Raw genomic sequence first — 72,089 nt, forward strand, 5'->3', positions numbered from 1 at the left:
TGTATAAGGAGAGTTTGAATCGGTTAGGGTTTTATTCACTGGAGTTCAGAAGAATGAGGGGTAGCATGTGGAAACCTGTAAAATTCTAACAGAACTGGACAAGAAGGCCAGGAATGATGTTCCCAGTAGCTGGGGGAATTCAGAACCAGGGGTCGCTGTCTAAGGAAATGGGGTAAACCATTTGAGACTGACATGAGGAAGTATGTCTTCTCCCAGAGAGTGGAGATCCTGTGGAATTCATTGCCATAGAAAGGAATCAAAGCCAAAACACTGCATGGCTTTAAGAAGGAATTGGAGAGAGCACTTGGACTTAAGAGATCAAAGGATATAAATGTAAAGCAAGAACAGGCTACTAAGTAGGATGCTCAGCCATGATCATAAATATTTGAGCAGTGCTAAAGGACCAAATGGCCTACCTCTTCTCCTAGTTTCTATGGAATCATCTTCATGCCCTTGCAACAAACTCATCAAGAAACTCTTGGGGTTTATATCTGTTAAGATATGAGTTGGGTGTCTGTTAATCTTGAAGTTAATTCATACATTGAGTTAGTCTTTCCTGATCTTTTAAGGATCTTTCTGACCTTCTAAGGAAGACTAAATGTGTTAACTTTTCAAATCGTCTCATTACTAATATCAAATAAAGATTATAAAGGCCAAAAGAATAATAATTGCAGATGCTGGGAATCTGAAACAAACACAGAACATGCTGTAGAAAATTAGCAGGTTTGGCAGCTTCAATGGAGAGAGAGAACCAGAGTTTCAAGCTCGGTATACTTTTCATAGAATTCCTCCATTGTGGAAACAGGCCATTCAGCCCATCAAGTGTATACTGAACCGTCCCCATAGCATCCTACCCAGACTCAACTGCTACCCTATCCCTGTAATGCTGAATTTCCCATGTCTAATCCTCCTAACCTGAACATCCCTGGAAACTATCGGCAATTTAACATGGCCAATCTACCTGCACATCTCTGGACTGTGGGAAGAAATCTGAGCACCCAGTGGAAACCCACGCAGACACGGGGAGAATGCACAAAATCCCGCACAGGGTGTCACCCGAGGGTGGAATCAAATGCGGATCTTTGGCACTGTGAGGCAGCAGTGCTAACCACTGAACCCTGTGCTGTCCCTCAAAGTTCTTCAGAACTCAGTTTCCTGCAATATATCAATGACTCCACTTCAAAATGTATTTCTTTGGCTGCATAAAGCTTTGGGAAAGCCAAGTGGTTACGAAAAGATCTGTATAAATGCCAGGTATTTCATTATTTTCGCATCAAATTGGCTCAGGACGAAGATAATTAGCAAACATTTGTTGTCCGAATTGTACCCCAGTTGGCAAATCAACACTGGGGTCATCATCTGCAAAGAAAAATTCACCCAAAAACTTTCAACTGGTCACATACTCATATCTCCTTTTCTGTTTTGGTTCAATCCCTGTCAAGCTTTCTTCTCCAAGCAATGCAAAACCATCATGGGCTAATTAGATGAACAGACTTGTGCCTGATGATATCGAACATATCAGTCTTTTACAATGGGCCTGAGTTTATTGTTTCATTTTACCACTTGCAGGGAACCTGAGTGAAAATTCACAAAAATTTTAATTAAAATTGATGGAACATTTTTGTATAAATGGCTAAGGCTCCAAAATAATTAGTTAGTTATGGTTCAGTAGCAAATCTGCATTGTTAGTAGCTGATCTTACTCGATGTGGATGTGAGAGAGGGATGTAATGATGCATTTTGATACTCTCGTCTGCGCAGACCAACGAGAGAATCAGACAAAGTTATTTCTGCAAAATGCCAGCCAGAAGATTAGTAAATTTTTTGACTTTTGTGTATGGAATTGTCAGTCACCACATATTTTATTATAGCTTATTTATTTTGAGTGAGTTCTCTGAAAGATGCTAAAAACAGCTCTGCATTGAATTGTCGTCATAATTTGTGCCCACCCTCTGTTCCCTGGAGAACAAAGCCCAGCAAAAATAGGTTCCTGATTTGAGGCAGCTGAGACTGGAAGCCCTCCAGAACTTGCTGACATGAGCAAGGTTACTTCGACAAAACTATATCAGCATAATTTAATTAAAACCAGCCCGAGTGCAATTTCTCAATGACAGTTGTGGAGGCCCTGGTTGATTGGCCAGAGGATGTTATTTTCCATTAGGAAGTCTCTTTAAGTGGAATTAAATTGTAGAAGTTTTCAGTGGATAGCAGTCCTACTAAGTCAATTGGATATTAATAACATTGATATTATAAATCTAGATTGAATCTTGATAATACTAACAGATTCGTATGACAAATGCAGGCATTAATCCTTTAGTAGTTTAATGCCTTTGCCAAAATAATTTTGAATATTTCATGAACATGGTTAAGTAACCAAAAGTATCACCCCTTTCTTTTTTAGTGTGGTGAGGGGCATGTTTTGAGTTCAGGATAAATTCTGGGAAGTGAGATAACTTTTCAGTATAATAAAACTGATTTTAAGCTTCTTTCACAGATTAGCAACTATTTAAAGTATATAATGAACTATGTAAATAGCCCATAAGAGGTTAGATACAGGGAACGACCCCCCCCCCCCAGCCCACCCCCACCCCCAAACTGTTCTGCTACTTTCTTTGCTCCTACGTCATGTACATGATTTACAGGCAAAGCATCATTCCTTGGACATAAGCGCAGTAAATGTTGCGGATGAGAAGAGGAACTTAAAGAATTACATAGGCAGAGAGAGTGGGTTAGAATTCAGTACACGAAAGTATGAAACAATCATTTTTATGTTTGCAAAAGTTATGTTAATGAACTAGAAGCCATGTAGGAGCAAAAGGATTTAGAACACTGTACATATAAATCATTACAAACTAGAAGACCGGTACAATGAAATAATCAAAAATGCTAATGGAATGTCAATTTTCATCTCAAAGGTGTTAAAATTCAAAAGTGAGTAAGTGTTGCTTCAATTATACAAAGCGTTGGTCAGAGACTTTCTTGGGTAAAACCTCAGAAAGGACGTTTTGACCTTAAATGGTTTAGTCAGAATCATTATGGGGTCAAATTAGAAGGCAAGTTGTATAAACAGAGCTTACATTCTCTGACATCTAGGAGACTGAGGGATGATATGAAGGTATTTAGAAATGTAAGATTCAGCATTAAAGATACATACAAACTATTGCTGCAGTTGTGAAAATCCAGAACTAAAAGTCAGTGGGCTGAATCTCCACATATTTTCAACGGTTTTTGTGGAAAGTTTCTTTCTGTGAGTCTCAGTGAATTTACATCTCAAACTCTCCTCATTTACTATCTCCTATGCCTGTACAGTGACCCTCTCATCCGTTTCTAATGCAAATCATTTGCTATTGCCAGATGATTACACACTGCCCAGGTATCCTGGCATGTACCAGCATCCCTGGTGCTGGCACCATATTTAAAAAGCTGTTGCCTGGATAAGAGCTGACATCTAGAGCTGTCCTGCATAGTTTGACACATTCTTCCAAGGTTTGGGAGATAAGGGCAAATTGTCAGCAGGGACCTGATGGTCCTTGGTGGACAGTGTAGTGAAAAGTAGGGCCATTATCTTCCCAGGCATCACCAAAGGAGTCAATATAGGTCCTCTAGCTGGGTCTGAGATCTCTATGCAGGTCAGTGCAGACTCCATATGGAGACTCCCAGCAGTACAGGAGAAAGGTCAATGGCCTTCTCCTCTCTACTGGGTAAGTACTACCATCTTTCTTTGCTACCTCACACGTAGTCTACCTCTGATACTATACTCACCTCCCAACAAAGTTCATCCATTACGCTCTCACTACTGCCTGCAACATCTTCTGTCTCTTGGTCTCACCCTGCTGCCCCCACACAACTAACCCTGCAGTGCCTCCCCACTCACTAAGTTGTGCCACCTACTTTCATATCACTCAATCCCTTCATCTTTGTCATTCCAGGAGATAAAACAACCCATTTCGGGGCAAAATGGCCAACACAGATGGAGGGGTGATCAACAGTTGTCTCCTCACTCCCTACAAGGAGAGGGGATCGTGGTGTTGGCTGGTAAAGACCAGGATCACTGCTGTGGAGATGTGGGAAACTTCATGTTCCAGCAACATAGTTAGACACATTCATTATTGTGCTATTCTCTAATTAAGTCCGCTCTGAATTTAGTGTTACCATACTACAACTTTTACCCTTTGGCCATGGCACTTTCTCTCTCTTGTCTCCACGGTAGCTGCAGTCATGAGGCTGTCCTGGGAGACATGCCCTCCTCAACCTCTAGGGAGGACTACACTAATACTTTAGAAGAAGCACTGGAAAGGCTGTGTCCTGCACCCACACTAGCTCAGATAATGACACCTCAGTGGGAACGTTAGCTAGATTAAAGTCAGGAGAACTTGCTGGTGACACTTTATTACCCTATCTCCAGCTTACTGAGGAAGAAATGCCCGAGGACACTGCCAATTGGAAGCCTGCTCAGCTCTCATCAGAAGAGGGCCACTCAACATTGACAATTAGCAACTTTATTGGCTAGTGTTCCGGTTAGTAGCATTACTAGGGTTATAGATTGGAATTTAAACTAATTAGTGGCGGGGGGCAGGGACGCGGGTAGGGAGGATGCTTCAATTGAAGGTAAGTTTAAAAAAAAATTAACAGAAATGATAGAGCAGACTTGAAAGGTAATGAAGAGGCAAATGATGAACGAAGTGTCACAAGGGGAAGAAAATATAAACAGAAGAGTGCAGCAGAAATTAGAACCAGAATAAGAAGTAATGGTAAAAAGTCAAAGCTTTTTTATCTACCCGTGTAAAACACTCTACCTGAATTTACTTAGCATTTGTAACAAGATAAAGGAGAAGATGGTACAGATAGAAATAATTAAATATGATTTGATAGCTATTACAGAGACATGGTTGCAAGATGACGGAGACTGGGAAGTCAATGCTCAAGAGTATTCAAAATTCTACAAAATAGGCAAAAAGAAGAGGTAGGAGCAGTGGTGTTGTCAATAAAGGAAGTCATCGGTACCGAGGTAGATACTGATATCATTTCAATAGACTGTGATGTGGAATCAATTTGATTGGAATCAAGGAATAGTAGGGAAAGTAGTCATAGGTGGGAATCATCTATAGGCCCCTCACTGTAGGACAAAGTAAAAATCAGGAAACATGCAAGCAGTTACGAAGGGCACTGCAATTGTGATGAGATATTTTAATTTGCATATCCACTGGACATACAGATGGGTAAGCTGAATGTGAAGTTGAATTTCTGAATTTCACAAACTACCAGGGAGCAGATTATTTTAGATCCAGTAATGTTTATTGAAATTGCATTATTAAGAGGTCTCATAGTTAAGGATCTGCTAGCAGAGCAGAGATCACAACATTCATATTCAATTTGAGGGGGAGCAACTTGAGTCTCAACTTATTGAGCAATGAAAAGGTATGAAGAAGGAGTTGTCCAAAGTGAATGGGAAAATAGACCAAGGGGAAGTTCATTCGATGGGCATTAGCAGAATTTAAGCAGACATTTGATAACTTGCTGCAAAGATTTATTCCAGTCAACAAGCACTTAATGAGAAGGATGAAGCACGCATGGTTAACAAAGGCAGTCAAGAAGAGTATCCAATCAAAAAAAAGTCATATAAGGTAGAAAAAGCCTTTAGTAGGCCAGAAGATTGGGAATTTTTCAGGAACTCAGTCGTGGATTACAAGCTCAAAATATAAAAATAAACAGGATTATTTTCTATAGGTATATATATAAAAAAAACTTAGTTTGGCAGCTTTGGGGCATGCAAATGGAACAGGGAAATGTCAGGTAATTTAAACCTGACAAAAAAATTTGCATCAGTCTTCATGGTGGGGAACTCTAAATATATCACAATAATAGCACGTAAGCAAATGCTAACAGAAGGAGAGATTTTATAACAGCCTCTATCATGAGGGACAAAGTAACTGACAAATTAATGGGACTGAAGAGAGAGAATTTGCCAGGATCTGATGGCCTGTATCTATGGGCTTTAAAGCAAGTAATTGCAGTGACAGTGGAAGTATTATTCGAGAACTCACCAGTTTTAGCAAGGATTGGAAAACTGCTAATGTGACAACCTTGTTCAAGAATGAAAGGCAGGAAACCAAAGACTAGTTTAACTTAAAATCTATCAATGGGAAAGTTTTAAAGCCCACTATTAAGGAAGTAATAGCTTAATTCAATCAAAAAGTGTCAACATGATTTTGTGAAAAGAAATTATGGTTGAAAAAATTGCTAGTTTTTAGGGATATAACAAGTTGTGTTGATAAAGTCAATATAATGTGTTTGGATTTCCAGAAGACTTTTGATAAGCTGCCATATAAAATATTATTACATTTAATAAGAGCTCATTGTATTAGATGTAATGTATTAACATAGACTGAGGATTGGTTAGCACATGGAAGACAGAGGGGTTAAAAACATAGAACATAGAACAGTACAACACAGTACAGGCCCTTTGGCCCACGATATTGTTCTGCCCTATTATCTTACTAAGATCAAACTACCCTGCATACCCTACATTTTACTCTCCTCCATGTGCCTATCTAAGAGTGCCTTAAAGGTCTCTAAAGCATCTGGCTCCACCACCATTGCCGACAGTGCACTCCCGCACGCCCATCACTCTCTGTGTGAGGAACCTATCTCTGACATGTCTCCTATACTTTCCTCCAATCACCATAAAGTTATGCCCCCCAGTAATATTAATTTCCGCCCTGGGAAAAAGTCTCTTACTATCCACCCTATCCATGTCTCTCATCATCTTGTAAGCTTCTACCAAGTGGTCTTTCATCTTTCTTCATTCCAATGAAAAAAGCCCTAGCTCCCTCAACCTTTCCTCATAAGATTTGCCCTCCAGTCCGGGCAGCATCCTGGTAGATCTCCTCTGCACCATCTCTAAAGCTTCCACATCTTTCCTATGGTGAGGCGACCAGAACTGAACACAATATTCCAAGTGTGGTCGAATCAGAGTTTTATAGAGCTGCAGCATAACCTCACAGCTCTTAAGCTCAATTCCCCTGCCAATGAAAGCCAACACACCACACGCATTCTTTACAACCCTATCAACTTGGGTAGCAACTTTGAGGGATATATGGATGTGGACCCCAAGATCCCTCTGCCTCACCACTCAGCCGAGAATCCTGCCATTAATGCTGTATTCTGCAATCAAATTTGACCTTCTAAAATGAATCACTTCACACTCTTCTGGGTTGAACTTCATCAGCCACTTCTTTGCCCAGCTCTGCATCCTGTGAGTGCCCCATTGCAACCTACAACAGCCCTCCACGCTGTCCACAACTCCACCAACCTTTGTGTCATCAGCAAATTTACGAACCTACCCTTCCACTTACTCATCCAAATCATTTATGAAGATCACAACGAACAGAGGTCCCAGTACAGATCCCTGTGGAACACCACTGGTCAACGAGCTCCAGGCTGAATACTTTCCATCTACTGCCACCCTCTGTCTTCTATTGAAGAACCAGTTTTGAATCCAAATTTCCCTGAATCCCATGCCTCCTTACTTTCTGAATGAGCCTACCATGTGTAACCTTATCAAATGCCTTGTTAAGATCCATATACATCACATCCACTGCTCTACCTTCAACAATGTGTTTTGGCACATCCTCAAGCAATTCAAGAATGCTTGTGAGGCATGATCTTCCTATCACAAAGCCATCTTGACTATCTCTAATCAAACTGTGCTTTTGCAAATAATCATAAATGGATGAATTAATTAATAGATCTTTAGGTTGGAGAGATGGAGTGTCACAAGACTAAGCCCTCAGGCACCAATTTTTCATTATCTATATTAATAATTTGGAGAAGGAGGCGGGAAGCAATGTATCCAAATTTGGCAATGATACAAAACCAATTGGCAAAACTTGGTAGATAATATTTACTCTTGGAAAATGTAAGGTCAGGCACTTTGTTACGAAGAATGAAGAGGCAGACCAATATTTTACTGGAGTGATACTTCAAAAAAGTGCAACGTAGAGGAAACTTTCAAGAAACAGAAACTGCTAGAGAAACTCAGCAGGTCAGGAAAAGAGTCACCATACTTGAAATGTTGATAATAAAATGTCAGGCTGGATGAACACAGCAGGCCCAGCAGCATCTCAGGAGCACAAAAGCTGACGTTTCGGGCCTAGACCCTTCATACTTGAAATGTTAACTGTTTTCTCTTCATACACTGGTTGAGTTTCTCCCAGACTATCTGTTTTTGCTTCAGATTATCAGCATTGCTCAATTTTGCTATAATTTGGGGACTTTAACGAACTTCTGGACGAAACACTGAAAGATATTATACAGGTGCAACAAGTAACTAAGAAGGCAAATGGAATTTTTGGCTTAATGGCTAGAGGGTTTAGAGTGTAAAAATAGGCACGTAAAGCCATGCTTGGAGTACTGTGCACCATTTTGGTTTCAAATTTAAGAAATAACACATTGACATTGAAACCAGTGAAAAAGGCTTCAGAAGCTGATTCCTAGGATGTAGGCATTGACTTATCATGAACAGCTAAATAGGTTAGCCTTTATGCAGGAGAATTTAGAAGAATGAAGGGTGACCTTATTGAAACACACAACCTCCTGAGTGGATTTACTGGGTAGATGTTGGGAAGATGTTTCCAGTGGTGGAAAATCTTGATCAAAGAGATTAAGTCAATAGAATCAGGGGCAATCATTTAACACTGAGATGAGAAGAAATTTATTTTTCCCAAAGGGTAGTGAATGTCTTGAATTCTCTACTCCAGAGGACTGTAGATGCTAGATCACTGAAAGCTCTTAAATAGGAGATAAATAGATTGTTGAAGTTTTGGGGAGATGAGGCCTATCATGAGCTGAGATGAAAGAAATATTAACCCCTGGGGCTGATCAATCATTTTGTAGAGTGGTGAGGCAGGTTTGAGGGACTGAATAGCCTACTCTACCACTATTTCTTATGTACCCAAGTGCAGCAAAACCTGGGCAATACTCTGGCTTGTTTTGACAAATAGCAAGTAACACTTGCACCAGACAAGTGCAAAGCAATGATTCTCTTTGACGGAAATGAATCTAACCATTGTCCCTTGAGATTCAATGGCAGCATCGTGTTGAATCAACCCGCTATCAGCAATTTGGGAACAAGAAACTAAACTGGACCAGCTATGTAAATATGATGTTAGTTTGGATGTTCTGTAGTACTGTCCACACATTTGGCTCAGAAAGCTTCGGTTCAAATCACACCTGCCCTGGAAATTCATTGTAAAAGTTGATTAAAGATAATTATGAATTCTGTGGCTACGAGAGCAAGTTAGAAGCTTGGAGGTCCACAGTCAGTAACTCACTACCTGATTGCTCAGAGCCTTGTCCACCACTTACAAGGAAATAAATGTTCCGTGCATTTTTGATATGGCACCATTACTGGGGAGGCTAACATTTATTGCCCATCCCCAATTGCCATGGAAAAGTATTGGTGCATTGTCTTCTAGAACTCCTTGGTGTATAGGGGCATCCATAGTTTTGTCAGGAATAGAATTCCATTCCTTTGACAGGGAAGAAGCAGTGATAAATGGAATGTGGCTTGGAGGGGAACTTGCGAGTGGCATTTCCATGCATTTGATGCCCCTGTCTTTCTAGATGGAAGATGTTGTGGTTTTGAAAGTGCCTGTCAAAGAAGTTTTGGTGAGTTACTGCAGTGTATCTTTTAGATAGTACACACTGCTACCAGTGGGAAAGGGAAAGAAATTTGGTGGATAGTTCTGATATTTCAAACAAATGGTCTACTTTAGCCTGGGTGGTACAGAGCTTCTAAGTGTTATTGGAGCTACACCTGTTTGGTGAGGTGGAGAGTATTCCAACCTGTTCCTGGCATCTACCTTGTAGTAGATAGTCAGGTAAAGGGAAGAGGGTGTGAGTTACTTACCTCAAAATTCCCAGTCTCTGACTTGCTCTTATAGCCCAGAATGGCTGGCCCAGTTCAATTTCTGGTCAATGGTAACTTCCAAGATAATAACATTAATGGTGATGGTATTGGCATTGAATGCCAAGAGTGATGGTTAGGTCCTCTCTTCTTGGAGATGGTCATTGTCTTGTAATTTTTGGTGTTAATGCTGCTTGCTACTTATCTAGAGTTGCTGCATTTGTAAGCTTCAATATCTAAGGAGTCATTAATGCTGATGAGTGTTCTGATGGACTACTCTCCTTTTTCCAAAATGAATGCAGAGATGTCCTAATTTCATGAAAGAATGTCAAGAATGGAAAAAGACAAAATACTCTGCTCCAGGAAATCTGAAATAAAAACAGAGAATGCTGGAAATGCTGAGAAAGTCTGACACCAACTGCAGAGATAAAAACTGAGTTAATATTTCAGAGAATCTAAATATATTTCATGAGAATCAAGAAAGCATAAGGTTTGATTGTGTGAAAAGGATCAGGGTAGAAAGATTAATGAAAGGAAGTATCAATGACAGGATAGAGAGCAGGAGAGATCTAACCACAGAAGGTTTACTGTGCAAGGCCAAATAGAATGAGAATGGGAAAAGTAATTAAGTAAATAACTTGTTTAAAGAATATGTAATAAATGTTCAAAAAGGAAAAGAAACAGACCAGGAAAAACAACAAAGGAAATTGAAGGCAGAAATTATGAGCTAAAACTGATGAACTCAATGTGGAGCCCTGAAGATCTTAAAATGCCCAGCCACAAGATGTGGTGCTGGAGTTTGGATTGATCTTTATTGGACAAATTATTGCAGACCAAGTGCAGCAAGGTCAGATTAAGAGAAATATGGAACAGAATTTTTTACTTACGCATCCATGTTTCTATTTTATCTCCAAGTTCAATATAGTAAAGATTGAATACAGATTAATGGTTCAACTGAATGCCTGAAGAAGAGACAATCTTTGTTATGAATCTTCATCAAATCTAATCTTTCATTTGTGAATTTACGATCTAATGAAGCATCTGGTATTAAATTACATTACGAACTCGTATTTTGTGATGAATTCGCAGTCTTGCAATGAGACTACTCATCCTTGAAGGCATCTCATTTGCAAAACGATTATTCATTTCTGAGGTCATGGCCATAATATTTCGATCAGTTGCAGTTGTGATGGCTCACATAGTGAGCCATTTGAGAGAGGGGTGCACATGAGGGTGTACTCTGTCAGTGATAGGACCATCAGAATACTTGCTGTTATGGTATTACACAGCATTACTGCTGCTGTAACACACCTTTGTTTACCAAATTTGGACCACATAGGTCCATTCAACAAATTCACATGTCACTCAGAAAAACATCATGGGTGAAATCTTATCAGGCTCTGGGGAGCATAGGCTGTGGTGAACTGAGTTGTAGTCTTGGCTGAGATGTTCAGTGAGACTGATGTCAACATTGAGGTCAACTTATCGCATCTTGAGTGGCGTGCAAGATTCTCACTGGTTCCTGTCGAGTTCCTGAACATTCTGACAAAGTATTGCTGGATCCAAAACATTAATTCTGTTGTTCTCATCACAGACACAGCCAGACCTGCTGAGTTTCTGTGGCACTTTCTGTTTTTGATACTGGCTATAGTTAATTGTGAAAATAGATTACAAAGTGCTTGGCTATAAATGAAGAGTAGGAATGATTAAAACATTTCAAAACGCTTGACAGAAGTACATTCCACTGGAAAACAAAAGTCAGCAAGCAAGATCCAACTATATCTTGCTCAGAAAATCAAGATTATTAAATTAAAAGAGGCTTATAATATTACAACAAGCAGTAATAAGCCTTAGCATGTGTTTTCAAAATGAACAAAGGCTTATCAAGAAGTTGATAAAAAGGAAAATAAGAAAATATGAAAGTAAACTAGCTAATAATATAGTGACAGAGTGTAAGAACTTTTATAAAAACATAGTAATGTAGAAGTAGGCCATTGAGCTCCTTGAACCTGTTTCCTCATTGTAGATCATGGATGATCACCTATCGAACTGAGATATGCTGGTGCTACCCTTTGATCCATTGATTTCATGAGTAATTAGAAATATATCAATCTCTCCCTTGAAATTACTTAATGACTAATTCACACAGCCCCCTGTGGTAGATGCTTACAAAGATTCACTAACGTTTCTCCTCGTTGCAGTTCTCTTTATCCTGACACTGTGTCCCCTGATTCTAGCTCTCACAGCCAGGAAAATATCCTTTCTGCATTTACTTTTACTGTGCCTTTAAGAATGTTGTAAGTTTCTATGAAATTCCTTCTCATTCTTCTAAGTACAGAGAATATAGATACAGTTTCCTCAGTGTCTCCTCATCGGACAATGCCACCATCCTAGGAATCAGTTTTCACTACCTGTGTGGCAAGTACATACTTCCTTAGGTAAGGGGACTGGAACTATTTACAATGCTTCAAGTGCCACCTCGCTAATGTTCTATACCTTATCTCTGTACTCAGCTTCTCTTGCGATAAAGACTAACATATTGTTTGCCTTCTAATTCTTGCTGAAGTTGCATGCTAGCTTCAGTGATTTATGAGCAATGACACCTACATCCCTTTGGACATCAAACTTTCCCATCTCTAACAGTTCAAGGAACACTCTTCATCTTCATTCCTGCTCTAAAATGGATAACATCACAGTTATCTACATTTGTAGCCCATCTGCCATACTCACGCCCACTCAGCCAGACTTATTAAATCCGCTTTAGCTTTGTGGCATCATCCTCACAACTCATATTCCAACCAAGTTTTGTATCATCTTCAAACTTGGAAATATCACAACTGGGCCATAAATCGTTGATTTGGATTGTGAAAAGTTGGAGAATAAGCACTGACTTTTGTGGTCCTCAATTTTTTGCCAATCTGAGAATGACTCTATTAACTAATCCTCAGTCCATGCTAGTATATTATCTGCAATCCCATTTACTTTCATGTTGTTTTATAAAACCTCCAGTGCAGGAATTTATCAAAAGCTTTCAGAAAATCCAAATACACATCATTCACCCACTTTAGCTCCTAACTGTTTGTATAGTATACCTAAACTTCTTAAAAGCGCTTGATGAGGTACCACATAACAGGCAAGGCAAGGGTTCATGGAGTTGGAGGTAGTATGCTAACATGGATTGCTTCAGGAACAGGTAGCAGAGAGTGAGCCTAAACAAAACATTTTTCTATCAGCAGTCAGTGAATAATGGAATATGAGTGATCCGACTTTACTAATCAGTGCTAATACATCAGATATTTACAATCTACATAAACAACTTACATGAAGATTCAGAGAATAATGTGTCTAAGTTTACTGACAATGCAAAACTGGGTGGAAAAGTAAATTGTGGGGAAGGTAATAAAGAAGTGAGACAAGGATTAATCAAAGTTAATCAGCATGACTTTTTGTGGAAGATCATGTCTGACAAGTTGATTTTTTTTAGATGACTAGGTGAGGTTTGTGCAGTGGATGTTGTCTACATGGACATCAATAAGACTTTTGATGAGGTCTCACATGGGTGACTCACTGGTCAAGAAGGTAAGGGCCCATGGGATCAGGAACAATTGGAAAATTCAATCCAAAATTGCATGGTGGCAGGAGGCAGAGGATAAAGATCAAAGGTTGCATTTGTGACTGGAAGCCAGTATCCAATGGCTTATTACAAGTATGGATACTGTGTCCCTTGCTGTTATTCTTATACAGTAATAAACTAATATGAATTTAGGAGGTTTGCTCAGTAAATGCATAGATGATATTAAAATTGGTGGTGTGCCAAATAGTGAGGTGAAAAGCTTCAGCCTGCAGGATGATATAGACAGCCTGGTCAGATGAGCAGAGCAATGTTAAATGAAGTTTAACACATTAATAAAACTATTAAGAGATGCATTTGGGAGGACCAACAAGGCAAGGGAATACCCAATGAATGGTAGGATCTTAGGAAGTAGGAAGCATCAGACGGACCTTGATGTCCATCTCCAGATCCTGAAATGCAGCAGACAGGTGGATAAGGTGGTTAAAGAAGGCAAATAGAATTCTCACCATTGTTAGTTAAGGCATTGAATACAAGAGCAAGGAGATTATAATGGAACTGTATAAGGCATTACTTGGCTATAATGAGAGTATTGTGTGCAGTTTTGGGCACCATGCTATAGAAATGATGTGATTGCATTGGACAGTGTTTCTTGATAGCATGTGAATTAAATGAGCTGAAGATGAGTATCTATGATCGTGAACATCGGGAAGGGCCTTGTACTTCTGGCTAAGGAGTGATGCAAATGCTTCAGGTTTGTCTTTTGTATTGATGTGAAGGGCTTCACCTCATTTCGGATGGAAAGAATTGTGGCAAGTCCCCGTCCTTTTAGTTGTTTGGTTGTCCACTATCATTACCACTGGATTTAGTTGGTCTATAGAGCTTAGATCTGTTGTGCTGGGGCCACTTAGCCCTGTCTACACATGCTGCTTCTGCTGTTTGGCATGTAAATAGTCCTATGTGGAGATTTTAGCACGTGGACACCTTATTTTTGTAGGAATTCCTGGTGCTGCTCCTAGTAAGGCTTCCTGCACTCATTGATTCAGTGTCAGTCCTTCGTTTAATGGTAATGCTGGAGTGGGGTATATGCAGTCACATTTTGTGTCGCTAGATCTGTTTGACGTCAGTTTTATTTAGCATAATGATAGTGATATATAGCACAATGCAGTGTGAGGAAGGAACTTGGTCTTCACAATGATTGTATGATAATCAGTCCAACAGTGATGTCATTAGTAGATGTGTCTCTGATAGAAGATTATTGAGGATTAAATCAATTATTTCTTTCTCTCATGTTGGTTCCAACAAGCGGAGAGAACAGTAAGCAAAGTATACAGACTTTTTGGCTTTATTAATAGCAGCAGAGAGTACAAGAGCAAGAGCTAATGTTGAAACTGCATGAGACATTTGTTAGACCTTAAATGAAGCATTTTTATTGGGTACCACTGTTTTCGAAGGATGCAAGCACATTGGAAAGAGAGTGTAGAAGCAATTTACAGGAACAGTTCCAATGATGAGGATAAACTGAAGAAGTTGGGACTGTTCTCCTTGGAAAGAAGGCTGCTGCTAGGAGATCTAATAGAGGTTCTCAGAATCATGGGGCGCTGGATAGAATAAGTAGAAGGAAGCTGTTCATGCATATAAAAGCAAAAACAATCAGAGGTCATTGACTTAAAGTAATGTGCGAAAGAAGCAAAGGTGATGTGAGGGAAAACTTACTTTTGCACTGCGAAAATGGAATGCACTGCCTGGAAGTGTGGTGGAGACATGCTCAATTGAGGTGTTCAAGAGATCACTGGACACTTATTTGAACAAAACACAATATGCTAGAATGTGTGGATAAAGCAGCGGATTACCGCTAAGTAATGATGCTCATTTAAAGGGCGTGTTCAGACACAGTTGGAAAAATGGCCTCTCTCTGTGCCATAAGAACTTTGGTGATTCTATGACATATCTAGTTTAGCATTTAAGTCCTTCAGAATATAGCTGGCACAGTCAGTAGTGATGTTGCTGAGCCAGTCTTGGTGATAGATATTGAAGTCAGGTCTGTCCATGAGACAATGCGACAGGACATGCCTGTTAGTGACGGCTAGATTACATGCCTGAGATGCATGATTCTGTGAGAATTATTATATCGGGTTGTTACTTATCTAGTGCATCAGCTCCCCCAAATTTAGCTCAAGTCCCAAATAAGGAAGGCTTTATAGGGTTGGATTTTCCAATGCTGTTTCAGTGTCTAGGTTGATGTCAGGAGGTTTCCCTGGGTTCATTCTTTTTCTTAGGCTTTTTAGTAGTTTGCTACAACCATGTGGTTTGCTAGGGAATTTAAGAATCTGCCATTTGTTATGGTATTCACACGTAGGCCAGACCTGGTAAGGATGCCAGATTTTCTTCCCTACAGGACATAATCAATAATCAACGATGGTTTCATACTCACCATTAGAAAAGGTTTTAACTCAATTTTGTAACTGAATTTAAATGTGTCTATCTGCCTCAGTGAGATTTGGACTCAGTAAATTAGCCTGGTCCTCGGGATTATTAGTCAGTGGTATTATCACTACTCCACTGCCTCCTAGTGATCAATGAAGCAAAGGCAGGAACCATCTGAGAAATAATGAAAGCATATGGATCAATAAAACCCATTGCTGTCCCTTCTGTAAGTTGTGACCCATTGTGTGTATACAGACAGATCCACAAGCACAGATGCACGCATGTCGCCACAGTTAAACATGCACTAAAGGACTAAAACACAAAGGTTCAAAAAAGCCTTTTCAGAATGCACAACTTCCATATACATGTTTGAAGATTCTCTTTAGCAAACAAAAACATACCAGCTCACATACTTTCATACTCACTGCACATAGACTGCACAAGAAAGATGCACGTCAGTGCAGGTCAATCAATTCCAGAAGAGGAATAAATAAAGCCAAGCACTTGAAATAAATAATGGTATTGGATTCTCTGTTAAAGTCGCTCTAGTTCCATCTCCCTGATTCCTTAATGCTGTCTGCAAATAGACCTCATCTTATTGTGAAACTAATGAGATTTGGAACCGATATTTTCCAGGGAAATTCTAATGGGACAAAGAGAGATGGGTGGGGGAGGGAACACTGAGCAGAATTAGAAAGAGAATCTCTGGGTGGGACTGAAAAGAAGTAAAGAGGATGTTACATACTTTACTCCACAATCAAAGAGGATGACTTGGGCAGTCTCTGGTTAGGCAAGTTCTGGCTTTTTTTTAAAATCACATTCAAACATGTTGCTAATTCAGCACAGCTGCATGGCTGTGAGTGGGACTCGTGCTAATTGCTGAATCGCTCACCCAACATGAACACAGAAGAGGCTTAAATCCTCTCATTGCTTGCTATAACAGGGATTAGTGCTGTGGGTACAGGCTGGTAAAGCTGAAGTTCTCACCAGTGAAGGGATAAACAGGGGAGACTGATATCAGGTTTCTAGTAGCAACACTTAATCAGTATTATTGTGGTGGCCAGCATCAAGGAAGTCTTTTTTGATGTGGGTAGAGATAATGGAAACTGCAGATGCTGGAGAATCCGAGATAACAAAGTGTGGAGCTGAATGAACACAGCAGGCCAAGCAGCATCTCAGTAGCATAAAAGCTGATGTTTCGGGCCCAGATCCTTCATCAGAAAAGGATTTTCTCAGTTTCTCACTGTTATCTCAGTGTTTTTTGATGTCATCGGTTACTGTCTCTGATTGATAGCTCCTCCCAATCACAGTTGATGCCTATAGATTGGCGATACCACAAATCTCAGTAATGTCATCTATGTCTCCTAACGTAATTTGGAACATCATTCAAATTGTTCCTTACCTGTGATACTTGAAACCAGGGGCCCACTATTGTATTGTTCCTTTACTTCCACCTGGATTTTGCAGCTGGACGCTGGTGGAGCACGGGCCTATCCAGAAATAGACAGCTGTTGCTTGTCAGCTAATTGCCAAAGCCTCTTTGGAACTTTTTGGTGTAATACATGCTGGTGATTTAAGTCATGTCTTTATCCTCGGACGCCTCAGTTTACCTCAGCAGAAACTTGTTAGTCAGTTTTTTTTGACATTTCCAGGGAGTATCCAGGAGATCCAATCACTGTCATTGTTACCATCTTTCACCTTCTGTGTTCCCTGTCACTGAGATGGAAGCATTGTCAAAAAGGACACAAGCTAAGAATAGGTCGGCAATAAGCCTCAGAAAAATGTAGTGGGAGCTTGTGGACCTGTGATGGCCTACAATAGGATGGGTATTCAGCAATTCCTTCAGAATCATCGATATCCATATCCTCATCCTTGCAATTTTGTAGAACAACGAAAAGTGGCTCGTCATGAGCTCAATTTACTTTCTTTTGTATATCACAATGCTTTCAATGAGGGCTGCCCTGACAAAGACTCTGTTTCTTGTAGAAAACAGAAAACAGAATGCGCCATTCTGCCCTTCAAGCCTGTACTGCCGTTCAATATGATCATAGCTAATTGATTCGACTCAATACCGTTTTCCAGCTTTCAACCTACATCTTTTGATCCATTTAACAAGAATTATATTTATCTCCTTCTTGAAAACATTCAACTGTTTTTCTGGCAGAGAATTCCACCAATTCACCACTCTCTAGATGAAGAAAATTCCTTTCATCTCAGTTCTAAATTGTCTACTCTGTGTCTTTAAACTGCGAGCCTGGTCCTGGATTCCTTCATGATTGAGAACACTCTTACTTCATCTACCCTATCTAGTCCTGGTCAACTTTTACAGATTTCTATGAGATCCCACCTCATTCTTCTAAAATCCTGTGGAGAGTGTCCTAACCAATCTGATTTGTCTTCAAAGATAATAGGAACTGCAGATGCTGGAGAATCCAAGATAACAAAGTGTGGAGCTGGATGAACACAGTAGGCCAAGCAGCATCTTAGGTGCTCCTAAGATGCTGCTTGGCCTGCTATGTTCAGCCGATTTGTCTTCAACATAATTTTGAATATTGTCTGCTATTTTCACCTGAAACAAAGTGAAATGAAAGCTAAAGTTGAGAACTGCATGACAAATGGAATGGGAGAGCTAGGGCAAGAGAAAACAGATTTACCATTTCGAGAGATAATGTGCAGATGCTGGAGAATCCAAGGTAACAAAGTGTGGAGCTGGATGAACACAGCAGGCCATTTACCATTTCGAGCCTGGTGAATCTTCAGCAGAGAATTTATGACAGCTGTTTACTACCACTTCAGAAGATTGGGTAGAAATTAGGTCATGGATACAATAAAAATGTTCCAAAGAGACCTCTTAGACCAACCAATAAGTTGTACTGTGGAGGAACTACTACAAAGTTTACAAAGTAGAGGCAACTTGTAGACAAGATTCTATAAGTTATATGTAATTCTTCCATTGTTGGCATTATAATGAATAAAAACAAGTTGTGTGGCCTCAAATACATACACAGACAATGCCCAGCATAGAATGATTTGTGCAAAGCACTCTGCAAGCGCCAATGCAAAAAGCAACAGCTGGAACAGGTTGTTCAAAGTCACAAGAGTGTAAAATGAAGTGACAGACAAAGCATCGCATTCCAATCAACCAAGAATATGTAATAAACATCAAAATAAGCTGTGTGAAATGGCTAACCAGGCTATATGGTCAAATGATGTGGATAACCACATCATCATTGCACAAAACAAATAAACAATCACATTGGTGATTATTGAAGAATGTCAGTGCCACAACAATAGCACGTTACCAACAGAAGCTGTTCCCACCTTCCAGATTACATCCCCACAGAGGCGGGGACAGCACTAATTGTCTGCAAAACTGGATATTTGTACACATACAATGTCCTTTCGCTTTGCACATTAAAATATATGTTCCAGGAGAAAAGACAATTAATGATGCAACCAGCCACTGCCAGACTTATCATGCGCATTGATTTGGAGATTCTGCCCTAGGATGCACTCAAATGTGTCTACAACAAATTGCCCTGGTCATCATGTATATTTTGTGATTGCTGGCTTATGTTGATCTGTCTTTCGGCACCATTTGTGATATTATTAAGAAAACACTGCAGACCATAGACTGCAAGTAGTGCCATTGGAAACTCTTGGCTGAATCCTACTTTATTTGATAGATAAGTGCCAGTTGTAACAAACTTTTTAGAGGGGTTTTTTGCTGCAAGGCCTACCAAGTTTTCTCACCATATCTTACTATACACACCTCATTGATTACCTATCTTGCCCTTATGGCATCCTTCATGTTTAATTCCAGCTTCATCTTACAATATTCCATTCCCAAAACATCTAGTCACCCAGCATATCCTGGAATTAACTGGCAACCCTTGCTATTGCCTGATCAATTTTTTACGCATAAATGAGAACTGCCTGTCTGGAGCTACACTATATGCCTCCTGACATTTGCCTTTAACATAGCAGACAACGTGAAATTGACACACCGTTTTCTGGGCAGGGACCTGGAAGTCCTGCTGGATAGGGTGCTTTTAGGGTGGGACCAACAGTAACTGCCACAGTACAGCACCATACCAGCCTGGTCTAAGATTGCTAACTGTATTACTGCAGTCTCAGACATGTGGAAAAAAGCCCAAAGTTACAGGAAGAAGGCCAATTACCTTCTCGATTCCATCAGTGCAAGTGCCTCATCTTGTCTCCAGTAACTTATACTTACTGTATCTCTGCTATTGTTTCCACCTGCCAGCAAAGATAATGCTCTATCACTTTCGCTCTTACCTGCAACATTTTCTCTCACTCACTGTCACCCATCCAACCCCCAGTACTATAACTCTGTATTCCCCCTGTCTATTCTGCCTGCTCACTAATTTGGAAAACCTTTGATTAAAATAGGAAAGTTTTATTGTGGTTTTACAGTGCCTTGGTGAGACCAAATCTGGACTATTGTGGATAAATCTGGTCTCTGTGTGGTGAAAAAGCATTTCAGACATGATTTGCTTGTTTCATTGATGGGATAAAGGAATTATTCCATGAGAAGCTTTGGACAGGTTGGGGCTGTTTGCATTGGAGTTTAGAACATTGAGAGATGATATTATTGAAATAAATAAGATCTGCGAGGATTAGATAGGGTGGATAGTGGGAGAAAGTTTCCTTTTATGGAGGAGACTAGAACAAGGAACATAGCTTAAGAATAAGAGGTAACCCTATCAAGACAGAGATTAGGTGATTTTTTTTGTTAACTACGTTTTGGACGGTAGCTTTCAGCATCACTGTAAGAATTCTGGCTACCTGAGAAAACAGACTATGGCATAAACAGTGTATCCTCCTGGCAATCACAAACCAGCGTTCTGAAATAGCTGTAAGTTGTATAAGCAAGGTTCATGCACTTGGTCTGAGAGCCAGCTCAAACTCGCTCAACCATAGTCAGCATTGGCCTTCTGAGCACACACTGGCTGCCTGCCTGCTTGAATTTCTTGCTCATGATGCACTCAATTTATAAATAAGTGGAAAGCTACTGCTGGAGCAGGACTCGCGAGATTTCTTCACCTAACTGCAGTCAAGATGACACAGTCTTTGGGAACATGGTGATCTGTGACCAGATTCTGACTCCTAACTGCCCTTGATATGTCTAGCATCTTGTCTGTGCCAATTAGGGATGGCTTCAAATGTTGTTTTTCCAGCAATGCCTAAATCTTTGAAAGAATACAGAAATAACTTCAAAAAGACGTATGGAACTTAGAGGAGAATTGACAAATAAAATTCATTTCAGTAAAGTGTGAAGTCATTCACTTCAGTAAGAATAGCGCAGAGAGATAACAATCAAATTTTGCAGTCTCCAGATAGTTAGAGTCCAGATGAACGTGATGAAAATTGGCACCCCTCAAAATTCCTGATGTGGTGAAGTCTGTGAGAATTGCCCAGGAAGTTGAACTTCTCACAGGCAATCCCTTTTTCCCTTGGACCATCCAAAAAAGTGATAAAATCACAAAATCTTTACAGTGTGGAAACAGGCCTTTTGGCCCAACAAGTCCCAACCACCCCTCCAAAGAGCATCCCCCCCCCAGACCCATTCTTCATGTCTAACCCACCTAACCTAAACATCCCTGGGCACAAAGGGCAATTTAGCATGGCCAATCCACCCATCCCACATACCTGTAGACTGTGGAAGGAAACTGGAACGCCCAGAGGAAACCCACACAGCCATGAGGAGAACATATAGACTCCACACAAACAGCCACCCGAGGGTGGAATCGAACCTAGGTCCCTGGCACTGTGGGGCAGCAGTTCTAACCACTGAGCCACCATGCCACTTTTACCCTGAGTGAGAGTCAGATACTTTGGGCAGTTCCAATTCATAAAACCAGATAGTTACCAGGAAATGTTAGACAGTAAAACCTAGCCTAACTCCTGGGTGAATACAACTTTGACTTTCTCCTGAACTGCCCAAATTGCTTATTTCCCTAGACCAGCCAAGTTTCCCCATGCTGAACAGACCCAAATACCTCTGCCACCTGACTTTCTCTTGATTTGACAACTGTTCCTAGCCCAATCCAACTGCCTAGATTTACTTCTCCACTCACTCCACCTACTTACCTCATCCATTCAAACTGCCTGCCACTCTATCTACTTCCTATTACCTCCCACATCAAACTCTTGTCATGCTACCGCCTTCTACCTCACCCATCAGCCACCCTACCATCTACCATTTGGCACTTTACCATCTGTCATCTAACTCAAGTTACTCCTCACCCACTCTACCCATTTAACTAGCTCACTCTGCCCACATACATCACCCGTTTACCTACCGTACCACCCCACTCATTCACCAACATTTACACTGGTCATTTAAATTAACTACAACACAGCAAATGCCATAAAATGGGACCATGTCCAAATTAAGATAACAAGATATAGAGCTGGATGAACACCGCAGGCAAGCAGCATCAGAGGAACAGGAAGGCTGACATTTCAGGCCTAGACCTGTCATCTTCAAAAAAAATTTCTTTTTTTTCTGAAGAAAGGTGTAGGCCTGAAACATCAGCCTTCCTGCTCCTCTGATACTGCTTGGCCTGCTGTGTTCATCCAGCTCTACACCTTGTTATCTCAGATTCTCCAGCATCTGCAGTTCCTACTACCCATGTCCAAACTTCTCTCCAAAGTTCCAGCGCTGCAAGGAAGCTCTTTGACTGAAAGTTCCCTTTGCATTTTCAGAAGAATTGGTATTTGGAAAACAGGTCCAGAAATGCAGAGAAGCATTCAACCAAGCATAAGGAGGAACAAAACACAACCAACCATGGTTGCTGATTGATTTTGGCCATATAAAGTAAAAGGTAAATTCTAAAAGGGAAGCAGGAACAGAGGGGCCTGGGTCAATATATGCATGAGTAATTGAAGGTGCCTATACACATCAAGAAAACCATTAATAGAACTTTAATATAAGTGATAAATCAATAAAGGGTGTAGAGTACAAGCACAAGGAAGTTATGTTCAGCTTTTTTTTAAAATTGTGGGTTCATTCTCAATTGCAGTGTTACATATTAAGAAAGATTTGAAGGCACTGGAGAGAGCACAGGAAGGTTATGTAAATGATATCAAGGATAAGGAGCTTCAGTTTAATAGATACATTGGAGAAGTTGGGGCTGTTTTCCTTGGAGAGGAGAAGTTCAGAGGTTTGACTGAGGCATTTATAACGACAGAGTTGGTGAGATAAGGAGAAACTGTTCCTTTTGGTGAAATGTTCGATAAAGTTAGGATACAGACATTCAGGTAAATGATGAAAGCAGCAGTGGAGAGGAGCTTTATCGATTAGTGAGTGAGAATCTGGAATGTTCTGCCTGAGTGTGTGTTGGGAGAATGTTCAATCAAAAGGGAACTGGATTGTTCCCTAGAAAGAAGAATGTGTAATGTCATGGGAGAAGGCAGATAATTGACACAAGGTACAGTGCTCAGTTAGAAAACCAGTGTGGGACACAATAGGCTGAATGACCTTCTTCTGTGCAGTAATCATTTTGTGATTCTGACTTTGTAACTTGGGCTTCTAATATTTGTTCCTGAAGCCTGTTTCAGATCGCTTTGAGAAATCATTTGACTAACTCCACGGCCCACAATCTCCCACACTTTATTTTTTGGATCACCAATGTCGTTATTTTAACAGTATTGCTCTTATCTGTTAATAGTCTACCTATTATCAGTGGATGCAAGAGCAAGCACAAGCTTCTCATCATTTTACTTGTGTTGGGTTAATATTCTCCTGATTATAATTTCTCTTTGATTGATCATTTACACTGATTATGACATAATGACTGGGTAATTAAATCTGACATGAATTCATTGAATGCATCACATTAATGGAGACTTGCTGAATTCACTGGACCCTTCCAGTACCAATGGCTCAAATTTTATTTGGCCTGACATTTTGTTTTAAGGAGACTTGATGATTATTAAACTGGAAGCCTTTTCATAAGTTGTTCTTTCTAAAAAGAAGTCTTACAATCAGTAAAGAGGAAGCATAGAAATTGGAACTCCTGTCTCAAATGCAGTCTTAAAATCAAATACTTTTAAAGACAAGAACTTTTCAGGGCTGCTCACTCTTTGCTGGAGCTTGGCTGGAGGGAAAATGTGTATGCCAGTGTTTCAGCTGCACTTCCAGCTAAGTTACTAAGAGAAATGGGAGCATCTCGGAAGATATTTTTGCCTGCACCTCACCATCGGACCACAGAATCTTCAAATAACAATCTGGTCTTCTTCAATGGGAATTGCCAAGAAAAGTGGATAATTTGGATGAGAATGGAAATTTGCACCATTAGGCCAATTGAACAACAGCATAAAGAGGTATAAAAGCATTGCATGGAGACAGTAGTGTACTGATAATGTCACTGGGCTGCTAATCCAGAACCCTATGTCCTGGAACATGGGTTGAACTTCACCGTGACAGATGGTAAAATTTGGATTCAATAATAAGAGGACTGGAACAGAAAGTAGAAGAATGGTGATCACGTTAATTGTTGTAATAACAATTTGGCTCAATCAAGTCCTTTAGGGAAAAAAAGCTGACATGCTTTATTGGTGTGGCCTACATGTGGTTCCACACCCTAGAAATATGGGTGATTCATAACTCCTCTTGCAATTATAATAGGCAATAAATGCTGGCCTAGCCAACGAGACGCATAGGTAATAAATGAATATTTTTTTAGAAGTGGAGTAATTGGGCGTTCTAAGCAAAAACATAATACAGGCAGAGAGGATTTTTCAGAGATTCTTCTGATGGGCACAGTGTGGCAAACAGCAGACAAATCTGGGAATTTGACACTCAACCAATTCCAAGCTCCAGCAAGATACTGTCATTGTGCTATTTTGCTGACACACTCAACTGGATCAGCCCATCCAGCAGGTCACTGAAAGGTCAGTGTTTCACTGACAGATTGAAAAGTGTGTCTTCACTACCAGTGGTTGTACGGGAGTTGTGATCTTTAATTTTTCTAAAATTAACCTGTTCAGATATACACATTTAGAGCAAGTGAAGTTTAAACGTTGGCTTTTTAGTCTGGAGCTGGGGGACACGACTACTGCACCACAGGAGCCCCCAGCAGTAGGCTGTTTACTGACGTATGTGTTTGTTTGTTTAGTTATTTTCTCCAGAAAAGATCTATCATATACAACATATCACCAATTTCAGTTTTAGCTGAAATTCTTTCAACATTAGAAGTAAAGTTACAATTAGTTAAGTGCTCCTGAGGATTTCATTACAAATTAAATTTCATTAGTCTTCATTTGATGCCTAGGAGATACCAGCCATTCAGCATATTTACTCTTCCTCATTCACATTAATAATCTGAGAGGCCATAATTATAGAATCCCTACAGTGTGGAGACAGGCCCTCTGGCCCAACAAGTCCACACGGACCCTTGGAGCATCCCATCCAGGCCCATTCCCTTCATAACCCAGCAAAGCTACATATCCCCGAGCACTATAGGCAACTTAGCATAGTCAATCTGCCTAGCCTGTGCATCTTTGGGCCATGGGAAGAAACCAGAGTACCCAGGGGAAACCCACACAGACACAAGGAGAATGGGCAAACTCTACACAGATAGTTACCTGAGGGTGGAGTTGAGCCGAGGTTCCTGGTGCTGTGAGGTAGCAGTGCTAACCACTGAGCCACTGTACCACCCTATGTAAGTTAGAAGCAAAAACAGATTCCTGGTAAAGATCAGCAGGTCTGGCAGCATCTGTGGAGAGAAATCAGAGTTAACATTTCAGGTTGAGTGACCCTTCCTCAGAACTCCTGTGTGAGTGTATCTATTGGAACTATAATTTGGTTTATGTAGGAAGAAGAGGAAAAATGTCATTTTGATCTGCTTGCCTTCAGAAGTTGAAGCTGAATGCAATTGTTCGGGGTCAGTTGAGCAGAAAATGTTTTATTCTGCTTAGATATGGTGTTTAGGTGTATTCAGATTGTTTCTTCTAATTCCAGATCCTGCCTTATGATCAAAATTACTTGTATTTTAAAACCCAATAAGAAATGTTGTCCTATGAAAACTTAATATCATTATTTACCTTTTGTAGATTTGATTCTATCCTCTAAGCTGTTATCACTTGAACCTGACCAATGTTCTAATTTGAAGTCTAAAATTTTTCAGTACATCATCAGCAATTTGGATACAAACAGTTTGAATTCCTGTTGTCTATTATCCACAAACACAGGAAGCTTAGGTGAGATGCCCAAACTCTCAAAACAATGACTAAGACATTTTGTCCTGCATACCCACAGGATTGGGAAAATGTATTAGATTTTTTATGTTGACTTCTTTGGAATTTCGTTTTCCCTGTCTATATTCTTCCTCCAACCTTGGGGCTGAATCTTTGTTTTTTTTTAAGCTAATAATGAGTGCCATCATGATTTTTGGAGGGGTACTCACCACAAGGCCCAGTGAGATTTCTCACTGTATCTTACCAAATGTGTCTCATTAACTAACTAACTAACCCGCCTCATAGTTTCTCTCACATCTAATTCCATCTGCAATTGTTCCTCAACAATTAGCCCCTCACTGAAATACCAGCATACCTTGCAGCCACACAATCTTTAAAAGCCCAATGTATACCCACACAAGCGCATATAGGGACTCTTCTAGATAGACCAGGAATTGATTTTCCTTGACCACACAGACCTAGAAAGCTCCGTATTTTTGTACAGTTGGAGACGATGCAACTTTTATAAATATGAATAGTTCATACAACACTGTGGCATAGCACACCATACAACTGCTGGCAGCCAGGGTAGGGGGCTTGGCCTCTGCCGCAGTATTCATGTCCCAACATCCAATGGTGGATCCCTAGAGTAAGTACTGAGTACCTTTGTACAAGGAATCGCTTCACAGAAATCTGACAGTGTTTGACTTGTTGGCTTGCAGCTTGATGAATCGTCCCCTTGCCCACTGGATGAATACCAACAGTGGTGGGAAGAGGCCCTTAAGTGGGCCCACTTTAATGGTCCCCATTTGGTCGTCGGTCTTCATTGGGGTACAGGCAAGCAAGTGATGAAGTCCCTGCCTGCCATCTTCCCATCTGAGTTGCCACCTGGAAATGTCCCTCAGCTCAGGAGACCGGATTAAATTTAGCCCAAAGAAAATGCTGAAAATGTGAAAAGAAATATAAATTTCAGGAGTCCTATGAACTTAAGTTAATCAGTGCCACATAAAGAATGTTACATTTTTTATTTCAGGTGGTGGTTTTTATCGGAATTCAAACTGTTCGCCCACTCTGCTTCATAGCTCAAATAGAAGTATCCCACAAACTGTGTAAAATTTGTTGGGTGAGTGGATCAGAGAATCAACTATTTTTGTCCATTATCATTCATGGGATGTGGGTATCATTGGATAGGCCAGCATTTCTTGCCCATCACCAATTGTCTTTGACTGAGTGGCTTGCTGCTCTACTTCAGAGGTAGCTTTAAGATTCAACTATATTGCTGTTGATATGAAGTCACATAGAGGAAAAAGCTGGGAGGGGTAACACATCTCCTTCCCTAAAGGACATTTGTGAACCAGATGTCATTAAACAGTGCATACATGGTCTCTAGTAAGCTAACTTTTAATTCTAGTTTTTATTTCTTTTATTGAATTCAAATTTCACCATCCGCCACTATGGAATTTGTACCTACGATCCCAGAATATTATCGAGGCACTCTGGATTACTAGTCTAATGACTTAACCATTATTCCACTAACTAACTAAACAGTTGTACTTTTCCAGATTTATGAAAATTGCAGATGTTGGGTTCGGTTCTTCAGGTGTTCTAGTACTCCCAGTGTCAGCTTACGGGAGGCAACTAGTTAATGGGCCACCTCCAGGATCCCTATCCAGTCAGAGAGGATAGCCACATGGTCGAGTCGGGAGGTTTTTTTGTAGTTTTCAGCTGCTTTCATACCTGTAGATATAGCCTGCAGCTGGCTTCATAGTTTGGACAGACTTATCCAAAAGGAGTTCTCAAACCTTTTAACCAGTTATTCTTCCTTTGTGTGACTGACAAGAGACAGGAAGCCAACTCAGGCTTTAATTAAATACATTTTTCTTTATTTAACTCTGTGGGTAACAATACTCAACATGAAATATAAATTTGTTGCAACATTAGCTTCTTACTACATCAAACTTGACTTCAAGTTAACTCACTTCATTTAACTTCACTTTGCCATTCGATAAGTTGATTCATGTCTAACTCTAACTTTAACTCTATAAGTTTAATTCTATAAGTTTGGCTTGAAACAAATTCTATTCCGATTCAAGTGACGTGGCAAACTACAATCTCGGTGTAGATCCCGCCGCATGGTTCTTTGTCTTCTTTGAAGGTAACTTCAGGGCATGTACTTTTCAAACTTTGGTCTTGATGGTCACTCCTATAAAATCCTTTGTGCCTGTAACCAAAGTGTGCTCATTTTCCGGAAACTTCCCTGACACTCAGCCAATGAATTGACCAACCCTGATTACCATGTTCAATCCCAGCCAATGGAATTAACTGGGAAACAACTCCCAAATGTTTACACCAAGCCATAAAAAGTCACATACTATGCTCCATATAAGATAATAGTGTTACCAATCTGACTAGCAGGCCACCATGATACATCCCTCATTTGGCCAACACAGGAAACTGCAGGCCACAGATTAAACGACAGGTGCCAACATATCCTGATTGCAGTTTTAACCTAGATCAAAGGTTAAACTAGCTTCATCAATGTTCCCAGTGTGCTTGCCTGTGCGGTTAACCAATCTTATAGCCATTTCTCTTGCTGGTCATCCGACCACAACAGTTTGATGGGTATGCAACAGGAGCATCAACAGTGTAGTGGAATCACCTCCAGGAGGATAGGATTGCACAGAACACAGAACACAGAATGCAACCACAAAAATATATTACCTCACTCACTCAACAGTCCCGTGTCCGCTCCTGCTCAGCGTACCTCCGCCTATTCACGAGGTAAGCTTTTTGTAGATTCAAAAACAGTGACTCACCGGCTTCCCGACAGGCCCCTGCTCCAAGCTCCCGCTCACGCTGCTGCTCAACCAGCACTTACAATAATTAGAGAGACATCAGTCTCTGAGCTGCTTGCAATGACATCCCTCCTGACTGGGAATACATGAACATAGAGATTTCCGGCTGGCATATGATTAAAAGGTATCAATTGTTTCACTGACCAGATGTCCAAATGTGACCCTACTTCCAATACATTGCTGAGCTCTGAGGCAGTGGCTGGCCAATATGATGCTGACCAGCGTTGACTCCGCCTATGTAGATTCCTGTTAACTGAGGGCATTAACTGTTTTAATTGCCAGACCACTTCTCATAAGAGGGAAGCAGATTTGATTCTCCTGGGAAAGTCACACCAAGAACACATGGGAGATCAATGTGCTGCATTCTAAGTTACAACATTGTCTGGCTCCGAATCTGCTACCTTGGAGCTGGAAATCTCCCAGTCTATAAGACCTCCTTTCGAATTTTCCAGATTAATACATTTGTCCTATAGAACACATTTGAAAAAAACCAAATCAGTTTAAGGGTAGCTTATGTGTATTAATTATAATAATTTTGTTGCTGGGGTAAATTCAAGGTCAGCCAATGTGCAATTCTTTCTTTTGAATCTAATTGATTCAATGCCTCTATTAACTCAATTAGAACCTTTCCTACCTTTTAATTACATACAGTATCCAGATTGCAGGGTGTCTTTGATAAACACGGAATGCACACTTTCAAACCCCTATTAGACTCAGGGCACTCCTCTGTAATTTTTTCCTCTATTATCTTTTCTGTGGGCAAGAAACATTGGGCTTTTGCACAGCTCTAGCTTGGTCGCATCACCGACTTGAAGCCACTGCAACCTACAATCTGTCCTCAGAACACATAACCCCAGCACAAGATGATTTAATCTGATTGCAACCAGGTCCCTAAAACATCCAGCCGAGCATATAGATCACAGATTTTTGATTAAATATGGATACATTCTTCTCATCACAGAAGCTGTCCTCAATGGGGAAGAATGCTACATGTGTCTGAAATAAATTAAAAATCCATGAGCATAAATTAAAACATACCCACATGACTGGTGTCATGCAATCTGACCTGCACCGTGCAAGATATCCATCGACATCATTTCACTTTTTGTTCTCTGTTTGTTTTTTTTACACAATTAATTTCAAAGGGGAAATGGTAATGGTACTCCGATGAGAGTGGGGGCCTAAGATAAACCATTAAAACGCCCTCATTGTCTGTGCCCTGGCAGCGAGCTCTAGAAGCAGATAACTGATGGTATTAATATTGTAGAGAGAATGCAAATCCAGTAGTTTGTGAATTAGGCCTTGGACTTTTGCCAAAGCGAATGTTATTAAACTGTAGGCCTCTGGGTCAGTCTCTAAAATGACCCTGAATTCTCCGATGGTCTTCAAGGAAGTTTGCATTTTGGGATAGGTGAGTTCATAAACTTATATTACTTTCTCAATTAAACAAAACACTGAAGGGGAATTTTAACTTCCAAGAAAGAGGGAGTATGGGTTGGAAGGTGATAAAAACACTGAAATTGACAGTACTTCAGGAAAGATGGTGCCAATTTGCAGATTTCTTGTTTAACTATACCATGGTCAGCTGCAGGCACCCTTGGAAGAGGTGGCTTGCAAATTTAAATCTTTGAATAAGTTATTAGCATCTTTCTACAAAAGAGAATTTCAACTTTAACCAAGAGTATGTGGGCTTCCTGGAACTTGCCAGCGAGAGGAAAGCAAAAAGGTAACAGTATTCAAGAGGGCTCAAGAAATACGGGGCAAAAGTTCTCATATATGCTGAAATCTCACTGGGGCTTCCTTGCCTAATTGTGTGGATTAATTTTGTTTTGAAAGTTTCCCTTCCTCATATATGATTAATGTTTTGGAGGCTACTTTCACTGGTTAGAAGGTTTGTGTAACTTATTGCCACTCAGTGCTTGGATAATCAGCATGCACGTCACGTGTACCATTTTAGCTTGGACCTTTGATAGGGCCAACCACAGAGCATCACCAATAGTACCAGCTTCAACAACAATAAACTATTCCTCACAGACCTTCACCTCCAAAAGAGTGAGCAGAGGGGCGCAGCCATAGGGTCTTATTTGTAGCACAGGGTTACAGGCAGCGAATGAGAGAGCTCAATACTCCAAAACACAAATAGAACATAGAACATAGAACAGTACAGCACAGAACAGGCCCTTCAGCCCACAATGTTGTGCCGACCATTGATCCTCATGTACGCACCCTCAAATTTCTGTGACCATATACATGTCCAGCAGTCTCTTAAATGACCCCAATGACCTTGCTTCCACAACTGCTGCTGGCAACGCATTCCATGCTCTCACAACTCTCTGCGTAAAGAACCTGCCTCTGACATCCCCTCGATACTTTCCACCAACCAGCTTAAAACTATGACCCCTCGTGCTAGCCATTTCTGCCCTGGGAAATAGTCTCTGGCTATCAACTCTATCTATGCCTCTCATTATCTTGTATACCTCAATTAGGTCCCCTCTCCTCCTCCTTTTCTCCAATGAAAAGAGACCGAGCTCAGTCAACCTCTCATCATAAGATAAGCCCTCCAGTCCAGGCAGCATCCTGGTAAACCTCCTCTGAACCCTCTCCAAAGCATCCACATCTTTCCTATAGTAGGGCGCCCAGAACTGGACGCAGTATTCCAAGTGCGGTCTAACCAAAGTTTTATAGAGCTGCAACAAGATCCCACGACTCTTAAACTCAATCCCCCTGTTAATGAAAGCCAAAACACCATATGCTTTCTTAACAACCCTGCCCACTTGGGTGGCCATTTTAAGGGATCTATGTATCTGCACACCAAGATCCCTCTGTTCCTCCACGCTGCCAAGAATCCTATCCTTAATCCTGTACTCAGCTTTCAAATTCGACCTTCCAAAATGCATCACCTCGCATTTATCCAGGTTCAACTCCATCTGCCACCTCTCGGCCCATCTCTGCATCCTGTCAATGTCCCGCTGCAGCCTACAACAGCCCTCTACACTGTCAACGACACCTCCGACCTTTGTGTCGTCTGCAAACTTGCTGACCCATCCTTCAATTCCCTCGTCCAAGTCATTAATAAAAATTACAAACAGTAGAGGCCCAAGGACAGAGCCCTGTGGAACTCCACTCACCACAGACTTCCAGGCAGAATATTTTCCTTCTACTACCACTTGCTGTCTTCTGTTGGCCAGCCAATTCTGTATCCAAGCAGCTAAGTTCCCCTGTATCCCATTCCTCCTGACCTTCTGAATGAGCCTACCATGGGGAACCTTATCAAATGCCTTACTGAAGTCCATATACACCACATCCACAGCTCGACCCTCATCAACCTTTCTAGTCACATCCTCAAAAAACTCGATAAGGTTTGTAAGGCATGACCTACCCCTCCCAAAGCCGTGTTGACTGTATTTGATCAAGCCATGCTCTTCCAGATGGTCATAAATCTTATCCCTCAGAATCCTTTCTAACACCTTGCAGACGACAGACATGAGACTTACCGGTCTATAATTGCCGGGGATTTCCCTATTTCCTTTCTTGAAGAGAGGAATTACATTTGCCTCACTCCAGTCCTCAGGTACGACTCCAGTGGAGAGCGAGGATGCAAAGATCTTCGCAAGTGGCGAAGCAATTGCATTTCTCGCTTCCCAAAGCAGCCGAGGACAAATCTGATCCGGGCCTGGCGACTTGTCAATCTTAATGTTTGACAAAATTTTCAGCACATCAGCTTCGTCTATCTCTATCCATTCCAGCATGCGCACCTGCTCTTCAAAGGTTTCATTCACTACAAAGTTGGTTTCTTTCGTAAAGATAGAAGCAAAAAACTCATTTAGGGCTTCCCCTACCTCCTTAGGCTCCACACACAAGTTCCCTATGCTATCCCTGATCGGCCCTACTCTTTCTTTGACCATTCTCTTATTCCTCTGTTTCTGGATGCTCAGAATCTCATATGATGGTCACTTGAAGCCCATGTGAAGAAGGCCTCCTGTAGCATGAGTCATTGTCAAAGCAACCAATGCTCTCAATATCTGTGTACCAGTTTCTTCCAATAGTCTGCAGAGTTTTCACCTGCCCACAAATGTATCAAAGGGGTGAGTCAGATATCATATTCGTCAAGGCCAGCAATTATGCATATTTTGTCATTGATGATGCCGGCTGGAATGAACAAGCACCTGCGTTTGCACCTCTAGCTGGCTCACCATAGGAGCAAAGCACCAGTAGTTGCACTCACTTGGCAGTCAAGGCATCTCAAATCTCTCGGATCACAGGAACTTTCCTAAACTGAAAGGTCCTCCACAACTTCAATTCATTACTGGAGTGAACCCAGGAAAGATGACTATGCAGGTTTTCATAATACCCCCATGAAGGTGCCAATATGTTTCTGTCCTGCACTAGTCAGGTCTCCCTGAACTCCTCACATTATCTGGCTATTTGGAGACCAGGGAAGCCCAGTTAAGTCAGCTGAGAAATTGAGAGTCAGAAATTCTACAATCAAATGTTGACAATGTGACAGCGAGCAAGTATTTGTTATGCCAATGATATGCTTCACTTGCCTCAATGGATATGGAGGCATACCTCAGAATGCAGGAGGTAGGGTTTCCAGAATGATCATAGTGAGCTGTACTCTGCACAATGTTGAGTCGCAACAAGGCTTGCACCTTCAGGAGAAGCAAAATGCAGAGAGCAGAATTTCCTGTGAAGATGAAGAAGTGAAATGGCTGGTGCTACCAGGAATTCCCTCAGGCGCAATGTTCAGTTATATTGTAACCAAGTACCCCACTTGCAGTCACATGATAAAGACACTTGTGCACCAATCATACCATGACTTTCCCTCAGTATAATCAGTCCTAGAATCAAGCAAATTCAGAATGACTCTTCAATAACCTGAGGTTACCTTTCATCAGAAACTGAAATGAATTTCCCCAATTCTGGGCTTATTCAGAAGAGTAAGAAACCTGTCCACCTTGCCAAGACCATTTGGGATCTTTTTGATTTCAATCAAAAAAATCCCTTATTTATCTAAACTCTAGTGGAAACAAGCCCAGCCTATCCAACCCAGGTTGATAAGAAATTCATTCCAGGTATCAATATAGTAGGTTTCCTCTCAACCACTTCCAATGCATTTTTACTCTTCCTTAAGTGATGACACCAAATCTGCACATTGTATTCAAAGTGTGGTCCCACCATGCCCTATATAAACTGAAGCATAGTTGCCTTATTTTTATATTCAATTCTTTTCATTATTTATTTTTGAAACATGCCAGATTCTGAGGAGGCTTCACAGGGTTGATGTTGAGAAGATGTATCCACTAGAGGGAGAATCGCCAACCAGCAGATGGAACTACAGAATAAGGGGACAAGCAATTAAAACTGAGATGCAAAGGAATTTCTTCTCCAGCAGGGTAGTGAATGTCTGATATTTTCAACCCCAGAAAGTGAAAGAGGCTAGATCACTGAAAGCATTGAAAGAAGAGGTTGATAAGTATTTGAAATTTCAGAGAGTTGAGGATTGTAGGAGTTGACATGAAAAAGGAGTTGAAGACAATGGTAAATCAGCAATGAGCTTGCTGAATGGCAGGGCAGTGTTGAAGGACTAAATGGCCTACCCCTGCTCTTATTTCTTATGTTCTCTCATTTGAAAGGATAGCATTCCATAGCTTTGCTGATTACATGGTGTATCTTTAAATATCTTTTTTTGGAAATCCGGCACTGGAGTACTTGTATCCCATTGTATCTTTAAATTTTGCAATCATTCTCCACGTAAGTAATATGCTGCTTTATCATTCTCCCTGCCAAAGTGAGCAACTTCATTTTTTCCCACATTGTATTTCATCTGGCAGGGTTTTGCCCACTCACTCACTCACTCCCTATCCATATCCAACTCTGACCTTCTTATGACTTCTTTACAACATTCTTTCCTAGCTATCACAGTATCATCTGCAAATGTAGTTACCATGCTTTTGCTTCCCTCATCTAAAATATAAATTATAAAAGAGCCTTATGGTATTCTATTTTGTCATATCCTGCCTATCAAAAACTCATTAACTTACACTGTCTCTTTTTTGCCAGCCAGCCAATCTTCTGTCCATGTTATATGTCATGTCTACATGAGAAGTTTTAATTTACTGCGATAATCTTTGATGTGTCACCTTATCAAATGCCATCTACCCAGTGACAGATCTGCTTTTTCTTCACAACTCTTGTCACCCTTTCTAAATCTCCAGTAAATTGATTGAACAGGATTTCCCTTTGACAGAACCAAGCTGACTCTTCTTGATCACTTTTAGTTTTACTAAATGCATAGCTGTAGCCTCTTTGATAACATATTCTGGCACCTTGCATGGGACTTATTTTCCTGTTTTTTGCCTCTTTCACTCTTGAATAGAAGATTTATATTTGCTACTTTCCAGATAGACCTTTTCTTGAATCTAATTTTAGAAAATGAACGCCAATGCATCTAGCCACCTATTTTAAGATTCTGGGATGAAATCTATATGGCCCCAAAGACTTATCAGCCCCATAAGCTCTATCACTTTGCTTAGTACTACTTCTGTTGTTACTGTCATTTCACCAAGTTCCCTTTTCTCTTCTACCTCCTGATTTACATCTATTACTGGAATATATTTTACATGTTTTAATAATAAAGACAGAAGCAAAATTTTAATGCGTTTCATCTACCATTTTCTCAGTAACAACTAATAACTCCCGTTTACTCTCAGCAGTGGACTACCTACAATTTATTTAGTCTTTCCCATTTAAATAACTTCAGAAAATCTTGTTATACATTTTTACATTCTTACTTTCTCTCATGCTGTACTTTTTTCTCTTGATTAACGTCTTTGTCATTCTCTTTACATCTTTTAAATATTCTGACCAATCATCTGAGCTTTTCACAGTTAGCATTTCTTTTTACTTAAGTTGGATGTTTAAGTAATGGATACCAAAGATCATTGGCCTGATGACAACACTCTGATTGGATCTTGGGTACCTGAGCACTTCTGTAGACATGAATGATATAAAGAGAAACCTTCTGATTACTGGAAGGATAAGTTGTGGGTGTCTCTTTCACTCTGTAATAAGAATACCTGAAATCTGAAGAAAGCCAATTATTTTCTCCCAACAGTTGCTGTAAGCTCGTCCCCTTAACCAGTAACTCAGAGACTTTGCAGATGGTGTGGTAATGGCCCTGTATATCCTGCACAGAAATGAATGAACTCAAAGAAAGGAGAATAAATAACAAGATAATAAAATGTGAGGCTGGATGAACACAGCAGGCCAAGCAGCATCTCAGGAGCACAAAAGCTGACATTTCGGGCCTAAACCCTTCATCAGAGAGGGGGATGGGGAGAGGGAACTGGAATAAATAGGGAGAGAGGGGGAGGCGGACCGAAGATGGAGAGTGAAGAAGATAGGTGGAGAGAGTATAGGTGGGGAGGTAGGGAGGGGATAGGTCAGTCCAGGGAAGACGGACAGGTCAAGGAGGTGGGATGAGGTTAGTAGGTAGATGGGGGTGCGGCTTGGGGTGGGAGGAAGGGATGGGTGAGAGGAAGAACCGGTTAGGGAGGCAGAGACAGGTTGGACTGGTTTTGGGATGCAGTGGGTGGGGGGGAAGAGCTGGGCTGGTTGTGTGGTGCAGTGGGGGGAGGGGACGAACTGGGCTGGTTTAGGGATGCAGTAGGGGAAGGGGAGATTTTGAAACTGGTGAAGTCCACATTGATACCATTAGGTTGCAGGGTTCCCAGGCGGAATATGAGTTGCTGTTCCTGCAACCTTCGGGTGGCATCATTGTGGCACTGCAGGAGGCCCATGATGGACATGTCATCTAGAGAATGGGAGGGGGAGTGGAAATGGTTTGCGACTGGGAGGTGAGGTTGTTTGTTGCAAACTGAGCGGAGGTGTTCTGCAAAGCGGTCTCCAAGCCTCCGCTTGATTTACCCAATGTAGAGGAAGCCGCACCGGGTACAGTGGATGCAGTATACCACATTGGCAGATGTGCAGGTGAACCTCTGCTTAATGTGGAATGTCATCTTGGGGCCTGGGATGGGGGTGAGGGAGGAGGTGTGGGGACAAGTGTAGCATTTCCTGCGGTTGCAGGGGAAGGTGCCGGGTGTGGTGGGGTTGGAGGGGAGTGTGGAGCGAACAAGGGAGTCACGGAGAGAGTGGTCTCTCCGGAAAGCAGACAGGGGTGGGGATGGAAAAATGTCTTGGGTGGTGGGGTCGGATTGTAAATGGCGGAAGTGTCGGAGGATGATGCGTTGTATCCGGACGTTGGTAGGGTGGTGTGTGAGAACGAGGGGGATCCTCTTAGGGCGGTTGTGGCGGGGGCGGGGTGTGAGGGATGTGTTGCGGGAAATACGGGAGACGCGGTCAACGGCGTTCTCGATCACTGTGGGGGGAAAGTTGCGGTCCTTGAAGAACTTGGACATCTGGGATGTGCGGGAGTGGAATGTCTTATCGTGGGAGCAGATGCGGCGGAGGCGGAGGAATTGCGAATAGGGGATGGAATTTTTGCAGGAGGGTGGGTGGGAGGAGGTGTATTCTAGGTAGCTGTGGGAGTCGGTGGGCTTGAAATGGACATCAGTTACAAGCTGGTTGCCTGAGATGGAGTCTGAGAGGTCCAGGAAGGTGAGGGATGTGCTGGAGATGGCCCAGGTGAACTGAAGGTTGGGGTGGAAGGTGTTGGTGAAGTGGATGAACTGTTCGAGTTCCTCTGGGGAGCAAGAGGCGGCGCCGATACAGTCATCAATGTACCGGAGGAAGAGGTGGGGTTTGGGGCCTGTGTAGGTGCGGAAGAGGGACTGTTCCACGTGTCTCTGATACTAGAATAAATAGCACACAGTTTTGGCAAGAAAAGGACTGTGGTCCCTAGTTTACTTTCCCCTCCCCCCATAAACTCTCCACGTTTTTGTTAGTCTGTGACTGTTTGTATGTGTGCATGTGAAGAGGTTTTAAAAGGGGTCTCACACAGCTAGATTTCCAATTGTTCCTTTTCATTGCACAATATCCAATCTAGGATGGGCTGTCCTCTTGTTGGTTCCTCAACACAATATTCCGAGTTAGTTTAATGAGAAGAGCTTCTTGTCTTAATCAAAATGTAGATTATCTCATGACACCAACTAGATACAGATCACATCAGAATGATAGACTGTTATTGAAACTAGATACAGATCACATCAGAATGATAGACTGTTATTGAAACAATATGAGTGACATCAATGTTATCTCTTACTGTTTTGTGAACCACAAGTGTTTCCACACTTGAGTCATGGTGACTTCATCACATCGGGTGGTGCTTAATGCACAGCTCAGCATTTCAGACCCTTATACCTTCATACTATACAGCTCACTGATCCATTATTGCTCTGACACCAAACATATAACATAGAAATAAATCACCTTACCTTTAAAAAGCAAACCCTCACCATGGGATGACACCCTGAATCCAGAGGAACCATTGAGAGCTCATTGTTTTGAAGCCATAGAGTTGCAGCCAATGAGAAGCAGGACATCTTGGAGTTTGGCAGGAATGAATGTTTTTGGTCCTGAACCTTTCTTTTTATCTCCTAAACCCAATATTCACAAAATGGGTTTTAGGTTTAAAACTAGATTTGAAGTGCAGTAATGAAATCAAAGCTAAGAGCTATGGTGTTCTTGGCTCTCCTGTTGCTGGTTCTACACAATTACATGCGCCACAGCACCTTGAAGATTCCCCAACTCACGGGAATTCCACGCAGCCTAGACGACCCACTTTTGTCTCGAGCAATGAATGGTTTAATGAACACCTACCAACATGGGCTTAAGTTGCTCTATCAGGCTTATTCTCCTCCTGCCCATGCTTCAGCTCTCTGCGCTTGGCTTCTGGTTTCACTCTTCAGTAACTGCCAAAGAAACTGCTCCCCTACTGGATGATATCCACACAAACCAAAGAATTCCCCTGCCCAGTGATCTCTCCTTGACATTATCGGGCAGGAACTCAGCTGAAGGACACCTTAACAACTATGGAGCCTTCCTCAATGCACAAAATTGACCAAATTTTACCATGTGAAGAACCAAATGAATGACAGCTTTTAAACATCAATATGACCTCAAAATAAGAAAATATTATCCTTTAAGTTCAGTCAATTAAGAAAAAAGTCAACCACATTGGGCTGTCTGTGGAGATATAGAATAAATTTATGGCCCAAATTAAGGAACTATTTAACAAACCTTTGAACACCTAATCCTTTCTCAAATATCTGTAAATGCACAATGGACAAGTTTCAAACTAGTTGGACCCTAACTAAACAGCTACACATGTGACTTGCCCTCACATGGTTGCAATGAATATTTAAGACTGAGAGGTGTATTCTATTGTTGAGCCACTGAGGAGAGCACAGCAAAAATGGCATCTGCTAACTTAATCCAAAGGTTTTGATTATGTTTTATAAAATTATAGAATCATAGTAGGCTAAGGAAGAAGACCATTTAGCTCATTCTAACTGTACTGGCCCTCTGAAAGAGCAATTCACAATGTAATTTCACTTTTTTTTCATAAAATTACAATATTTTTTTCATTTCATTTGTGTCCTGAGGAACAGATATATTATCTGTCAAAGCTGCAAATGTACCCCTGGGCATTTCCCGTGGAGATCAGTGGGTCCAATGTCTCATTACCTATTCAGTCCAGTCCTCTTTTGAAGGCCTCTATCAACTCTTCTCAATTATCTCTTCTTCAAGTAAAGCTGCCTCAACTTCTCCAGTTGTTTTACTTACATGAATTTCCTTATCCCCGGAATCATCTCTCGAATATTTGCTGTACCCTCTCCAATGTCTTCACACTCTTCCTCAGCTGTGGTACCCAGAAATGGATGCAATAGCCTAACTGATGCTGAACCAATATTTTATGCAAGTTTAAGATAACATAGTTGTAGATTCATAGAGTCATACAGCATAGAAACAGATCTACTTTTGTCCTCTAATCATACATAAATAAAACACAGGATACATTATTAACCAGACACTCAATCTGTCCTGGCACCTTCAATGATGTATGCAATTCATGTTCATGTCTGTTCAGGTCCATTTCCTCCTGCAGCCCTTTAAAAATGTAACCTTTATCTTATATTATTTTTCTCCATTCTCCCTAAAAAAAAGATTATACACTGCGCTGCATTAACTTTTGCCTGTGACTTGTTTGTTCATTCAGTAACTTGTCTATGTCCTCACAATACCTCCAAGTCCTGTGATAGTTGTAAATTTTGAAACTGTGTCCTGTACATCAAAGATTAGGTTATTAATATAAATCAAGAGGAGCAGAAACTGAATACTGAACTCTGGGGAACTCCATTATAAACCTTCTTCCAGTTTGGAAAACATCCACTAACCATCACTTTCTGCTTCCTGTCACTCAGTCAATTTCTCAGCCATGTTACTGCAATCCCTTTCTGTAATTTTGTTCATGAGTCTGTTGTGTGCTGTTTTGTCAAATACATTTTGAAGTCCATGTATTTTGCATCAGCAGCATTACCCTCATCAACACTGTTTATTACTTAATGAAAAATGTCCAGCAAGTCAGTTACATTTGATTTTCTTTAATTAACCTGCACTTGCCCAAGTAACTATTAGCTTTCCCCCGAAATATCATTTCTAAAAGCTTCCCACTACACAGGTTAAACTGAGTGGCTTGCAGTTACTGGCTTATTTTAACATTTATTTTTTTGAACATGGGTGTAAATTTTGCAACTCTCCAGTTTTTTTAGCCACACTCAAAGTCTAAGAAATGATGTCAAGATATAGCCAGTACCTTCCTAATTTCCATTCTCAATTCCTTCTGGATCTGTGGGGTCCATCTCATCAGGTCCTGCTGCCTTATCAACTTTAAATGCAGCCTGTCCCATACCTCCTCCAATCAACATAAAAACTTGAGGCGTTTGAACCTCATTCTCTTTCACCATTGTTTGTGAAGCATGTTCTTTTTTTGGTAAAGACAGATGGAAAGTATCAATTTAATATCTCAGGTATGGAAGCAGGCCATATGACTAAGTTCAATTTTTGCCGCAAATTGATCCCAATCTTCTTCTTCCTGCTCCTTTAACACTTATATGCCTATACATTCCCTCTTACGTTAGCTGTCAGTCTCTTTTCATACTCTTTCTTTATTTTTGCTATTTAGTTTGACAGTTCCCCTCTGAACCTTTTATATTCAGTTTTGTTCTCAGTCTATTTGTCATCTGTCATTGTCAAGGCAGGTCTTCTTTTTAGTTTTATTCTTTCATGGGATGTGGGCATCGCTGGCTCGGCCAGCATTTATTGCCCATCTCTAATTGCATGGAGGACAGTTAAGAGTAAAGAACATTGTTGTGCATGTCACATGTAGGCTAGACCAGGTAAGGATGGCAGTTGCCATCCATAAAGGGCATTAGTGAACCAGATGGGTTTCTCTGACAATTGAAAATGGCTTCATGGTCATCATTATATTCTTAATTCCAGATGTTTTTTTCAATTGAATCCTATGGTGGGATTTGAATGTAGTTAGCTGAGTTTCTGGATTAACAATAATAACACTACACCATTGCCTGCCCATGACAATTATTATATTAATAATAAGTTAAAATAATAAGCTTCCCTAATCTTTGATTCTAATTAATCTGAGAAAGATCGAATCTTAATGTAGTTGGCTTTCCCCAGTTACTTATTTCTACTCAGAATTGCTTCTTTTCTTTTTGTATGTGCAACCTAAACCTAATGACCTCTGATCCCTAGCCATTGTCCAGTGACCCCCAATCCACTCGGTCCACCTCATCCCAAGTGCCGGGTCGAGCAAAGCTGAGGAAGGGTCACTTGATCTGAAATGTTAACTCTGATTACTCTCCACAGTTGCTGCCAGATCTGCTGAACTTTTCCAGCAATTTCTGTTTTTATTCCAGCACAGCTTTGTTTCCTATTGAACTGGAAATGTTCTGTCATAGAAAATTCTCCTGAACACACTCTAGAAACTCTTATCCTTTCTGCCTTTTACGCCACCACTACCTCAGTCTATATTCCGATAATTAAAATCTCTTAACTACTTTGTAATTGTTGCACTCCTCTGTAATTCCCTTAAAAGCACATTCCCCTTTATCCCTAGCATCAGTTGGTGCCACACAGATTAAATTTCACCATTTTTGTTTCTTCACTCTAACCAAATAGATTCTAGGCTTTGGCCCTTTAAGATAACTTTTCCCACAGAACTGCAATGGGCTCCTCAATCAATTCTGCCACTCCTCCTCATTTTATTGATTTTCTTATCAATCCTGGTTCAGTTACCAGCAGTTATGGATTAGAAAAGTGACTTGATTCTGAATCTAAAGGAAAAATAATCAAAGTATATTGGAATGGAAGCTTAGTGTGAGCAGGTAAAGCTGAGTCTCTCCAGAAGCAATATAATTACTGTACTATCACTGCACTCAAATATAGGTCCATTTCTCCATGAGGTCACCCTCCAGTCAGCAACTGTAAAATGTGGACAGAAAAACAGCTTGAAACTTGTCAAAATACAAGAAATTTTTTATTCACAGTAGTTTACCCAGCATGGTTACAGTTGTGTATTAGCTTCAGGACCCTGGAGTAACCTTGCAATGATGTCAGAGCTTCACATCACCAGGCAGTAATGGAACAGTGTAGGTGGAGTTAGAACAGCCACCAATATATAAGATATCATTCCACTCGACTAGAATTTCAGTCTTGAAGACCACAATAAGAACATGGACATGAACACATGTAGTAAATCTGTTTTACTTAATGTAACTATAAATCAGAGCCTAGCATATCTATAATTACCATGCACAATGGTTTTAATACTAATAGATAATAAATAGTGGTACTTAGAAGCCTAAACTTGAAGACAGTTCTTGGCTTTACCCTTAACCTGGAGAGTTTGTTTTAAGATCAAACTCATCAAATCATGTGAATAAACAGATATCTATACTTGCATTCATATATCTTTAAACACCTATATTTGGCTCATCTGACTGACTGTTCCAAGGTGTGAGGAGCAGGAGTAAACATAATGTTCAAGCTATAAACTATGAAAGAAAGGGCAAACTGAGTGAGAAAAGGATCTTAACATTTAGGAGGCTCTGAGTGGAGACAAGTAAATTAAATGATGGAAAAGGGTTTATGATGTTATACATTGAGTATAATAGAGGGCTTCAAGTCTGTTACAAGATTGATTGTAAAGAAATGACCCTGAAGGCGGAATCTTATGGGGTGTGAATGACTTAGGCTACAGTGAGATTTCTGGTAGATTCAGACAAGTGTCTGCTGAAGCCCATTCTGCTTTCAGGAACACATCCTGTTATCTTTTATGCTTTTCTCAAACGACCTCACAAACTTCCTTCTAGATGATGTGAATTACTAATTAAGAGTTGCCAATTATTGCCTGTTAGCTGCCTTGTTAATGACCCAAACTTACCTCATTAATGTGCAACATTCTACCTTATCCAAATTGCCGAATAAGAGGGATGTCAAAAACATTTGACATGCAAGAGCAGGTGATTCAGCTCACAGATTGATCTAAATGTTTTTGGTCAGACTGCTGCCCAGGACACAATCCAACCTCACTAGGCACATACACCCTTTGTCCACAGATGCTGGCATCTACCAACCCATCACAGCCATCAGCTTTAAAACAGCAGAAAGAGATGAGACAGCAGAGGGCCAGGACTGGGGGCCAATACTTCAGCTTCACGAGAGAAGATTTCTGAGGGACGCCTGTGTGGTTCCTATGAGTACCTCCAGGCACTGCCCTGTCTCCCTATGAGGACAAGGCAGTGCCATCAGGCTCCCTATTCCCCTGTTGCTATGCTTTAAATCCTAATGACAAATGGCTGGGGTGATGGAGTACATGTGTGTGCACGTCTACAGCAGACCCCGAGTATGCAAATGGTCATAGTGTTCGCTGCACTAAAGAAGTATCTGGACAACAAGAGCCTTTCATCCCCATATTCCTGTCTCATGCTCCTCCCTGTGTATGTTGATGAAGTCCCTGATTGCCAACATGACAAAGCTCTCTTGTACCTGAGGCTGAGCAGGTGCCTATTTTTATTTCAGTTTGTACTGTTTTTAACTTGCCCTCTTGCATGTCTCCAAGTGCCAGTGACCTAGGGCACTTCTTCCTTAGCACGGTGTAGAGCTGTCATAGTAAGGTTTGAACCAGATTGTGTTCCCACACTGTCTAATCCTAATGTTCCCCGAGATGTCCGGGTCTGCACTACCAGGGTGAGCAGAATACAAGCCTGTTCGATGTTTTCTCTGAGGCCTCAGAGGTCCAAGAAGTGGCAAGCTGGGTATTTCTCTGTAGAAGTTAAGAGATGTCTATACCTGCAAGACACAAGAGAGAGAGGTGCTGTTGTCAATGGTTAGAAGTGGGAGAATGAGACTAAATGTGAATTAATGTGAAAATTGTAATGGAATAAAGAATGATGCTTACTTGATTGATGGAGCATTGATTGATGGGTTTGGGGAGATTGACAGCGAGTGAGGGAAGATGTTGCAGGCAAATGTGAGAGTGACAGAGTGTAAACCTTTTGGAAGGTGGGTGCAGTAGTAGGGTTTGAGTAAGTGTAATGCAGCTCTGCTTACCTCAGTGTAGCAGAGAAGATTGTTGATGTTCTCATGGAACTGCAGGCTGTTCCTGCACATGGTGGAGTCCAAAGTAAAAACAAAAAATGCTGGAGAAACTCAACAGTGGCAGCAGCTGCAGAGGGAGAAACAGAATTAATGTTGTGACTCCAATATGACTCTTCATCAGATCTTTGCTTTCATCGACAAAAGCTTTCCGGATTGTCACAAAATGATCATTCACGTCTTCAAGGGAAGGAAGGCAGCCGTTCTTACCTAGTCAGGTCTATCTATGACTCTCAACCTTTTGACGCTTAGCTAACCCTGAAACAAACTAATTCTGTTCAAGATGACCTGCTACCCCCTCTCAAGGGAAATGGGATGGGTGACAATGCTAGTTGCATCCACATAAGGGAATAAGTTTATAAAACATTAAATAATTGTCACAGGAATGTGAAAATCTAAACTGATCCAGGCATATAGCAAATGTTTAATAGAACAGAAAAGACAATTATTGAGGAAGTCTGGAACAAGATGAATAGTCAATGGCTAATTTTACTGCAGACGATAAGGAAAAAATGGAGAAAAAACTTGCATTTAAATAGTTTATGACATCATCAGGACATTCATAATGTGTTTCATGACCAATGAATTAAACTTAAATCCAATCATTTACACATAGCTGAATGAAGTGGTCATTTCTTCCACACGTGGTCTCACAAACAGCAACAATATAAATGATCATTTTCTTTAGTGGCCAGCAGGACATACAATCCAACAACTGATAACGAGATTCCTTTGGAATTCTGATTCTAATGTTGTAATGGTCTCTAGAGTTGCCCTTCATACTTCTATAACTTCAATAAACTGTAATAATTAGCATTCCCAGTTACTCAATTAACAGAGACATGAAGCTAATGATGACAAACTACATGATCTACATACTGCCAGAACATTAACACTATATTCCATCTAGGAAGCTTTAGGTTTTTGAAGGGATTTATTGACCAGAAAGAACTGGGGATGATGTTAGAAATAACCAGCAAAACCAGCTCCACAACGCTGTTTAGTTGAAGAGAAGGAAGGGAAGAAATGAATGGGGGTATTGGAGGGGTGCATAGTTGCAGTGGTGGAGATTTGTCGGGGTGTGGGGTAGGAGGAAAAGGAAGGCAAGGAAGGAGTATCAGACAGTTTCAGGCATTGACTGTTCATGACTCAAAATGTTAACACTGTTTCTCTCTCCACAGGTGTTACCAAACCTGCTGCCTATTTCCAACATTTTGAATGTTCATTTACCAGATTGTCTAGATCTTAAAGGGAAAGTAGCAAGAAGAAATTAAGCAAAATATTTTTCTTTTCTGTGGGATTTTGAAATTAAAGGGTCATTTGAGGAAAGTCTTCAAGTTGTTAGGAGGGAAAATTAGGCAGACTGTGAGCAATTGTTTCATCTAGCTGGCAAGTCTGGCCCGAGGATGCACAGCCTAAAATGTGCAGCTGAACATTTCTGGATGAAACTTAGGAACAATGCCATGAAAAGGGTTCGAGAAATTTAAAGCTCTTATGCAAGTGACGCTTCTAGATTCATTATTAACTTTAAAACTGAAATTGCTGGAGATTCATTATCCAAAGTTACCAAAGGATGCGGAGCAAAATTTGCATATGGAGTTTGAATGCTGCATTCATCTTGGTGAATGGCACAACAGACTGAAATGTTTAGTAGAGCTTCACTGTTTCTATCTTCCCGTTTCAGATATTTTAGATTTTCCAGATTCTTAATCTATGCATGAAATTCACTGAAGGGCAGACGGACAGATTTCAAAATTTAATTTGGATCAAATTTATAACCTACCTTAAATAATATAACTTGCCCTAGTTAAGTCCCCTTCTTCCTCATCCCTGCTTATTCCTTTAAAGTAGAACCATTGAATCCCTATATATAGAAAGAAGCTATTTGGCCCATCCAGTCTGCACTAACCCTCTGAAAAGCATCCCACCCAAAACTAATCCCTACCTTATCCCCATAACACCACTAATCCATCTGGCCTGCATATTCCCAGAGTATAGACAATCTAACATGGCCAATCCACCTGAACTGTACATCTTTAGATGGTGGAAGGAAACCAGAGCGTCCAGTGGAAACCAATGCAGGCACAAAGAAAACATGCAAACTCCACACAGATGGTCATCCCAGGCTGGTATCAAACCTGAGTCCCTGGGAACTGTGAGAGAGCAGTGCTAACCACTGAGCCACCATTCCACCAACTTTGTCATCCATTTTGGTACCTGTTAGGGATCTTGTTGCCCTTTTTTATTTTTCTGGACTCTCTATGCTGGAATCTATCATTCAACAGTGCTGCCTAAAATGATAGTAACTTTAATCAGTTAGGCTCCTTGTTTGTCCCTGTTGATTAAATGAAGGACAGTCAAACACGCCTAGAGGAAAAGAATCAGAGATCGATGCAAAAGCAAAAATCAGAAAATCGCATGTTAGGCTTTTCTTTTACGTGATAAAGCTACAAACGTAAATGTGACAGTACTAGAAATAAATATAGTTCTGTAATCTCAATTACAAGAGTCCATATAGAATAGGGGTGGGGGGAACACAGATTTTATGAAGTCCACAAGAAAGGGAAATATGACTTGTGTGATAACTGAATTAGGCAAGACTGAGATGCAGATGCTGAGATGCAGAAATAAAGTTGTAACTTTTATATACTGATAGTTTTATATACTGATAGTTTTATATACTGATACTTGCAACTTTTTTGCATACACTGAGTACTCAACATCATAAAATTTTTTATTAAAGTCTGACTTCAAGATAAAATCAGCGATGTATAGGAACATTGTGGCATCAATTTAGGAGACAATTTTACTTGAATACGATTTTAACAGAACACTGTAGAAATTTGAGGAAGTTTATTCGAGCTAACCCTATTGTTTTGCTCACATAAAATCAGAACCACCAAAGAGGAGAAACAATAGCTAAAAGGCTGAACAAATCACCAGCTTTGATAGAGCATTTTTATAACTGGAGGTCTCAGTACGGACTGAAATCTTTAACAGATAAATTTCAAGAAACACTATATATTGAAGGTATTGAATGTGGTGTTTGATTGGCATTGTGCAGCATCTATAAACGCGCTGCAGTAACTCACCAAGTGCCCTTTGGCAGCATCTTCAAATCTGTGACTTCTACTAACTAAAAGAGCCACAGATGATGGGAACATCAGCCCATGCAAGTGTGTCTCCAAACCTCATGGCATACCAAGTTGGAAACATATGACAGTTCCTTCACAAGACAACAAAACGTGAGGCTGGATGAACACAGCAGGCCAAGCAGCACAGTTCCTTCACGGCCGCTTTGTCAAAACTCTAGAACTCCCTTGCTAACAGCGCTGAGGGTATATCTACTGCTGTAGGACTGCAGCAGTTCAAGGTAGTAGCTGAGCTTCTACAGGGCATTTAGGGATGGGCAATAAATGATGATCTAGCCATCAATGCTCACACCCCATGAATAAACTTTTAGGAATTCTATAACTGGGTGCAATGTTTCGTTGCATATTCTGACTTAATATGCAGATTTTTTTGTGGCAATATGAAATCAGTGCTTGAGTCACAAAGTCACAGTCTTGTTATGGCACAGGAGGCTCTTAAGCCCATTGTGCCTGCACCAGCTTTCTAACCAAATATCTTTACCTCAGGTCAATTTCCTGCTTTTTGCTCAGATCCTTGCACACTGTTCCTATCCAAGTAATCATCTAATGCCCTCTTAAATGCCTCAATTTAATCTGCCTTCACCGCATTTCAAGGCAGTATATTTCATACCAAACTACTTGCTGAGTGAAATAAAAACTTTCTCACATCTTTTACATATTACTGCTTGATGTAAAGGTGTTGTCATGTTTCCTTTCTACTGAGAATTATGACTTGCCGTGATACCTGATGTGAAGATGATCTAATCCCTGAATGGCTTCTGCATGATAAAACCTGCCCCTGCCTGCCAATATAGTTAACTCAGCCACATTAGGGGCATTTAAATAGTCCTTGGATAAGCAGATGGATGATGATGGGATAGTGTAGGGGGAGGGGCTTAGATTAGTTCACAGGTCGGTGCAACATTGAGGGCTGAAGGGCCTTTTCTGCCCTGTATTGTTCTATGTTCTATGTTCTCTGTTCTAAAGGAGAATCAATCAATTGAGAGAAACATGCAGCGACAGAGAAGTTAAATATACAGAGCCAATATTTTTCAATCATTTACAAACCTGGCTTTACTTTATATCTCACAGTTGAATAATGTTGAAAAGTGAGATTCTGAATAGTGTTACTTCAGAGTTCTCGTCCTAAATTTAACCAAATTCCCTTACCTCGAACCCTCGAGGAAAAGTGGGTGTTTAGGTACCTTTGTCCACAAAGGTGGAAGTTTTCTTTCCAATGGGCACAATCTCATGTGACAGAATGTTGCCTTTTTAAAGGCCAGTTAACTGCACCATCTAACTTTTGCTGACGGTGGTTTTGCCCCTGCTGAGTAAGGAGGCCACTTGTGAAATGGAGCTGGCCTCCCAGTGGCAGCCACCCTGAGTGGGTATGGGTTAGGCATTTAAGCCTTTTAAAACACAATGGAGCTCTTCAATGCAGAAAGTAGCTCTTGCTTCCCCAACAAAATCACCTTAGATAATCTGCACTTCTGCCTCCCTTCTGGAGGCCACTAGGGTCCAATCTGCCTCAGCTTGGCCACCACTCCTGGTGGTTCCCAATCTGATTTTGCCAGCCCTCTGACTGAGGCAACAGCCCTGATAGCAACACCTGTAAAATTCAGAGGAAAAGCCCTTCAGAGTAAAGCATATCGGGCTTTCAAATTCAAAGCCACCCACTTGAAACTGAAACCCTGGATGTGAGAATGGAGAGTGATGAAACTGTTAAAACACACACTGTCCAACACCGCTTCTCCACTCTTCTTGTTGGGAATCTAAATATTTGCAAACAGACTCACCCACTGCTTGGACCTTGTCTCCTTCCTCATACCCATCTGTTTCTAATAGTAGTCCTCTGGATCAGTGGGATTTGTTATGGTCTAATTTGCTAAGAAGAAAGAGGCTGGAAGCTATATATTGAGAGTTATTTGGTGCAAGTGAAGTCATTAACTTTCTTTCAGAGATATATGTGTATGTTCACAAGGGGGGCTGGGGGAGGGGGAATGGGTGAGAGATGGATACATTTCAGCCACTTAACCAGCTTTATGTTATCACGCTAGCTCGTGAGGTTAATGTGCTCCTTGCACACCCTATAAGTATGGTGGAAAGGGTTCAGTAGCTTCATCAGCAGACAGCAGCCTGCATCAAATTCTTAATAAACCGTAACAGGATGTAAGCAGCACTATTACCCTTCAATCCATGTAGCTGAATCTCTCAGCTACCAGATCTGGAAGAGAAATTACCGCTCATATTTTGCACTCAAAGTAATTCCCTGATATCTTGCTTTTCAATCTGAGGTTGCATCAAAATACTCGATCAGCACATACAGCAAGTATAGTCAAGACATGGAAGAAAAGCAAAATCATTTTTATAGGAGTCATTTTTAAAAAAGAAATCTGAAAGCAATACTTACGATATCACTGATATCTCATCGGCCGTCAGTGGATCATGTTTGAAAATATCAGACGCATTATTTTGGGATGAAATTTTGGTGATTGTTGAGGGGAAAAATATTAGCGCTGACGAATAGAGATGATTTCCAATCTCAGGCATTCTGTGGCAGCGACCACTTAACCAGCTTTATTCTCAGCTTATAAAAATATTGCTTATTTAGGCAGAATATCCTGGAAATGTGAGGTAGTTCTTTAGGATCTGAAATAAGTAAGACAGGAAAAATGTTTTCATTGGGAGTCCAGGTCTCAGTGCATTCATAGAATTTTCTTGCTTATTTTCACATATTTTGCACCTTTCTATTTAACCTGGGACTTAGATTCATACAGTACACTATTGTTTTATCTGTTGTTTACTCAAATTTTATTCTTCATTAAAATCCCCTTCAATCTGATTTTTATAATTCACTAACAACCATTCCGTACATCTTACACTGAGATGAAGTTATTTTGTCTAAAATTTCATATGGCCTATCACAACTTGTAAAATAGCTTGCAGATTTTTCAGGAAAGAAGTTTGTATTGTGTAGGGTTATTTTGGGGACTGAAATATTTTGTATCAAGCTGTGCCAAGTTATATTAGACTTAAAACATTTTAGTCACTAGGCAAGTTGAATACTGGATTGTGCTGAGTGCAGATTATATCAGATATTAGAGTGCATTGACACCAGGTTATAATGGCATTGGTTTATTTGAATGATAAAAAGATGTGAAATAATTTGTATTCACATTGTAACTTTCAGAACATCAAGACCTCCAAAAACCCTTTATGACTACTGAAGTACTTTTGGAAATTAAACAATTTTGCAACATTGGGAATAAGGCAATCAAACTAGACATAGAAGATTCCTTAATAAATTAATATTTTGACAATCAACAAATGATCATACTATATACTTTAGTAATGTTGGCGGGGGTACCTTTTGACTGGAGCATTGAAGATTCTCCACTGCTGTTCTTTGATTTAGTACCATGGGATCATGAACACTCAAATGAAAGGGCAAAAATTTTAAAATGGCATTGGCTTAACATTGCCTCCAGGAGTTGTCGCCTCCCTGAATACTATTCTAATTTAGACTGGCTATCTGAACACAACTCCCAATAGTTTACCCTCCCTGCTTATCATTGACAACCATTATAATATTATGGGGCAAATCGGACGGCCCAATTTGGAGTCATTTGCAAAGACTATCATATTGAGCATACTGATGGCTTTCAGCAGTTCAACAATTTCTTTACACTTTTAATAATCACTGACAGTAGTGATTTACGCACTGATATAAGATAACAAAGTGTGGAGCTGGATGAACACAGCAGGCCAAGCAGCATCTCAGGAGCACAAAAGCTGACATTTCGGGCATAGACCCTTCATCAGAGAGGGGGATGGGGAGAGGGAACTGGAATGAATAGGGAGAGAGGGGGAGGCGGACCGAAGATGGAGAGAAAACAAGATAGGTAGAGAGGAGAGCATAGGTGAGGAGGTAGGGAGGGGATTGGTCAGTCCAGGGAAGATGGACAGGTCAAGGAGGCGGGATGAGGTGGTAGGTAGGAAATGGAGGTGCAGCTTGAAGTGGGAGGAAGGGATAGGTGAGAGGAAGAAAAGGTTAGGAAAGCAGAGACAGGCTGGGCTGGTTTTGGGATGCAGTGGGGGAGGAGACGAGCTGGGCTAGTTTTGTGATACAGTGGGGGAAGGGGAAGAACTGGGCTGGTTTTGGGATGCACTGGGGGAAGGGGAGATTTTGAAGCTTGTGAAGTCCACATTGATACCATTGGGCTGCAGGGTTCCCAAGCGGAATATGAGTTGCTGTTCCTGCAACCTTTGGGTGGCATCATTGTGGCACTGCAGGAGGCCCATGCTGGACATGTCGTCTGAGGAATGGGAGGGGGAGTTGAAGGGGAGTTGGAGTTGAATGTGATTTACGCACTGCTGTTTTGAATTTTGAAGGCAGAAGACCAGCTTGTGAAATTAGCCTAAGTCTTGGCAATCAAGCCTCAATTTATTGGGCATTAAAGCCATTGATATTTTTCTTTGTTGCACATTAGTAAGAGCACAGTGCCTTACAAATGCTAACTGGAGAAGCTATGATGAAGTCTGTGCTGGCAAGAGGCTGAGTGAGATTGTCCAGTTGAACTTCAAATTCCCAGATGCCAGCCTGGAACTGCCAGTGGTATGATAATGTTTTACATGGATCAAACTCTTCATTGTAATTTGCTGCAATGAAGAGTTTGCAGTCTGTGTGTACATTAATCTCATGTTAGGCTGTTAAGATTAGATGAAATATGGCAGGTGGGGAATTGTGTACAACTCTAACATTCAAGGCCAGGTGGATCAATTAGCCTTTACCTGTACTGCTATAATTATCCCCAATTATGTAATTTGTCCACCAGTGTAACTAGGGATAAACACTCAGCGGCAATATATTACTTACAGGCCATCCATGGGTGGGAAGAGTGTAGGATCTCCAAATGAGAGTGACATATATCAGTGGAATGTCCACCACCAATTTGCCTACATATGCCCCACTGCACATGACTCCATTGAGATCCTGGGTACACATAAATATCCAAGTTACTCACTGAAACCCACCTTCTTGGCCCATCTACAGCACTAAACCTTCCTGCTGGCATTGCCAGATTTGAAGTGGACAGTGACAGCTCTGTGAATCAATATTTCCCTCTGGAAATGGATAGAAGTCATATCTCATATAAAATAAAGCCTGTAAAATTAAATTTGGGTGAGCTGGTTAAGTGGCGGGACCTGATATATAATCTGAGGTGAGGACAGCCTGTTTTTAGTATACCACTCAGCTCTGGAACTTAGCTGGCTGGAAGCAGCGTACCATGTGAATGAGCAAGTTGCTATGGGTCTAGGCCCGAAATGTCAGCTTTTGTGCTCCTGAGATGCTGCTTGGCCTGCTGTGTTCATCCAGCTTCACACTTTATTATCTTGGATTCTCCAGCATTTGCAGTTCCCATTATCTCTGAAAGAATACCACTGACTGACAGTTAAAAAAAACTCCCATTGACACAGGCCCTGAAAAAAATCCAATCCATACATTTGAAATTCCATGGCCCCAACTGGATCACACTAAAAACCCACAAGCTGATGCTAACTCCCCGAAGGAAAAACCAGTAAAACTGATGGAATGTGACTTGCTTGTCTGTCAAGACTTGAATAATTCAAACAGGAGCTCGGGTGCGTCAAGTACATTCATTTCCAAAACTTGTTTTTTTTAGGTGGTCTTTCCCCTGGGAGACCCAGTTCTCAATGGCATATGTGCTGGTTGGTTGCAAACCTGGCAACCTAAAAACTGACTCAACCCAATTGAAGTCTGAGGTTTGAACCTTCCATGGAAAATCTAGACAACTCTAAAACACTTGAGGATGTGCTCAGGAAGATGTGACTGCTTTCCCCAAAAATAGAACATAAAGGACAGGTCGAATTGTGCCTGTGACCATCCAAGTTGGACCATCACTGACATAGAGAACTTTTATTTTGAGACATCAATTCCTGGTGGCATCACAAACATCCACAATGCCTCAGATGGAGCTGTTGAGTGGATTGTTAGCCTTGGTATCAAGCTATAACTGCTTGCTCAGCTGTACTACCAAAAAGAGGATTGAAAAAGACCATAAGAAGCAGTAAGAGATATAGGCCAGTCAACTTCCCTGCCCTGTCCTTCCAAACCTTGATTCCTTGACTGATCAATGATCCATCTACCTTAGCCTTAAATACACACAAGGATTCTGCCTCCACAGCTCTCTGTGGTAAAGAGTTCCAAAGACTCACAACTCTCTGAGAGAAGATGCAGCCTTTAATTCTATAGCAATGGCACTAAAATGTAAACAAAAAGATGCTAAGAAATTTTGAAGCAGGTTTTCTCTGCATTCTAACTTAAATAATGAAGAACCTTTATTTTATAAATAGGTATATAGATAATTTACAGGTCTAGATATAGCTTGCAAAAAATAAATTTTCTTGTGGGGATGTCTATCACCACAGTAGTTGTTTTTTTAGAGGAACAAAGAAGGAGGAACTTTATTAGCTACATAATACAAAGAAAATCAAATTGAATTTCTGAAAGCTGTAGCATACCTTGCTTTGCCCCCAGGAGAAGTAAATGAACCTTAAAGCTTCTATAAAATATAAGGGAGCTCAGACAAAAATAAAAGTAAAATGGGAATAATTTCATTGAAATTTTCAGGTGTAATGTATAAATGTTTATGAAATATTATATTAGGTTATTATTCCATGTATTGTTTAATTATAGTGCAATAAACATTTTCTTTTGAAAATTTGAAATCTTTTGGTGAAGGCTTTTAAACATGTTTTTGTAAGTTATCAATCTCCGCCAAGACTCCAATAAGATTGACTGGTGCCAACTTTGGATATTCACAATGAGGAGTTACCCAGTTCCCGAATAAGTAACCTCCACTTCACTCCCACTGCCTCCTTCTGCAAATCTGGCTTCAACTATTATCAGTTGGCACCACATTTGCCTGCAGCTTTCAGATAACATCCACCAGGAAAAAATTGAAGGTTTTTAACATTTCCATGAAGTAAGTAGGTTTGAAAGTAATATGTCTACTCCCTAATTCCTTTCTCTGTTCCCTTCCCTTTGAGTTGCCCCTCTTTGTGGAACACTGGAACAAGTAATTACGGAAGGCTCATCATTCACGACATAGCCATTATCTTCCACCAAAATATCTTTGCTAAATGCTTCAGATGCAGTCACTGTGACCAATACAAATAGTTTAATGAGTTGGAGATCTTTAAAAATGTAATTCATTTGATTATACGTAATATACTCAGGCGCTGAAATGAAATTAGTGGGAATGCTTTAATTGCATGATGGAGATTAATAGAGAGACAGATTATGCTGGTAAACCAGTTAAAAGAAACAATAATTTATGACCTGCGTTGCCACATAGTCGATTTAGGTTTCATTCCATTGCACGGCTGCTGATTTGCTGGCATTGCTCTTTTTTTGAAAAGTAAAAGGCTAAAACAGCATTTGGGAAACTGATGGTGCAAAAAAAAGGAAACTTGCTCGAAAAAGGCCCCTTTCAAAACGGGAAAGCTCCCTGCCTTGCCTTATATTTCAGTAGGTTATTCAATGAGCAGATTAACTAAAAATATAAATATGAGAAATCTCTAATGAGTACAGTGAGGAAACTAGAAGTAGTCTCTTTGTGCAAAGAATGGTTAGAAGCAGACAATGCAGATGCGTTCAAGCTATGCGAGTGCAAGAGGGAGAAAAGTATAGAAGGTTATGTTGGTATAATTAGATGAAGTTGGGTGAGAGGGTTTCATGAGGTTCATAAGTATCATTAATACTGGCACAGGCCGGTTGGATTTGCCATTATGCTGTGATTCTATTTAAGATTGCGAGAGTCCAGAATTAACCCTTAGAAAATACAATTTTGGTTGATCTTGGTAGAGGATTTTTTTTACCAAGTACAAATGATCTATGTGTATATAAATTGAGCAAGAGGGAAAATCATGCATTGTTCAGCTCCTAACTACTATCAGTGACTCGCAAATGGTATTCATGTAGAGAGGTAAACCAGATCTCTATGAAGACCAGTTAATTATGTCAGAAATGTTGTCCCTCTCCTAAGGCAGGAAGAGCGATCTGCCTAATTTACAGTGGCCGTTTGAAGGATGCTCAGTTCAACATACAATATTCTGAAAGGAAATCACAAATGACAGAGGCTTATGGAGACCACCCTAAGGAGATGTTACACCATTGATAGGACAACTGGAGGCAGAGCTTACTATGACTGTTAACTCTTGCTCTAAGTAAGCCACAGCTCTTGTCATTGGCGATACTGAGACCACTTTGGTTTGACAGAATAACAAAGGGGAGGAATGGGTGGTTCTTTACTTGAGCCAAATTGAGATTGGTCTTTCCCCCGTGGGTGAAAAGGTAACAATTATTTCAACATTGCATAACCAGTTGTGATATCTCAGGACTCAATGTTGAGCATAAAAGTATTTGCACATGTATTGGAGAAACCTCACCAACACCAACCATTTTCTAACTGCTCTGATAACTGCTCCTTCCATGAATGGCAAATGTTCTTGCAGAAGCCAAAGTTAACAAGAGTATATACCTCTCCCACAAAAATATGTCTCCTGTCTAAATACTGGGCTCCTTTTAATACTTTGGTATAGATCTGGATTGAACACCAATGATCACTCTTATTGATGAAGCTCACATTGTTTACAGTGTACAAATACTTGCACTTATTAGGGATTTAACAAAGTGCAGCAGTGCCACTTGATGGTAGGGGTGAAGAACTGCATAGGTTAAATGAAAATGTTTTCCAAATGCATCCACCTGGAATTTCTGGTGGTGGATCAGTGACCTGGAGACAGGGGGATGAGACTGAGGGCTCAGGCTGGTGGGAATGGTTTATATGATCTAATGGGTAAGATTGATAGTGCAGAAACTATGTCAATGGTAAAATCAGATGCTCACAGGTTGCCCACTTATGTAATGGTGAGATATTGGAGAATCCCTTCAGAAATTTCTCTCAGTAACGCTCTGATCTCTTAAAGAGAACCAGAATACCACATCTGCTCCTCCAATTGTTAAATTTACCCTGTAATTTAGTCCTGAACCATGTGTATTTGAGTTTAAGCTTATGTCTTTGTGGTGAAACCTGGCCTCACTTGGAATGTTGGTGAGAGAGTCGATCTCAGGTAAGATGATACTGTAACAGTAAGGCTGAATTGCTGCAGCACTTCCTTTTAATTCATTTACACTGTATGGGCGTCACGACCAGCTATTTATTGCCCATCTCTAATTGTCCTGGGAAAGGTAGTGGTGAACAACTGCAGTTCGAGGGGTGCAGGGGCACTGACAATGTGGCTGGGAAGGGAGTTACTGAATTTTGACCCAGCAACACTGAAGTAACAACGATATATTTCCAAGCCAGGATGGTATGTGACTTTGAGGGGAATGTGGTGGTATTCCCTTGCCCTTATAAATGATAGAGGTTGTGAGTTTGGAAGGATCTGTTGAAGGAGCCTGGCTGAGATACTGCCATCTATCTTTTTGAGTGGTGTATACAGCTGCCATGGTGATTTGTTGACGAAAGAAGCAAATGTTAAAGATTTTGAAAGGGACATCAATTAAGCAAGATCCTTTGTCAGGGATTGTGCACCTTGAGTGTTGTTGGAGCTGCACCCATCAAGACAACTACAGAGCATTCCCTCACATTCCTGACATGCCTTGTGGATAATGGTTAAGCACTGGGGAGACACAATTTGTGTTATTCAGCATAGAATTCTAGCCTCTGGCCTGCTGTTATAGCCACAGTATTTATATAACTCGTTCAGTTCAGTTCCTATAAACATTGGAAATTGGAACAGAAGGAGGACATTCAGCATTTCTGTCCTGCTCCTGATGAAATGTCAATGAAATAATGAAGGGATTCATCTGTAGTAGTGCCATTGAACATCATGGAATGATGTTAAGATTCTCTTTTGTTGGACATGATCATTGTCCGGCACGAGAACCTCAATGAGATCCTGGCTGATCTGATGTTCTTTAGCTCCACTTTTCTACCTTATGCCCATATCTTTCGATGCTTTACTGATTAAAAATCTATCTCAGCCTAGAATATACCTGTGACCCAGTCTCTGTAGCCGTCTGTGATAAAAAAAATCCAAAGATCCACTAGCCCCAAGGGAAAAACTTCTTCCCCATTTCCATCTTAAATGGGCAACAACTTTACTCTGAGATCGCAAGAATGAAAAACCATTTTGATTTTCTACTGGCAAAAATAAAACTATATGTTACACATCTTTAGGAGTAGAAAAAGTTAAAATGATGTCTCACCATCATTAATTAAAAATAATCTTTGTGTTAACATCTGTCTAAGATAGGGGTCTTGCCACTTGCATCATGGAAAAAAATAGCTAAGAGCTATGATGCTGCCCTGTCTGAAAGAGATATCTTGTCAAACTCGTGGAGCGAAACACTGTAAAAGTTGTAAAGAGAATGCAACAACATCACAGGAAAGGGAGAGAAGATGCTTGACCTGGCAGCAGTACAAAATGCAAAGATAAGGCTTTCCTGAAGGAAACTGTGTAACCTGCAGTCCTTCATATGTATTGACATGTTTACTTATTATAGTATATGATAAAATAGACCAACTGTTGGATGTATCGACAATATTGATGTCTATATTATGTACTTTAATCACAAGGGTTTTGCATTAATAAAGTGTTTTTGTGACCTTAGAATAACACAAAGGACTTTACAGTAATAGGTCATATTGGGATGTCATACACTAGATTATATCAGATATTAGATGAAATTGAACACTGCATTATACTAAATATTTAGATATGAAAAAGAAGGACTTGATAGGCCTTTCATAATCTCAAAATTTCCTAAAGTGTTTAATAACAAATAGAATAGTTGAATAGGAAAATTTGTAATGTAGGAATTACAGCAGCTGATTTTAAAATGTGTGTATTGCATGTGGATGTCACTTGTTGGGTCAGCATTTAATGCCCAACACTAGCTACTCTTGAGAAGGTGGTGGTAGGCTGTCCTCCAGGACCACTGCAATCCAAGTGCTGTAGATAGTCCCACAATGCCATTTGGAAGGGAGTTCCAGAATTTTGACCCAGCAACACTTGAAGGAACAGTGATATATTTCTAGGTCTGAATAATGAGTGGCTTGAGGTGCTAGTGTTGCTATCTATCCATGGTCCTTACTACCTACTACCTAAATGGTAGTAGACATAAATTTGAAAGATGCTGTCTAAGGACCCTGGGTAAATTCCTCCAGGCATTCTGTTGATGGTACATATCACTGTTGAGTGTTGGTAGTAGAGGGAGTGAACATTTTTGGAAGTGGAATAATCAAGTCGGCTGCTTTGTCCTGTATGATGTCAATCTTCTTGAGTTTTGTTGGAGCTTCACATATGCAGGCAGGTGAGGAGTAGCCCATCATACTCCTGACATGTGCTTTGCAGATGGTGGACAGGCTTTGGAAGTCATGAAGTGAATGCCACACTGCATAATTCTTAGCCTCTGATGTTCTCTATTGTAGCCACTGTATTATATGTCTGGTAGAGTTCAATTTCTGGTCAATAGTAATGCTCAGATTGTTGATAGTGGAAGATTCAAAAATGGTAATACCATTCAATGTCAGGAAGTGGTAGGTAAATGCTCTCTTGTTGGAGATGCTAGTTGACTGGCACTATGCAACATGAATATTACTTGCAACTTGACAGTTAATACCTGAATATTGTCCAGGACTTTTTGCATTTAAACATGGACTGCTTCTGTAACAGAGGAGTTCCGAAAGGTACTGAACATGGCGCAATCATCAACAAATATTCCCATTTCTGACCTTATGATGGAGGGAATGTCATGATGAAGCAGCTGAGGAATTTTGGGCCCTAGTTCTACCGTGTGGAACTCTGTAGAGATGCCCTGGAGCAGATATGACTTGCTTCCAACAACCACTGCCAACTTCCTTTGTTCCAGGGAAAAATTAACTGTGGATGCTGTAAATCAGGAACAAAAACAGAAGTTGCTGGAAAAGCTCAGCAGGTCTGGCAGCATCTGTAAAGAGAAGATCAGAGTTAATGTTTCGGGTCCAGTGACCCTTCCTCAGAACAGTTCTGAGGAAGGATCACTGGGCTCGAAGAGTTAAAGCTGGTTTTCTCTTCATAGATGCTGCCAGACCTGCTGAGCTTTTCCAGCAACTTCTGTTTTTGTTCCTGATTTACAGCATCCGCAGTTATTTTGGTTTTTCTTTGTTCCCAATCTGACTTCAATCAGTGGTCAGTTTTCCCTTGTTTCTAATTGACTCCCATATTGTTAGAGCTCCATTTGCCACACTAAGTGCAGCCTCAATGTCAAGGGCTGTCATTCTCACTTTACATCTAGAATTCAGCTCTTTTGTCCATGTTTGACCCAAGGCTGTAATGAGATCAGGAGCTGATTGGCCCTGGCGGAACCCAAACTGGGCAACACTGAGCAGGTTATTGCTGAGCAGGTGCTGCTTGATAGCAACTGTTGGTGACACCTTCCATCACTTTAATCTTGTATGAAAATAAACTGACGGGGCAGTAACTGGCAAAGTTGAATTTGTCCTGGTTTTGAGTACAGGAAATGCTTGGGCAATTTACACATTGTTGGGCCAGTGTCATTGTACTGATGATGTGGAGGTGCCGGTGTTGGGTTAGAGCGGACAAGGTCAGGAATCACACAGCACCAGAATATAGCCCAACAAGTTTCTTTGAAAACACAAGTTTTTGGAGCCTCACCAGTTCTTCAAATAAACCTGTTGGACTATAACCTGATGCCGTAAGCTGTTCTGAAACAACTTGGCAAAGGGGCATGCTACTTCTGGAGCAAAGACTTCAGTTCTTTTGCCAAAATATTGTCAGGGCCCATAACCTTTGCAGTACGCAGACATTTCTTGATATCAAGTGAAGTGAATCGAATTGGCTGAAGACTGGTATTTGTAATTCTGGGGACCTCTGGAGATGGTTGAGCTGGATCATTCACTTGGCACGTCTGGCTAAAGATTGTTCCAAATGCATCAGCCTTATATTTTCCACTGATGTGCTGGGTTCCCCTCGTCATTGAAGAAGGGAATATTTGTGGTCGTCCTCTTGCAGTCAGTTTGTTTATTGGCTGCCACTATTCAAGGCTCAATTTGGCAGCACTACTGAGCTTAGGCTTGATTCATTGGCTGTGGAATCACTTAGCCCTGCATGCCATTCGCTGCTTATGCTGCTTGGCACATAAGTAGTGCTGTCTTGTGGTTTCACTAGATTCACTTCACCTGATGAAGGGGAAGCATGCTGAAAGCTTGTAATTTCAAACAAACCTGTTGGACTATAACCTGGTGTCATGTGACTTCTGACTTTGCCCACCAGATTGACATCTTGCTTTTGGTTAAGCTAGGGGTTGCTCCCTGGAATACCCTCTTGCACCTTTATTTGAATCACTGTTGTACGCTAGCTTGATGGTAGAGTGGCAGTATGCCAGGCCATAAAGTTACAGATTGCATTAGAATACAGCTCTGCTATTTCTGATGGCTCATAGTGCTTCAGAGCTGACCAGTATTGTGTTGTTAGATTTGGTCAAACTTTGAAAGAAAATAAAACCACACAACAGAATGGATGGTATTCTCAGTGGGAATGTAGGACTTTATTTCCACAACTTCTGTGCATGAGTCTCTCTTACAAATGCAGACATGGACATATGCATCTGCTTCGGGCAGATTTGTGAGGCTCGGGTTAAGTATGTTTTTCTCTCTTATTGGTCCCCTCTCCATCTCCTGCAGAACCAGTATAACAGATAAAGCCAATTTGATCAGCTGTGCTGCTTCTGAGTCACTTTTGGTGATGGGCATTGAAGTCCCCACCATGAATACATTTTGCACCATTGTGACCCTCAGCATTTCTTCTAAATAATGTTCAACATGGTTGAGCACTGACTCATCAATCAAGGGAGTTGTAATACAGCAAAAGATTTCCTTGCCAATTTTAACATGATGCCATGAAACTGGAACCAGTGGAGTGCCACAGTGATCAGTGCTGGGGACGCAACTATTTACAGTATATGCTAATAACTTGGATGAGGAAAGTGAATGTTTTTCAGCCAGATGGTGAGGATGACACAAAAATAGCTGGGAAGCCAATTGGTGAGGATGACACAAATAGTCTGCAGAGTGATTTAGTTATGTTAAACATGGGGAGAAAAATTTGGCAGATGGAATAATTTAGTGTTGCTATTTGAAGCATAATTATTGTCAGAGCATAACGGGGATCTCCCTTTTTCTTCCTTGAAAGGTGCTATGGACTTTATGGTGTTCAAGTGAAATGAAGAATGGAGCCTGGATTTCCCACTTTGCACTCAATGTTGGAGATTTGAAACCCCAATCTCTAAGTATTTTTCTCCTGTGGCAAAAGTGATAATCATAATGAGCCATGATTCAGCCAATCCATGCTCCATTTTATCAAGATGTTTATCAAGTGATGCACTTTGGTAGGAGTAACCGGAAGGCAAAGTACTGGGCTAGTGGTAAGATTCTTAGTGTAGATGAGCAGAGAGATCTCGGTGTCCATGTAGACAGATCCTTAAAAGTTGCCACCCAGGTTGATTAGGCTGTTAAGAAGGCATACAGTGTTTTAGCTTTTATTAATAGGGGGATCGAGTTCCGGAACCAAGAGGTTATGCTGCAGCTGTACAAAACTCTGGTGCGGCCGCACTTGGAGTATTGCGTACAGTTCTGGTCACCGCATTATAAGAAGGATGTGGAAGCTTTGGAAAGGGTGCAGAGGAGATTTACTAGGATGTTGCCTGGAATGGAGACAAGGTCTTATGAGGAAAGGCTGAGTGACTTGAGGCTGTTTTCATTAGAGAGAAGAAGGTTGAGAGGTGACTTAGTTGAAACATACAAAATAATCAGAGGGCTAGGTAGGATGGATAGGGACAGCCTTTTTCCTAGGATGGTGATGGCGAGCACGAGGGGGCATAGCTTTCAATTGAGGAGTGAAAGATACAGGATGGATGTCAGAGGTAGTTTCTTTACTCAGAGAGTAGTAAGGGAATGGAACGCTTTGCCTGCAACGGTAGTAGATTCGCCAACTTTAAGTACATTTAAGTCGTCATTGGATAAGCATATGGACGTACATGGAATAGTGTAGGTTAGATGGGCTTCAGATCGGTATGACAGGTCACCACAACATTGACGGCTGAAGGGCCTGTGCTGTGCTGTAATGTTCTATGTTCTATGTTCAATAAATATCTTGCTGCAGACAGTTCAGCAACCCATTACATCTTGTCCATGGTTCCTATGATTTCTGATTTTAATCTGGCCATACATGCAGTTGCAATGTCAAGACAGGGTATTTCTCCACAATAGAATATATTTTGAAGAAAGGAGCTGTAGTAGGCCATTCAGCCCCTCAAGTTTGCTCTGACATTCAATGAGATCGAGGATGATCTGATTATAACTTCAAATCCACCTTCTCACCTACCTCTGATAATCTTTGTATGGACATTTTTGTTCTCTAGTATCAAATTCTCTTCTTCTTTTATTGGATAGTAAGGAAAGGACATAGGAGCACAATGAGTAATAGTGCATTACAGGGCAAGCTTTGAATCAAACTCTGAGATTAATTTGTCCATTTTTTGCAAAGGGAAATTCACAATGGGTTGTAATAATATAGTTCTTCAAACTCAGATGCCATATGCATGGGATTGATTAACTATGTAATATTTGTTTCGAGTCTTGGTAATAAATGGGAACTCTAGGAAAACTTAGTGTGTAGAAAAGCTACAGGTATTGTTAAATCCAGATCCTGGGTGAAGTTTCTCAATTTGTTGCAGTTCCAGATTGGAGCTTAAATGTTAAGGGGTGAACTGTCTCCTCTTCTTTATTTACCCACATTCTTGGCTGTTTGCAACAAGGTTAATTTCAAGATGGATCCTTTGTTATGTACACTGGCATAATTTCTTATGAATAGTGAACTGTGAATATCGTACTGCAGCAGACGTTGTCACATTGCGAGTGATAATGTATTAACAAAAGTGTTACGTTATTTACGATGATGTCTCATCTGTGTCACTAAGTGCCCTGGGAACGTTTTAGAAGAATAAGGAGAGATCTCATGGTAACCTATAAAATTCTTACAGTACATGACAAGGAAAGCCAACGATCAGAGAGTCCAGAACCAGAGGTCACAGTCTAGGGGTACAATGTGGGCCATTTAAAACTAAGATGAGGAGAAATATCTTCACCCACAGAAGGTGGTTGAGGACAAAATGTTGAATGTTTTCAAGGAGGACTTTGATATAATTCTTAGGGCTAGAGTGTTCAAAGAGTAGCAGGAGAAAGCAGGAACAGGGCACCGAGTTGAATGATCAGCTATAATCACAATGAATGACGCAGTTGGCTCGATGGTCCAAATGGTCTACTCCTCCTCTTATTTTCTATTTTTCTGTATATCTATAATTTTCTTCTTCCTTTGGCTCCCATTAGCTGTAAGTGCAGTCTTGACTTCTGCAGCCAGAGTGGAGAGAGCTGTTCAGTGACTAGCCAGTTGATTTGGAAGACTTAGGCAATCATGTAATGGTGCCTTTGGGCCTAGAGAATCCTAGAGCCTTCTGAAAGTATCCAGTCTGGATTAAAGCTCAGTCTTCTAGGTTTGACTGCTACAAGCTTTAATATCCTAAGTGAGAACAGGTGAAATATCCTGAACGGAAAATTCTGGAGGTCTTTTGTGTCCTCACAGTGTGTGTCTGCTGGCACCGCCATGTCTCCTGGAGACTAATGGGCACCATGGAGTGTTGCTCTTCATTCGCATCAAGTCTTGCTATTGATGCTGGCCATTCATGGCTAAAGCAGGTGAGTGTCAGCCACCAAGTGTTTTGCTGGACCTGGTCGCTAAAGGACTGCCACCCTTTCTATCGAGGCATGCCAGGGCCTAAACAGTGCTAAGAATGTTGACAAACTCCTCCATCCTTTGAGATAGCCTACTGACAGTATCTATCAAACCCTGCTTCACATTGCTGTGCCTGTCTCTATTGTTTGACCAAGCCATTTATAGCTGAGAACAGAAGGCCTTCTGCCTGGGTTTGGACTCCAGAGGGTGTTCAAACACCAGAGACCATAAGATATAGAAGAAAAAGAAGGCTATTCATCCCTTCCAGAACAGTTTATTAGACCATTGCTGATTATATAACACTCAACTTCATTTTCCTGCCTTTTCCCCACAATCCTTGATTCCCTTAGTGATTAAAACTCTACCTCAGCATTGAATATCCTTAATGATCCAGTCTCAACAGCTCTCAGTGATAAAGAATTCCACAGATTCACTACCCTCTGAGAGAAGAAATTCTTCCTTATCTCAATCTTAAAGTTATGACTCCTTATTTTGAGATTATACCATGATCCTTGACTTTACTGCAAGGGAAAACAACCATCCCATTTCTACCCTGACAAGTTCTCTGAGAATCCAGCATACTTCAACCTGAAACATTTCTTCTTTGATGGAGATGTGATTGTGATGGGCTCTTCAGATTGTGCCCAGATTTTAGACCCATGTTTGAAGGTATCTGACCTGCTGGAAGGTTCAGGTGAACACATTGCTGTTGCATTCTCTGCATTTTTACTGGTTTACACCTCAGAGGTGGATGGGGAACTGAGTGTGTCTGGTATTCGCCTCTTCTTACCAGATGTTTGCTGGGTCCTGCTAGTGCCTGCTTGCAGGAAGGGAGAGAATTAATTGTAGAAGATGGCTGAAAGCTTCTGGAGATGAAGAATAAGTTAACAATGACAGTAGTAGGAGAACACAGCACAGTGAAATCTACTGAATTGGCTGCCCATTGCTATCTCCCTACCATATCTTTCTCAGCCAGCTCTACTACATCTTTCTGAAAGAAAGTGTGGACTTCCATCATCCTATTGGCAGCCTTGAACATCTGGTTGTGAGCTAGATTTTCATGCAATGAGACAAAAGGAAAGATTGAGCGTGATGAAAGTAAAGGAAAGTGGCTAGTGGTGATGCAAGAGCAGAAGAGATGATGAGTTATTCCCTTTGAGAAAGCTGGAAGCACAAAGGATGAGAAGGGCTATAGTTTGAGAAGATGAGTTGGGTGTGAACCTTTAGTGATATGATTCCTCCGATACTGAAAATTGTTGTCTATCAGCTATGGTAACACGTGTGGGCGGTTAATGTGATTGCTGGACCTGTAGGTGAAACCCTGGTTTTCACTCTTGGTTCATAGGTGTACAGATTAGGTGGATTGGTCACGCTTAATTGTACATAATGTCCCAGGGATGTTCAGCTAGGTGGATTAGCCATGGTAAATGTAGAGTTAGGGGACAGGGGAGGGACTGGATCTCTGTGGGGTGTTCTTTGGAGCATTGGCGTGGCCTCTTTGGGCTGAACAGCCTTTTTTCTGCACTGTAGGGACACTATGATTCTGTGAGAAGATGGCACATACCCCTGTGGAGTGTAGGAGATCACTGACCTTCTTCCTAAACTGCTGGGCATCTTGTTTTATGTGGAGCACAACACTAACCAGTGCTACTATTTGAACCCAAGCTGGTTGGGTCTGGTGGAATGACCTCTTGTGGCAGTTAGCAGGGAAAAGTGTTGCCCTCTGCTTCACAAACCCACCCACCAACATCTCCAGTTCTCCAGAGTTGGGCAGTGTAATTTGAGTGGTCCTTCTTGGCTTGCGGTATCTGAAGTGATGAGCAACTGAGTTTTAACTAAGGTGCCATAGAGGCATAGAAACCAGAAAGTCTCATAAGTATTTAGCATTCCCGTATTTCCTGATATTTCCTGAGAAATGAAATATCACAGTTTCAGATATTATCTTTCTGGTATGGTAGTGGCATTGCAGGAATATGAGTCCCATCATTAACAGGATTCTCATGCAATCAATAAGAAACTAAATTTCTGCGTCAAGTTTAATTCATAATAAATGTGTATGTGTAGCAATTCCTTGAAACTGATATGAATGTTCACAGCAAACTCCCATATTTGCAATGCTAATAGTGAAATAGCACAAGGCACTAAGCAATTTGGTGCAATTTGTAGAAAGCTCATATAAAAATAAAAACAAGCTTCCAGAGAAACTCAGCAGATCTGACATTATCTGATGAGATAGAAGTAGAGTTAATGCTTCGATATGACTTTCTTCTAAACTTTGGAAACATTAACTCTGTTTCTGCCTCTCCAGATGCTGCCAGATCTGCTGAGTTTCTCCAGCACTTGCTGTTTTTCTTTCTTTCCTCTGCCATTGAAGTACTTTACTTTGAGTCAAGCAATATCTATTTCTCACTACAGTTGGCAAGTAGATAATTTACATAACGGTAATAGCAGATACATTAAAATTTCCCAAATTTCCCAAATTTAGATCAACTTCCATAATTAAAGTGTGGAAAGTAACCATGCAAATTTTAGGCTGTCAGCTTTTCAAGTTTTAAAACATGTAGCACTTCCAGGGATAAAAATAGAAAATACTAGAACTATCCATCATTCTGATTAAAAAGTCCCTTGCAATATTGCTTTCACAGAAGATTTAGTTTGGTTCAAGATGCTTGATACGGTGCATAATACATGAGTTCAAGATACAATGCATGCCAACCCATAACATCCCATTGACCCAATGCCAAGTTAATGCCACCTCATTCCTCCCATCCACCATCTGTTACCCGATACCTCCAAAGCCAACTTGCCTGGTATTCAGCTAGAAATAGCTAATCCCATCATAAACTCTTGGACCTGTTCAACTGAATATACATTGCTCAACTAAGATGATAACTTATGGAAGCAGTCAAGCAGTAATAGTTGCCCAATGATATCCCTTGGATCATGAAGCAAACAGCAATTGAAACTGCAAGCACTTCTTTTCCTAAATTCAGAGATGCAGGTGGCCGTTTCTTTCGCAAAATGTAAAAAGTGTGGACTTAAATAACTCAACAGCTTTACAGCTCTGTCGACCTTACCTGTTTTTTGTGAGCATTTGAGCCCTCTTTTAAACATTGCAAATCAGGCACTCTGGGAAACAAAGCTCCCTCCAATGAAAAAGGGCTGGCTTGAACTTGGCACTGAATTCAAAGGACATTCTGTAACCTTCTCCATTCCTTGCCACTGGAAATGGCAGGGACAGGGGCCAAGGGGGTGGGGGAAGTGGGAAAGTATGAAATCAAAGCTGATTGGGATCTATTAGCCATCCTGGATACATGGGTTCATCTCTCCTAAATCTTGCACCTAACTGGGTGGGACCATAACCCTTGACTCATGTCTGTAAGGGCTGTTGCCTCACTCTTAAAGGCTGAACTAGACAGAGATGAGGGTCTCATTTTCCCACCACAGTGACTGATTACTCACACGTATACAAATTTCCAAAGATTTATCTATGAGCAACAATAAGTTCCGCATGGGAAACAGGAGAATATGTCAGGAAAGCCTTTGAGTTCAATGACAGTTTGTTGCTTATAGAAATCAAGTAACAGATTTGCCATATACACCAGAAGCATTAGCCAAGTATTTGCAGTGAGCTATACATTTCACATTACATCCCCAGAAAAACATTAGACTTGAATAGGAAGCAGCAGGATGAAGAATTGCAATTAGTCAACAATCAGTCAGTCTTATTCTTGAAGAAAAACTGGCACATCAGACATTGTTGATGACTAACAGAGACTTTGAAAAATAGAAATGATACGAGAAACGCAATATTTATAATTGTTTCTATCAATACTTTATACATTACTTAAGAGGGTACTGGCTAAAGTGAAGAAGATTGAATGCAGTGTGAAATGAGAAGAAATAAAGGAATTACTGTGAGCGTTAATCTCTGCTGAGCACACGTTACCTGATCAGGAGGCTATCTCCTACCCTTTAGTTTAACGAGGAAATATTTAAGGGCTTCAATTGGCCTTTGGACAATCTTAACCACCTGACACCTCTCCCACCATTGCTGGACATAGGCAGTGTCACCACAACAACACCCAAAGATGCTTGCCATCAAAGCAAATCTTTTACTATAAATGTCTATAGCAGACTGCGAAGGAAAATGCAGTTCTGAGGAAAAGCATGGAATTTATGTTCAGTGGTATAGTTTTTTCTCTTTATTATTTCTGAGAAATTAAAATTTGGCAGAGGCTAATTATTAGACAGGATAAGGTGGAGAGTAATTATTACTGAGTGTGGAGGCTTTATCTTTGATGTATTTCTCATGATTTCCTAAGCTAAGATTCTCTATTGGAATGATGGGTCTGTTCTGTAAGTTATCATGTTAATTTGCTGGGGGGACAATCATTGATGATCTGCATCCTTTTGCTCATTATTTATCTGGTGGAGGGAAACTTGAAGAGGGAACAAGGGTCTAGAAAGTTCTGTAAATTCATTCTTCTGGTCTTGCACCTATAGCCATGCCTATAGCTTTATTGATGTTGGGTCCATTCAGCAGGAGTATTAGTAACATTACTACAAGGTCAGGGTGAGAATCTCATGGTGAGTAGCTCATCTATTGGCTCATCTGAACCTGTACACCAATTACAATGCATAAGCCAGGACCGTAATGGTATAGACTGTATTTGACTAAACAAATGTGGCTTCAAAATCACTCAAGAAGCTCAACACTATCCAAGGCAAACTAAATCTTTTGATTGCTATCCTTTCAATGCCTTACATATTCATTCCTTCCATGCCCAATTCTCATGGTTGCACTGTCTACCAACTTCAAAATGTGTAACAGCAAATTGGCGAAGCTCCTTTGACAGGTGTAATGTTAACAGTTTCTCTTTATACAGATGTTGGATGCCTGCTGATTTCCCCCCTTTTTATTCCAAATTTCCTGCATCTGCAATATTTTGTTTGCACTAGGATACTGCATGTTTTATTAACTTCATGCTTCATGCCAACATATGTATAAATACAGCCTGTAAAATTATGCATCACCTGTAGAATTGTGATTTTTTTTAATATTCTCTTTCCATGTTCTTCCTATCAACTGCCATTTGCCCACGCAATCCTCCAATATGTCAATGTTCTTTTTGAAGTTCCCCATTACATTATTCACAGTTCACAATGCTTTAAAATTTTGTATCATCTGCAAAATTTGCAATGGTATGGTGGCTCAGTGGGTAGCACTGCTGTCTCACAGCACCAGCCACCTCGGTCTGATTCCACCCTTGGGAATCTGTCTGTGTGGAGTTTGCACATTCTCCCTGTGTCTGTGTGGGTTTCCTCCTACTGTCCAAAGATGTGCAGGCTAGGTGGATTGGCCATGCTGCATTGCCCATAGTGACTAGGGATGTGAAGGTTGGATGGGTTACCCATGAGAACTGCAGGGTTACAGGGATGGGGTGGATCTGCGTGAGATGTTGTTTGGAGTGTCAATGAGGACTTGATGGGCCAAATGACCTGCTTCCACATTGTAGGGATTTTATGGTAAGACCATATGACTCTTATTACTCCATTCACTACAGTTGTTAGCTGTATCAGCTGAGCTATCCAAGGAAATATGACTGGTGAAATCAACTAACAGTATAAATCAGTATTATGGCTGAGATATATATGGTTATATGTGACTAGTTCATTGTAATTGAACAACAAGACATAGCAGTAGGGAATTCAACCCCTCGAGCTTGTCTCACCATCCAATTATATCATGACTGATCTGCACCATGCCTTCATTTACCTGTCATTGCTCCATAATTGTTGACACCTCTTGGGACATCATAGTTCAGTCTGCTGAGTGGTCACCTTGTGCAGCAGAGGGATATGATGAGAAAAGGCAAGGTTGTCATCATAGGTTCTGAAGTTATCAATTGTGGTGTCCTACGAGAGAAGAATGTGAGTCAGGATTTAAAGAGACTTCCCTGTTCCTCTTTAAATAGCACCAAGAATTTCTAATGTCTATCTGAGCCAGTGGAACAGACTGATGAAATCTCTACACGATGGAAAGGACTCAATAAGGAAGAGTCGCTACTGTTCTATTCTTTCACATCACTGCAAAAGTGTTAGGGACAGGGCAATAGGTAATAATCAATGGCCTTCACAGCCATTGAATGATTCATTAGAAAAGAATGCTGAGCACAAGAAAAAGCTATATTTTTCATTTGACTTTGCTCTTCTTGTAACCTGAATTTCCTATCACCGTATCTAATTGATGCTCAAGTCTCTCAGTTGTTTGGTTTGTTTTCAAACTACCGGACCACAGCGAAGGGAACTATCGTTTGTTCTAAACACTTAATTTTCCAAAATAAAATGTTAATCGTTGGACAGGGATTTCTTTGGAGCTGATTTCATTCTCCTAAAGTGTCATGAAAACTCGATGTCCTTGATATATATATGTGAATATGTGATAGAAAATTAGGCACTTGCAGGTACGTAATACGTTTCATGACCTTGGAGGCTCTTCAGGGCTAACTAAGTACTTTTTAAAGTGTAGACTGAATGTAGAAATACAGCAACTAATTTACATACTGCAACGTCTTACAAACTATTAATTATATTGTTTTATCCATTTTGAATAATGAGCTGGAAATGACTGCTTGACCTTGGTCATCTTGTGATAAAAGTGAAAGCACAGACCAAATCAGTTTTATTTGTTTATGAGGCCAAGCAAGAAGGTTGGTTGCAAACTGAGCCTTGATTACAAAGGCTCCAATCAGCACAGTGAACCCAGGAAGCACATTGTGCTTAAATAAACAACTATTAGTGAGGCCAGTGCCTGGGAATTGGTTTTAGCAAGTCTGGAAGGGATTCTATATTCAAGCAGAGCTTCGTCGTTTAATTGGAATTGAGGCCTTGGGAAGAGTTGATCAGTCTACCAGGGTAGAACCAGAACTAAAGTTACTTTTAGAACAATGTTTTCTGAGAGAAGTTTTTGGACTGTTGAGATAGCATTCAGATTTGAAAGTTCTCCACCTAATCTGATGCACCACCTTCTGGAAACCCAAAGAGTAAAAAGTTAAATTAGAAGTATTGCTGCCTTCGACCTTTGCCTGGGTGAACTAAGAAGGTGATCCTGATCAACATTTCTGAAAAACACCTATGAGTTCATATTTATGCCTGTGAAATTACGCATCTTGAGATACATTTAAAAATCTGGCCAGTGTTCTTACTTTCTTTAATTTATCCCTTAACTGTGTTTGTTTGTCTTTTTTGAGTGTGAATTGGGCTGAAAACAAATCTTTCAGTTTAAAACACAGGCATTAATCAACTTACCACATTGTTTAATTTTCTCTCTCTCAAAGTTATTGTGTATTTAATAAATAGTTAAGTAATAGGGATATAGAGCCATGAAGTTACACAGCATGGAAACAGACCCAGGGCTTTTTTTTTTCTCTCTCTGTTCATTTGCGGGATATGGGCATCATTGGCTGGCCA

Source organism: Stegostoma tigrinum, chromosome 5 (genome assembly GCF_030684315.1).
Source record: "Stegostoma tigrinum isolate sSteTig4 chromosome 5, sSteTig4.hap1, whole genome shotgun sequence".
Lineage (NCBI taxonomy): Eukaryota > Metazoa > Chordata > Chondrichthyes > Orectolobiformes > Stegostomatidae > Stegostoma > Stegostoma tigrinum.